General features: G+C 43.1%; 1 protein-coding gene across 6 annotated transcripts; it reads right to left on the reverse strand.

Annotated features, from left to right (window-relative positions):
* Window positions 1–22,183: 22,183 nt before the first annotated feature.
* Window positions 22,184–40,432, reverse strand: HNRNPC (heterogeneous nuclear ribonucleoprotein C; the record flags this gene model as incomplete). 6 transcript variants are annotated; one of them, XM_080707876.1, is made up of 7 exons in its annotated part: window positions 22,184–22,267; window positions 22,367–22,524; window positions 22,764–22,880; window positions 24,424–24,581; window positions 36,495–36,542; window positions 37,127–37,202; window positions 40,192–40,432. In XM_080707876.1, 7 exons carry the CDS (start codon window positions 40,430–40,432, stop codon window positions 22,184–22,186), a joined length of 882 nt encoding a protein of 293 aa, XP_080564002.1. The 6 variants fall into 6 exon arrangements, with proteins under 6 accessions (XP_080564002.1, XP_080564001.1, XP_080564000.1 ...); XM_080707875.1 differs by having other exon boundaries at window positions 22,367–22,527; XM_080707874.1 differs by having other exon boundaries at window positions 22,367–22,548.
* Between the last annotated feature and the right edge of the window lie 31,657 nt (window positions 40,433–72,089).

A 72,089-nucleotide genomic window follows, 5' to 3' on the forward strand; every position in this document is an offset into this window, starting at 1 on the left:
TCTATCTCTGAGCTATACTCCTAGTCCTATTTTATTTTTATTTTGAAACAGGGTCTCACTGAGTGACTCATACTTGCTGAGGCTGTCCTCAAACCTGCAATTCTCCTGTCTCAGCCTCCCAAATGCTAGGCTTACAGGCATGCACCACTGCACCTGACTCTTATCCTGGCCTCGGAGGCCCCAGTACCAGCCTTGCCTCAAGGCAGGCTCTGATGCCGGCCTCGCTGGCCCCAACACCGGCCTAACCCTTCGGCAGGCTCCGATCCCGGCCTTGGAGGCCCCAGCACTGGTCATTCCTCATGGCAGGCTCCGATGCCGGCCTCGCTGGCCCCAGCACTGGCCTAACCCCTCGGCGGGCTCTTATCCTGGCCTCGGAGGCCCCAGTACCGGCCTTGCCTCAAGGCAGGCTCCAATCCCGGCCTCGGAGGCCACAGCACCGGCCTTGCCTCACGGCAGGCTCCGATGCCGGCCTCGCTGGCCCCAGCACCGGCCTAACCCCTCGGCAGGCTCTTATCCCGGCCTCGGAGGCCCCAGCACCGGCCTTGCCTCACGGCAGGCTCCGATGCCGGCCTCGCTGGCCCCAGCACCGGCCTAACCCTTGGCAGGCTCTTATCCCGGCCTCGGAAGCCCCAGTACTGGCCTTGCCTCATGGCAGGCTCCGATGCCGGCCTTACTGGCCCCAGCACCGGCCTAACCCCTCGGCAGGCTCTTATCCTGACCTCGGAGGCCCCAGCACTAGCCTTGCCTCACAGCAGGCTCCGATGCTGGCCTCGCCGACCCCAGCACTGGCCTAACCCCTCGGCAGGCTATTATCCTGGCCTCAGAGGCCCCAGTACCGGCCTTGCCTCATGGCAGGCTCCGATGCCGGCCTCGCTGGCCCCAGCACTGGCCTAACCCCTCAGCAGGTTCCGGACCCGACCTCGGAGGCCCCAGCACAAGCCTTGCCTCATGGCAGGCTCCAATGCTGGCCTCGCTGGCCCCAGCATCGGTCTAACCCCTCGGCAGGTTTCAATCCCAGCCACGGAGGCCTCAGTAGTGGCCTTGCCTCACAGCAAGCTCCGATGTCGGCCACTGGCCCCGGCGCCCGCCTAACCCCTCAGCAGGTTCCGATCACTGTCTCTGTGGTTATTATTTCAAAGGTTCCAGGTGTAATGTATCAGATCTCTGCCTCCCCTGAGTATTGGCCACTGGCATTGCCACTGCCTCCACCGTTTCAAATCCTTCCCAGGCTCTTTTTCCACTCTGAATGTTGTCCAGTGTTCCTAAGCATGCGTGATGGTAGCATTCGACATTTGGTGTAATTTCTCCAAAAAAATAAAGTTGGTAGGATCCGGTTTCTGCTTCTCCTGAATACAAGTCTCCACCACCATCGCGGAGAACTCTTTCAACACCGCATTTCTCCTTGGTCTCCGCTAAACTCTCTCCTTACAGGTGATGTCTGAGATTCTTAACAATATAGAGAAATAGCAGTCCTCTTTCACGGCGAATTTTTCCATAAGTTCCAGTGCATTTAGATAAGTTTTGTCTGCATCTCCAGTGTCCTGGCATCCATAATGGCTTTCTTACCTCCTCTCCGATATTTTTCTTTATCTTTTTCTGTTCTGGGCCCGGTTTCTCCAGGGGTCTGACGTGCTACTCGCAGTTCGGCCTGGGGCCCAGAGTCCCGCAACCCGGGCCCCAGCTGGCATGCCCCGTGCACGACAGCCGCCCAGAACCCAGCGTCTTACTGGGCCCGGTTTCTCCAGGGGTCTGGCGTGCTACGCACATTTCGGCCCGGGGCCCAGGGTCCTGCGACCCGGGGCCCGGCTGGTGTCTTTTATATTTTATTTGGAAACAGGGTCTCACTAAGTAGCTGAGAGCCTCACTGAGTAGCTGAGGCTGGCTTTGACCCTGTGCGATCCTCCTGTCTCAGCCTCCCAAGCGCGGGGATTACAAGCTGCGCCACCACACCGGGCCTGGCTATTGTTCTCTACACAGAGCTAAGAACAGGAACCTGCGGCTACACCTCACTGTTACAGTTTCGAGGCCCAACAGGGGCAGGTTTACTCTAACATCACTGGGTTGCAAAGGGGCTCCTAAGTAGTGAGGCTCTCAGCAACTTAGACCCTGTTTCCAAATAAAATATAAAATAGATCTGGGAGTATAGCCTGGAGGTAGAAAGCCCCTGGGTTACACCTACAGTATCACAAAAAATAAAAATAAAAAAATAAATAATAAAAAAAAGTACTGGGGGTGTAGCTTAGAGGTAGAATGCCCCTGGGTTCTATTGCCAGTACTGCAAAAAAATAATAAAAATAATAAATAAAAATAAAAAAACAAATATTGAGAAGAGACCAAGATGGTGGCAGCAGCCAGTATTCAGGAGAGGCAGACATATCCAATCCAATCCACCCCACCATGAATTTTTGAAGAAATCAACCCAAAAGTAGCCTGCTCCTGCCGCACATGCTCAGGAATTCTGTACAACATACTATGTAAGAAAAATGTTCAGGGCATGTCAGAGGGAGCCCCACCCGCCTGGCGGGCCAGGCTGGCTGCACTGCTTGTCCCGGGGGCCTCAGCACTCATGGCCGCCTCACTGGGGGCCGTGGTGAGCTCGGAGCAGCAGATCCCGCTCTACGTGGTGAAGCTGTGGGCCTCTGCTTTTGGTGGGGAGATAAAATCCATTGCTGCTAGGGATTCAGGCTCCCAGCTTCTGCAAATGACACATACTGTTTTCTCCTACTTAGAAAAAATGGGAACTGAAACGTTGAAAATAGAGTTTGGGTAAATTGCGAAGGAGGCAAGCACTAACCAGGTTATTAACAATGGCTTTAATCAAGAACCCGGCACCTTCAGGGAGTCAGCCGGCCGTGGGGTAAGGGACCGACAGGCCACACGTCCGGAGAGTCCCACGTCGTCCCAGTCGGCGGGTAAGTCACGTATCAGAGCAGAAGTACCCCTTGTTTTAAGCGGGGGCTTTAGGGGGTGGGGCTAAGCGTGGGAAAGCTGATTCTCTCACGACATCTGGAAGCCTCCCGATATCTCCGCTTCTAGCTTCTGGGTTTCTGCTTCCTGTCCCTGATGCATGGCCACGTGGGGGTAAGAGAGGGGGACCCGACCTATCAGGAACCTCTGTAGACACCCTGCCCACAGTGACAGGGACTGGAGCCTGCCGCACAGCGAGGCCAGGATCGGGGCCAGGGAGGCCGAGAACGGAGCCTGCTGAGCGGAAAGGCCGGTGCCAGGGCCTGCTGCACAGCAAAGGGCAGGTGGGTCCCCACAATCATGTGGTCAGGAAGCACTTGAAGCTGCTACTGCCTCACCCCAACTCTCAGCAGATTCCAGATCCAAGTGACCTCTATTAAAAACTGGTTGTGAGTGGATCATCTCGTCAAAGTCACTCACCTTCTGGCAGTCAGGATTTCAGCAAATGGGAAATAGTGTGGAAAATAAAAGAAGGACTTCCACAGAAGAGAGAAACTAATTGATCGGATGTGGAGAAGTAGAAACTCTAACACATTTATTGGTGGGATTGCAAATTAATGCGACCACTTTGAAAATAGAATGGAAGATCCTCAGAAGAATGAAAACGAAATTACCATAAGATCCAGCAATACCACTTACGGGTATCTATCAAAAAGAATGAAAACCAAACTACCAAACCAATGCACGATTATCTGAAATTAAGGTGACCTATCTGAGGGGATGGGAGGCGGGAGACGGAAACTCTTTAAAGCCCATGGTGTACTTAAACATATCAAAGTCAATCACTAATGCAAGCATGCGAAGAAGGGAGGGGAAGGGAACAGGATGAGGATTAGATAAGGGCTAACTGGGTGATGTGTGCATGTAATCTCCACAAGTTTTTTTTTTTATTCCATTAAGATGTATGACTACAATGCACCAATAAAATATATATAAAAATTTAACTCTTTTTTTTTTGCGGTACTAGGAATGGAACCCAGGGGCATTCTACCTCTGAGCTACACCCCTAGCCCTATTGTTTATTCTTTATTTTGAAGCAGAGCTTCACTGAGTTGCAAAGAACCTCACTAAGTAGCCGAGGGTGTCTTCAAACCACGATCCTCCTGTCTCAGCTTGCAAAATGCTGGAATTAAAAGCGTGCACCACCATGCCCAGCTTTGACTATTATTTAAGACTTCCTTACCAAAAATCTATGCTAAATAGTTTTAGCATTAAAATTTCCCAAACAAAGCCCGGTGTGAATTTATTCAAAGAATAAATGATTATCAAGCCAGGTGTGGTGGCATATGCCTAAAATCCCAGTACTTGGGAGAGGAGGATTGTGGATTCAATGAGAGCCTCGGCAATTTACAAAGACTCTCAGCAATTTAGTGAGACCCTGTTTGTTTGTTTGTTTGTTTGTTTGTTTATTGGTGGTACTGGGGTTCCTGGAAGCCCTTCTACCTCCGGGCTCTACTCCCAGACCCCTATTTTGTATTTTTATTTGGAAACAGGGTCTCTTAAGCCAGCGCACGCGGCTGGCTTCGAACCTGCGCGATCCTCCTGTCTCCGCCTCCCAAGCGCGGGGATTACAAGCGTGCGCCACCACGCCCGGCAGTGAGACCCAGTTTAAAACAAAAACAGCAGGCTGGATGTGGTGGCGCAGGCTTGTAATCCCAGCGCTTGGGAGGCTGAAACAAGAGGATTCCACAGGTTCAAACCCAGCCTCAGCTACTTAGTGAGACTCTGTTTCCAAATAAAGTATAAAATAGGTCTGGAGTATAGCCCAGAGGTAGAAGCCCCTGGGTCCCACCCCCTGTACCACAAAAATAAATACATAAATAAACAAACAAAACAAAAACAGCAACAACGAAAAGGGCTGTGAGTATAGCTTGGTAATAATGCCCCTGGGGTTCCATCTCCAGTAACACACACACACACACACACACACACACACACACACACACACACAGTCACTCTACTCCAAGCTACACCCCAGACCAATTTTCTTATTTGGAAACAGGGTCTCACTAGATTGATGAGAGCCTCACTAAGTTGCTGAGGTTGTCCTCAAACCTGAGATCCTCCTGTCTCAGCCTCCCAAGTATTAGGATTATAAGCATGTGCCACCAAGCCCAGCTATAATTTAGTTACTCTAAGAGGCCAGTATAACCTTGCTACCAGAACTTGGAAATAACAGTAAAAGAAAAGAAACCTAAAGGTCAATTCTTTCATGAATGTAGATGGGCATAGGGGTGCATGCTTGTAATCCTAGTACTTGGGAGGCTGAGACAGAAGGATTGCAGGTTCTCGGCCAACCTCAGCTACTTAGTGAGGCCCTTGGCAACTTAGTGAGACCCTATTTCAAAATAAAGAATAAAAAGTAGGGCTGAGGGTGTAGCTCAGAGGTAGAATGCCCTTTGGTTCAATCCCCAGTAGCGCAAAGATAGATGATAGATAGAAGTTGCAATAATATCAATGCACCAAAACACTTGAAAAAAATCCAACAATTATCCATGGAGGAAAAAAAATATATTTTTTTGGTACGAGGGATCAAATCCTGTGCATTCTACCACCAAACTACACCACAAGTTCTATTTTAGTTATTATTTTTAATTTTTACTTATTTATTTTTTTATTTTTGCGGGTCTGGGGATGGAACCCAGGGGCATTTGACCTCTGAGCTACACCCCCTGCCCTATTTTTTATTCTTTATTTTGAAACTGGGTCTCCCTGAGTTACAGAGGGCCTCACTAAGTAGCTGAGGCTGTCTGCGAACCGTGATCCTCCGGTCTCAGCCTCCCGAATGCTGGGATTACAAGCGTGCGCCACCACGCCTGGCTGTTTTTTATTTTAAAAGTGTCTAAGTTGCTGAAGTGACTTCAAACCTGGGATCATGCCAGGCGTGGTGGCGCACGCTTGTAATTCCCGCGCTTGGGAGGCTGAGACAGGAGGTTCGCGCAGGTTCCAAGCCAGCCTCAGCTACTTAGCGAGACCCTGTTTCCAAATAAAATATAAAATAGATTTGGGAGTGTAGCCCAGAGGTAGAAGGCCCCTGGGTTCCATCCCCAGTACCACCGGAAAAAAAAAAAAAAAAAAAAATCCTGGGATCTTCCTGTCTCTGCTCCCACGTACTGAAATTACAGGCATGTGCCACTCGGCCTGGCTGACAAAAACTGAACAAGTGAGTAATCGAGGAAAATCACTTAATCCTAAAAAACAGCATCTGTGAAAAACAAAACAAATGTGACCACAAAAGCAAACCTACAGCCAGCTAGCTGCACTCTGTGGCTTACATACCTCTAATTCTAGCTACACAGGAGGCTGAGGCAGGAAGATCTCACGTTTCAGGAAGTCCTCAGCAACTTGGTGAGACTTTGTCTCAAAATAAAAAATAAGAGCCTGGCATGGCAGTACACACCTCTAATTCCAGGACTTGGGAGGCGGAGACAGGAGGACTGGTCACAGGTTCGCAGCCAGCCTCACCAACTTTTGTGAGGCTCTCAACAACTTGGTGAGACCTTGTTTCCAAATGAAACATAAAGCCGGGCGTGGTGGCGCACGCTTGTAATCCCCGCGCTTGGGAGGCGGAGACAGGAGGATCGCGCAGTTTCGAAGCCAGCCACGTGCGCTGGCTTAGGAGACCCTGTTTCCAAATAAAAATGTAAAAAAAAAAAAAAAAATAGGTCTGGGAGTGTAGCCCGGAGGTAGAAGGGCTTCCAGGAACCCCAGTACCACAAAAAAAAAAAAAAAAAAAAAAAAAAAAAAAAAAACCTGAGAACAAGGCAGCAGTGGCTCCTCTTAGTGTACCATGTAGCATAGAACCAGAGGTCCAAAATAGTGCACAGAAAAAACAAAAGTCACACTCACTGAAAGAAAGAAATTGAATGATCCCCACTTGCAAATAACATGATGCCTCGTCAGATGATTCTGCAAATTTCTCTGTGAGATGGGCGTGGTGGTGCACACCTGCAATTCCAGAATTTGGGAGGCTGAGACAGGAGTATCACAGGTTGAGGACAGCCTCAACAACACAGTGAAAGTCTCAGCAACCTCGCGAGACCCTGTTTCAAAAAAATATGCCGGGCGTGGTGGCGCACGCTTGTAATCCCTGCTTGGGAGGCAGAGACAGGAGGATCGCACAGGTTCGAAGCCAGCCGCGCTGGCTTAGGAGACCCTGTTTCCAAATAAAAAATATAAAATAGGTCTGGAAGTGTACCCCGGAGGTAGAAGGGTTTCCAGGAACCCCAGTACCACAAAAAACAAACAAATAAATAAATAAATAAAGCTGGGGGTGTGGCTCAGAAATAAAAGGCTCCTGGGTTCAATTTCCAGTGCAAAGAAAAAAAAAATCCCAATGGACTGAGAAAATTCACTTCTCAGTGAAACTACAAAACAAACAAAAAACCACATTTATAATGCCGATACTTGGGAGAGAGAGCAGAATTACAGGCTCCAGGCCAGCCTCGGCAACTTACTTAGAGAAGCCATTTCACCTGGTGTGGTAATGCACGCTTGGAATCCCAGTATTGGAGGCTGAGACAGGCGGATTGCAGCTTCTCAGCCAACCTCAGCTACTTAGTGAGACCCTTGGCAACTCAGTGAGACCCAGTTTCAAAATAAAAAATAAAAAATAGGGCCGGAGGTGTAGCTCAGAGGTAGAATGACCCTGGGTTCCACCCCCAGTACCACCAAAAAATTTTAAAATATATATATATATGTGTGTGTGTATGTGTGGTACTGGGGATGGAACCCAGGGGCTTTTCTACCTCCGGACTATACTCCCACACCTATTTTATACTTTATTTGGAAACAGGGTCTCACTAAGTTGCTGAGAGCCTCACTAAGTAGCTGAGGCTGGCTTTGAACCTGTGCGATCCTCCTGTCTCAGCCTCCCAGGAGCTGGGATTACAAGTGTGGCCACCACACCTGGCAAAAAAAAAAAAAAAAAAAAAAAAAATATATATAGGGCTGGGGTGTAGCTCAGAGATAAAATGCCCCTGGGTTCAATCCCCAGCACTGCAAAATAATAATCATAATAAATTTGGGGGGAGGGAAGTTTAAGGAATTACTCTGATTTTTCTTTCTTTCTTTCTTTCTTTCTTTCTTTCTTTCTTTCTTTTTTTGTGGTACTGGTGATGGAACCCAGGGGCCTTCTACCTCTGGGCTACACTCCCAGCCTTATATTTTATTTTGAAATAAATTCTCACTAAATTGCAGAAGGCCTCACTACGTAGCTCAGGTTGACTTCGAACCTGTGCTCCTGGGCGTTGCTCCTGTCTCAGCCTCCCAAGTACTGGATTACAAGTGTGCGCCACCATGGCTGGCTCCATCACTTTGCTTTTCTTTTTCTCTTTCTTTTCTCTCTCTCTCTCTCTCTCGCTCTCACTCTGGCTCTCGCTCTCTCTCTTTTTCTTTTCTTATGGTACTGGGGATGGAATCCAGGGGCATTCTACCCCCTGGGTGACACCCCCAGCCCTATATTTTATTCTTTATTTTGAAAAAAGGTCTCACTGAGTTGCAAAGGGCCTAAGTGCAGCCTCCCAAATGCTGGGATTACAAGCATGCGCCACCATGCCCGGCCACTCTGATTTTATTTTATTTCCTTTCCTTTTCTCTCTCTTTCTTTCTTTCTTTCTTTCTTTCTTTCTTTCTTTCTTTCTTTCTTTCTTTCTTCTTTCTTTTTTTGGTACTGGGGTTCCTGGAAGCCCTTCTACCTCCAGGCTACGCTCCCAGACCTATTTTTTATATTTTTCAAAATTTGGAAACAGGGTCTCCTAAACCAGCACGGCTGTCTGCGCGATCCACCTGTCTCCGCCTCCCAAGCGCAGGGATTACTAGCGTGCGCCACCACGCCCGGCTCTGATTTTCTAAATAGCTACAGTATTTTAAAACATGTAGCACAGGGTAGATTGATAAGTGCATAGACCAATGGAACAAAAAAGAGAAGCCAGAAATAGACCCACACATGAGGAAAATGGGACATTCATATGGAAAATAAGACACACACACAGCATAACCTGAACCGCACACCTTTTCTTTTTGTTGTGGTACTGGGGATTGAATCCAGGGGCATTCTACCTACAAACTACATCTACAGTCCTATTTTATTTTTTACTTTGATTCTGGGTCTCACTGAGTTGCTTAAGGCCTCTTTAGGTTGCGGAGGCTGGCCTTGAACTTTTGATCCTCCTGTCTCAGCCTCCTAAGTACTGGGACTACAGGAGCATGCCAGCAAACCTAGCTGGCACTTTCTTTCTTTCTCTCTTCTTTTTTTTTTTTTTTTTGCAGTCTGGGGGTGGGACCCGGGGGCATTAGACCTTCCAGCTACACCCCCTGCCCTATATTTTTTATTATTTATTTTGAAACAGGGTCTCACTAAGTTGCAGAGGACCTCCCTAAGTAGCTGAGGCTGTCCATGAACTGCAATCCTCCAGTCTCAGGCTCCCAAATGCTGGGATTACAAGTGTGTGCCACCACACCCGGCCAGCTGGCACATTCTTATACTAACCATGTACTTGCCATATTACTCAAAAATCATAGTTCTGAACATTTATCACAAATCCTTATACATAAGTGGTTTTTTTTGGGGGTGTGTGTGTGTGTGTGTGTGCGTGTGCATGTGTGTGTGTGTGTGTGTGTGTTACTGATAATGGAACCCGGGGACATTCTACCTCTGGGCTACACAGCTAGACTTTTAAAATATATTTATTTGGAAACAGGGTCTCTAAGTTGCTGAAAGCCTCACTAGCCTGCTGAGGTTTGAACCTGTGATCCTCCCATCTCAGCCTCCCAAGTACTGGTATTAAAAGCATGTACCACCAATGCCTGGCTACTCCCCAACCCAAATTACTTTAGCTATTTCATTTTCCTTTCCTTATAATTTGTTTCAGTACTAGGAATCAAACCCAGGGGCATTCTACCTCTGAGCTATACCCCCTGCCCTATTTTTTATTCCTTATTTTAAAACAGGGTCTCACTGAGTTGCACAGGGCCTCACTAAGTAGCTGAAGCTGTCCATGGACTGCGATTCTCCTGACTAAACCTTCCAAATGCTGGGATTACAAGTGTGCGCCACCATACCTGGGTACCAGACCTATTTTTTTACTTTTCCTTATTTCCTTCCTTATTTATTTATTTATTTATTTATTTATTTATTTATTTATTTATTGGTATTGAGGATGGAACCCAGGGGCATTCTACTTCTGAGCTACACCCCCAGTCCTATTTTTTATTCTTTATTTTGAAACAGGGTCTCCCTGAGTTGCACAGGGCCTCACTAAGTAGCTGAGGCTGGCTGTGAACTGGGATCCTTCTTGTCTCAGTTGCCCAAATGCTGGGATTAAAAAGAGTACCCCAAACCCGGCACAGTGGATGCTTGTAATCCCAGCATTTAGGAGGCTGAAACTGGAAGATCTCAGTTTGTGGACAGCCTCAGCTACTAAGTGAGGCACTTCGCAACTTAGTAAGACCCTGTTTCCAAATAAATAAAGAATAAAAAATAGGGAGTCAGACATGGTGGCGCTCCCAGCACTTGGGAGGCTGAGACAGGAGGATCTCACAGGTTCGAAGCCAGGGTCGGCTACTGAGTGAGGCTCTCAGCAACTTAGTGAGACCCTGTTTCCAAATAAAATATAAAATAGGTCTGAGAGTATAGCCCGGAAGTAGAAAAGCCCCTGGGTACCTATGTTCCACCCCTAGTACTGCAAAATAATAATATAATAATAATAATAATAATAGCTATAATTTCACTCTTTGTTTTATACCTAGCAGAAATATATACATATATTCAACAAGACACTTCTAGAATGTTCATAGCAGTTTTATTCATAATAGCCAAAGTTAGAAACAGCCCAAATGCCTATTTAAGCAGAATGAATTGTAGTATATTTATACAATGCAATACTATATACAACAAATTAAGAAAGTTCAACATGCAACAACACAGATGAATTGTATGATCCTATTGTCGAATCAAAGACAGCTGGTACAAAAGACTCCATAGTGTAATATCGGATTTATTTGAAGCTCATAAACAGGCGGAGCAAGTCTATGGAATCCTAAAACCGCTGGGATAGCGGCGCAGTCACTGGTAAGGCGCATGCGCGGATTCCCGGCGCCATCCCGAGCCTTGCTTCCTGGCTGTTTTGCACTGTATGTGTATGTGTCCAGTGTGCGAAAACTAACAGCCTACACATGATTTGCACACTTTCTGCAAAGTATACATCAGTAAAAGTTTACCAAGAAGCAAACACACACAAAATAAGGTAACATTACACACTCATTAAAAAAACCCTAATGCCGGGCGTGGTGGCGCACGCTTGTCATCCCAGTATTCGGGAGGCTGAGGCCGGAGGATTGCGGTTCGTGGACAGCCTCAGCTACTTAGCGAGGCCCTTTGCAGCCTAGTGAGACCCTGTTCCAAAAAATATAAAGACTAAAAAGTAGGACTGGGGCTGTATCTCAGAGGTAGAATGCCACTGGGTTCCATCCCCGGTACCCCAACAAAACAAAACAAAACAAAACAAAACACAGTCAATAAAAGGATTGACAATGTCAAGTGCTGGCAAGGAAGCTGAGCTACTGCAATGGTCATTTATAAGCTAATGAAAATATGTTAGTACAATGGCTCTAGAAAAGTGCCAGTTAAACCGGGCGTGGTGGTGCACGCTCCTAATCCCAGTACTTGGGAGGTTTAGACAGGAGGATCACAGGTTCAAAGCCAGCCTCGGAGCTTAGTGACACTCTCAGCAACTTAGTGAGACCCTGTTTCTAAATTAAAAAGATATATAAAATAGGTCTGGGGTGTAGCCCAGAGGTAGAAGGCCCCTGGGGTCCATCCCTAGGACCACAAAAATAAATAAAATAAAAAAGTGCCGATTATCTGTTAGAGCTGAATACATAGTCTATGACCCAGTAATTCTACCCTGATTACACACCCAACAGAAACGTGCATTTACAAGAGTGTTTATAGTAGAACCATGCCAAACTACAGACGACCCAAATGTCCTTAAATGCTGTGCGAGCCAGTGACAGGACCTGCAGGGAAGTTGACCGTGGGCACCCACTCTCCACCGGGAGCCGGAGCCCGCGGCCGAGCATTCAGACCCTGGCTCATGTCAGTTCTGGGAGCCATGTGCTCCTCCTCGTTACGCAGCCTGACATTAATATGTCTTCCTCCCTGTCTTCTGCCCGTTTTCCCCTCCTGCCTCCTGGAATCATCCCTCAAGTGAGTGACTGCAGGAGGACTCCGGCTGTACCACTTTGAACACGATGTATCGCTCACTATGACGTGCGGAGACACTGCGCCAGTGAAAGCGTGTATATGTAACCCACTCCGCCCGAGTTCTCCCCGCTCAGCTCTCAGGGACAATCCAAACCCCAACAATACAAGTATTTTAATTTTGTATATAGCATAAAAAGGTAAAAATACTTTTTGTTTTTTGCAGTAGTGGGGATTGAACCTAGGGGCATTCTACTTCCAAGCTACACCCCTGCCCTACTTTTTTTTATTTGAAACAGGGTCTCAGTACGTTGCAGAGGGCCTAAGTAGCCCCTTCCTGTCCAGCCTCCCAAGTGCTGGGATTACAAGTGTGCACCATCACACCTGCTGGAGCAGCGCTTCTCTGTGGTGATGTAACAGGTGGTAACCTAGCGAGGCTGGCACGGAACAAGTCTCCAGAGGAAAGTTCCAGGACCAGAAGGTTTGAAACTCGAATGCTTTGTAAATCTCCATTTGAGCTGTATGAGTAAGATGTGCCCACTTCACATACTTTAGTATTTTTGTTACCAAGGGGCATTCTACATCTATGCTACCCCCACCCCACTCCACGCCCTTTTTAGTTTTAAAAGGCTGAGGCCGGAGCGCAGTTTGAGAACAGCCTCAGCTACTTAGTGAGGCCCTCTGCAACTCAGAGAGTCCCTGTTTCAAAATAAAGAATAAAAAATGGGGCTGGGGGTGTCGCTCGAAGGTCAAATGCCCCTGGGTTCCATCCCCAGACCTGCAAAAAAAATAAATAAAAAAAAGGGCTTTGCTAAATTGCTGAAGCTGGCCTCAAACCTGCAATCCTCCTGTCTCAGCCTCCCAAGTACAGGGATTATTAGGCATGTGCCACCATACCTAATATTTTATTATTTTTTTCTGTGTGTTGCACTGGGAATTGAACCCAGGGGCATTCTACCTCTAAGCTATACATCCAGCCCTGATATATTTATTATTTTGAAACAGGGTCTCACTAATTGTGGAGGGCGGCTAACTAAATTGCTGATGTTGGCCTTGAACCTGTGACCCTCCTGTCTCAGCCTCCCAAGTACTGGTATTCCAGGTGTGGGCCACTATACCTGGCTATATATTAATTCTAAGAATGAAAACATACAGTTGTTGAGAGGTATTTAAAAAAAAAGGTGCCTACTAAGAGTGGACTTTGAGGGGAAGTAGATTTAGAGATCTTGACAAGTGCAGTCAGTGTGTGTGTGTGTGTGTATATATGTATATATGTGATGTATCTTTCTCTCACCCACAACTTCAGATGTAGATTAAGGGGTTTACTGGAGGCTAATATTAAGAGGAGATTGTGAACTCTTACAGTGCAAGCAAAGGCAATGGGATTTATCTGTATGCACCTTGGCCCAGGCACAAAGCATTACAATATAGTTCTAGGTGTGTTGCAAAGTCAGTTCCTTCTCTCTCTCTCTCTCTCTCTCTCTCTCTCTCTCTCTCTCTCTCTCTCTCTCTTTTGCAGGACTGAGGATTGAACATTGGCATTTTACCTGAGCTACATCCACCCCCTATTTTTTATTTATTTTTTTGAAACAGGATCTCATGAAGCTGTAGAGAGCCTCACTAAGTAGTTGAGGCTGGCCAGGAACCTGTGATCCTCCTGTCTCAGCCTCCCAAATAGTCAGATTACAAGAGTGTGCCACCACACCCAGCTTCCAGTTCTGTAATTCGTGATCTGTTTTCAAGATAGCTAGCCGCACCCAAGCCGGGCGTGGTGGCGGCTTGCAATTCCAGCATTTGGGAGGCTGAGACCTGAGGGTCATGGTTTGCGGACAGCCTCAGCTACTTAGACCCTCCACAACTTAGTGAGACTGTTTCAAAATAAAGAATGAAAAACAGGGCAGGAGGTATGGCTCAGAGGTCAAATGCCCCTGATTCCAATGGCCCCAGACCTGCAAAAAAAAAAAAAAAAAAAGAGCCTGACTCAGAGCTCACCTTTCCCCATTTTCCATTCACTCAGTCTACACTCACTCCAAGCATGGCTAAGCACTGTGATCACTCCAAGGAACTGCTATGATTAGAGCTCCCAAGAGATTTCTGATTCTAAAGTTTATTGGCGCCAGTTAAGATGGGGGAGGTTCCCTGGAGGAAGTGACAATTGGAAAATCTGAAAGATAAAATTAACTAGGGAAATAAATGCGAAAGGTGGGAGGAGCAGCTTGGGGAATGGGAACAGAAAGAAGTCCAATGTGATGGAACCATGCAAGGGGTTGATAGGCTGGCCAGGCAGGCAAGAGCTAGACCACCTTTGGCCTTGTAGAATATGTTTTCTATCAAAAAGCAAGTAAAACGGAATGGTTTTCACCCAAGAACTGCCATGAATATGTTTTAGAAGATCAACATGGCTACTGCATGGACAAATGGTTAGAAAATGACCCAAGCACATGTGGGTAGAGGAGGCTATGGCCACATGCCAGAGCAAGGTGATTACCACAACTAGGATTGTGATGGGAAAATCAAGAAGTGATTCAACAGATATTTAGGAAGCGCTGTAAGGATGTAAAATGGGATGAACCGTCCATATTTTAGATCAGACAATTGTGTGTGTGTGTGTGTGTGTGTGTGGTACTGAGGGTGGAACCCCGGGGCTTTTCTACCTCCGGGGTACACTCCCAGACCTATTTTATACTTCATTTTGAAACAGGGTCTAAGTTGCTGAAAGCCTCACTCAGTAGCTGAGGCTGGCTTCGAACCAGTGCGATCCTCCTGTCTCAGCCTCCCAAGTGCGGATCACAAGCGTGCGCCACCATGCCCGGCTAGATGAGGCAATTATAATCATGCATCCACATCAGCAAGATTCTGAAATATGCACTGTGTTGATGTCAGCTCTTAGTCTTGTGTAGCATATTAGGAGATAAGGTGTAGGCCCATTTTTGAGAACTGCCGTAAGTTGCAAAAAAGGGGGAGGCTATGGAACCACCCACCAATGAAAACATAACATCCAAAAGTTAAAAAAAGATAGCAAAAATTTAGAGATGCTATGTGGAAAAGCTTTAAGAAGTTGGGATGATGCTTCCTAACACCTTAAGATTTTTAGGGAAATGAGCCCTCCTCATTTGAATGAAGGTTGCAGACTCATCAGGAAAGTGAAGGATTGTGCTGAGGAGTCGTTCTGCAGGAAATACTCTTTACATTCATAAGGGTGCTTAGGAGGACAAGGCCCAGGAGGGCGGCCCTGCGCCTGACCCTCATGCTGAGGGCTAACAGGGCTCTTCCATTGTTGGGAAGACTATATTTGCAGTGAGGGAACAAAAAGGGTCAGGTTGACTAAAGACTCTCCAAGCTACAGCCCCTGCCCTATTTTTTATTCTTTATTTTGAAACCGGGTCTCACTGAGTTGCAGAGGCCTCACTAAGTAGCTGAGGCTGTCCGCGAGCCGCGATCCTCAGGTCTCAGCCTCCCGAATGCTGGGATTACAAGCGTGCGCCACCACGCCCGGCTTCTATTTCTTATTCTTTATTTTGAAACAGAGTCTCACTAAGTGGTGGAGAGCCTAAGTAGCTGAGGCTGTGGCCTACCTACCACCCTCTGGTCTCAGCCTCCCAAATGCTGGGAAATAGGCTCACTAAATTGCTGAAAGCTGGCTTCGAATCTGTGCAATCCTCCTGTATGAGCCTCCCAAACGCTGGGATTATAGGTGTGTACCACCACACCCGGAACCTATTATTTTGAAATGGGGTCTGACTTGTAAAGGGCCTAAATTAGTAGCTGAGGCTGTCCTCAAATCGCGATCCTGTCTCAGCTTCCCAAATGCTGGGATTACAAGCGACCACCCCCAGCTTGGCTTCAGACACTTTGGGATGATAGCAGCTATTACAGAAGCAGCTTTTGCAAAGCAGATGTAAATTTCCCTGAAAAGGGGAGATTTTGGTGGGTGAGGAAAACCAAGAAAAAGCCCCAAATAAAGGTTTACATGAGAATGGGTAGGGAGCTGGGTCTAGCTGAGTCCCCCCACCCCTGGGGATTGAGCTCAGAGGCATTCTACCTCTGAGCTATACTCTCAGCCCGACTTTTTTAGTTTGAAGCAGGGTCTAGGTTGCAGAGTGCCAAAGTAGCTGAGGCTGGCTGTAAACCTCGGATCCTCCTGTCTTGGCCTCGGAAGTACTAGGATTACAAGTGTTTGGGAGGCTTTCTAGCAAGGTTGGTTATCTAGTGCCTGGCCCCACATAAAAAAAGCGCTCTGGCTGGGATATTTCCTCTATCAAAGCTAAGGGGGACTTTGAAGTGTTTGTGCTTCTCCTGAGCAAGTATCCTTTAGAGGATGGACAGAATAGACTGGACACACCAAAACTCCATGGCCTACTAAAATATTCTAAACTTGGAAAAGAACTAGTAAAGGTGTTAAGAAATAAGCTAGAAATAAAAGTTTGTTTCGTTTTTGGTACTACGGACTCTTTGGTCTGCCAGTTTTTGGAGCAGAGGGCTTATGCTCCAAACACACAGAAGTTCATCATGTGGCTTGCATGGCTCTGCAGGAACTCCCTTCACTATATTACTAACTCCCTCTGGGGGGAAAAAAAAAAGTTTTACAATACTTTCAGTGATGCCGCAGGGCTTAAAAGGGCCAAACAGCTGGGTGTGGCAGTAAATGCTTTTAATTACAGAATTTGGAGTCTGAGACAGGAGGATCTGGGTTCAAGGACAGCCTCAGCTACTTAGTCCCTTTGCAACTCAGGAGACCGTTCGAAAATAATAAAAAATATGGTTGGGTATGTAGCTCAGAGGTAGAATGTCATCTCCAGTACCGCATAAAGTCAAACATGCACCCAAGAGCAAGGCAGAAACATGTCAACAGTTTAAGTCCACTGACTTGGGAGTTGTCTGAGCCAGAAGAAATGGTTTGAAGCAAGCATCCTGGCCAAGTGTGATCGTGTGCTTGTAACTCCTGTACTTGGGAGGCCGAAACCAGTGATTGCTGGTTCCCAACCATCAGCTACTTAGTAAGGTCTTCTGCAACTTAAGACCCTGTTTCACATTAAAGAATATAATATAGAGCTGGGGGTGTAGATTGGATTTGCAAGTCCCCTGGGTTCAATCTCTAGTAAAAGGCGGGGAACGGGGGGTGGGGGGGGGTGGGGGTGGGGACGACACATTCTGACAAGAGATACAGGAAGGGCAGATCATTCCTGCTATTCTACTAAAAACTAAGTTGAATGCAAAATGGAAGTCTCTGCTTGTAATTCCAATACTTGGGGAGGCTGAGCCAGGAGGATCACAGGTTCAAAGCCAGCTTGAGCTACATAGTGGGACCCTGTTTGAAAACAAAGGGTACAAAACTAGGCATTTTCTAGTAATATATTTTGAAACTTTTAGGTCAATGGACCACTCTAGTTCTTGATGGAAACAGGACATGAAAATGTTTCCTGTGAGGTGCTGAGATCTTGGGAGTAGGTTCACTGTGGTTTGGAAGTAGTTCTTTTTGGACTCAGGATGTGGCCTCAGACATTGATTATTCCTGTTGTAATGTTCAAAACCCACTGATACAGACCAGACTGAACTGTGGAGCTTTCAACAAAGTACCTCATCTCTGACATGCAATACCAAGGAAGAGAAGACATTTGTTCGAATCAGTTACCACTATCAGCATTTATCTAGGAACTATTCATACCCCCTAATGTGCTACCCAATGAAGCAAGTAGGCTTCATGTGACTGAATTAGAAAATGCAACTGAAGGCATAACATTTCCACCATCAGTTATACTTACAGCAAGGCCCTCACCTCATCAATGTAGTTGAGACCAAACTTCAAAACAAAGTAAAATTGAAGTTATAGCAACTGGGGGCCTGGATTCAATCTCCAATAACACACAAAGGCTGGGGGCCAACCAATTACACTTAACTGGTCTACAGTACATAAAAAGATTAAAAAAAAAAAAACCTTCCTGTCTCTGCCTAGGATCCAAAGTATCTACATCTGGTTCCCTTCAACCTTCCAATGCGACACTTGAGAAAAATATTTTGTGTAGGGTTAGTGCAGTGCTGGAGATAAGGCTTAATTTTGTATGTCAAACAATTTTACACTGAAAACCAAACTGACATGACCAAGAGTGTAAATGAAACAGGGTTCATCATCAAAAATTTTTCCTGTTAACTGGGTATTGAAAACAGGAACATTCTACCTATGAAACTGAGTTGGAGGGCCTCACTAAGTAGGTGAGGCTGGTGGGGAATGAGATCTTCTGTCTTATCCTCCCAATTGCTGGGATTACAAGCACATGCCAGCTAAAATGTATATTCCTGATTGAAGTTATATGAACTAGGTCCACTATAGTAGTGGAGTTCTGTGGCTAAGTCATTCTTTGTACTAAAACACTGACACCTGAAGACAAAAAATTGTGAGCGTCATTACTACTACGGCAGTCACATATTCCCAGGACAAAGTATTTTTTTCCTGGGTCTGGAACACAAGGGGGGTATTTGACCTCAGAACTACAACCCCTGCTCTATTTCTTATTTTGTAACAGGATCTAAGTAGCTGAGGCTGGCCACGCACCATGACCGTCTTAGCCTCCTGAATGCATGTGCCACCATGCGAGGCTCCAAAGTACACTTTTAAGCTGTCAGAGCCAGGCATGGTGGCACACACTTGTAATCCCAGCATTCAGGAGACTGAGACCGGAGGATCACGGTTTCCTCAGCAACTTAGGCCACCCTCAAGTTAGTGAGATCGTTTCAGAATAAATGAATAAAAAACAGGGCTGGGGGTATAGCTCCGGGGTCAAACCCATAAAAAAGTGCATCCATTTCTCTGCAACTCTAAAAAGCACATTTATTTGTAGTCTTCCCTGCCATTTCCTTTTCACACTAGTTTTTACCTTTGAACTCTAAAAAACAATGCTAAGTCGAACTGGTCTCTTATTTTACTTGACGGCTCAAATTGTTCAGTTTCTCTAAATTCCTTCCTATCCAATCTTCATCTGATTGTAGTTAATTCCCTTCCAAAGCACCAATATTGTTTCTACTTGCATTGTTTTGCTTTTCTACCATAACCTAGTTCTTTGAGACACTACAATCAAACTGGCACTAAACTTTTTTCACTACTGGGGATGAAACCCAGGGACATTTAACTCCGAGCTACATCCTAGCCTTATTTTTTATCTTTATTTTGAAACAGGGTCTCACAGAGATGCAAAGAGCCTAAGTAGCTGAGGACGTCCACAAACTGCAATCCTCCCGTTTCAGGCTCCCAAAGGCTGGGGTTATAATAAGCATGCGTCATTATGCCGGGCTCTGAGTGGCACCAATCCTATTCTTGGCAGATCATGGATGGGTGAGATAATATCTGAGTTGAAATTCAGTGGATGTCATCTATTTAAGTTTTCCATCTCCAAGTTAGCAGCTTCCTGTTAGCTAAGAAAGGTACCCTACTTGAGTACCAAAGAACTTTCCTCTTAGTATCTGACACGCAATATCAAAAAATGATTTCAAATGATTTTTAAATCACTGCTTTCCAAATATTAAGCTTCCAAGCTTTTTTGGTGGTGTTGGGGACTGAACCCAAGGCCAATGCCGTGGCATATCGACAACGTTCGCTCTGAATTATACAGAGAAGTTTTTAAAATGCATCATGTTGAACCACAAGTTCACAGACAACCTCTCAAGTAGACGCATCAACTTAGGGAGATCCAATTTCAAAAATAAACACAGAGCTCCAGGGCAGCACAGATGAAGACATGTGCCTGGGTTTAATCCTCAGCAAAAAAGGGAAGTGCTTAAGACTGAAGAAATGTCATAGCAATTATACCCATCTAATCGATGCCCTCATTGTAACACTGCTAGCACTGTTTTCAGAGTCTATTTGGCTAGTCAAGAACCTGTGAAACTCAGCTGACCAAGTACTAGGATGAATGGTGTGTTACACTGTGCAAAGAAATGCTATTTCAACCAAGTTTACTTTTGTTTTAGTTTTGACCTAGGAATCTGAATTGTCCCATTATTTGAATATTGTAGACTGTGAACTCTTCCCTAAGGGGAAAAAATACTCTAGGCGTGTATGTATACAGGGTATAGACATTGAACGTAACCCAGAGTTTTCTACCTATTAAAAGTACTTTCCAAGCTAGGCATGGTGGTGCACGCTTATAATCCCAGCATTCAGGAGGCTGAGACAAGAGGATTAAGATCCACAGACAGCCTAAGTTATTTAGTGAGGTCCTCAGAAATTCAAGAGACCCTGTTTCAAAACATAGAACAAAAAATAGGGCTGAGGGTGAGTGTAGCCCAGAGGTAGAATGCTCCTGGGTGCCATCCCTAGTATTGCAAAAAGAGAAAAAGTACATTTCAGTTTTTCTCAGGCAGAGACTCCCCCAACCTTCAACCTCCCACACTGGGATTACAGGCATGCACCATCACACCAGGCTAAGAAAAGCTACTTTTATAGCTTGCATTTGTACTCCAAAGGTAGTCCCACAGCTCGGCCCCTTCTGTTTGGTCACCTGTTACTAAGAATCTATGAGTTCCTTATATAATCCAGGACTTTTGTTCACAGTCAGCAGGATGCAAATACCAACTGTGTTGCATATTATAAAATAATAACTTTTGGAGGACTCCAAGGTACATGTATTTTGGAACCTTTAGGAATAGGCAAGCACGACAAATCAAGACAGCTGAATACTATCAACATCCATATTTAGAAGTCTTTGTGCTAACTGTTATAGTAACCCACATGCAACTAATCAAATGAGGGGGGTGAAGATAGTTGTTCACTTGGACAGAAAGTCATTTAAAGATTTTTTTTTTTTTATGGCACTGGGGTTCCAGGAAACAGGAAACGCTTCTACCTCCAGGCTACACACCCACACCTATTTTTTTTTAAAATATATTTTTATTTGGAAACAGTATCTCCTCCCAAGCCAGCAGGCTGGCTTCAAACCTTCGCAATCCTCCTGTCTCCGCCTCCCAAGGGAATTACAAGCATAAGCAACCATGCCCGGCTAAAGTTTTTTTCTTTTTAAAGTATAGCCTTCACTATGTTCTCAATTACAGGAGAAGGCAAACTACATAAGACCTGAAAATAAAGAGCTCTCCTATTCTCAGTAACACTGAGGCAGTCACAAAATCTAATAAAGGGAACTGGGACTACAAATATTGAATCTCTACTCCATGTCAGCTATTTAACACATTTAACAAAAAACCCCGTTTTCAGTGAAATATAATTTCAGTAGTGTGTGGTGGTATGCATTAGTAATTATGACCCCAAGAAAACTGTATTTAGAACAACCTAAAGAAATTATGGAGGTCGCTGTAAAACAAAGATTTTTAAAGTAAATAATTATGAAATACAAAAAATAATAAAAACCAGGTGTTTTTCCTCCAAATTCCTGGTTTAATAAGGACTTGTTTATTTTGAGAAAAAAGGCCCCAAACATCAGGCTGTTCACAAAAATAACCCACAGTATCAACTTTAGAAAACAAATATTAAGACTATTACACTATTTTTCTAGAGGATGCATATGGCATGCCAACTCTCATTCACAAAAATACATTGTTACATTTGTGTTGGACTGCCCCACACAATACTCTTGTTTGGGGCTTAACACACATACCTCTAACTCAAAGCTGTTCTCAGGTGCTACAACTAAATGAGATTGCCTTTGCAGTTAGGGAAGCAACTACTGAAATCATGTATGAATGAAACTGTACTCCCTGTATAACAAGAGATTATGTTGGAGACAGTTGATAAAAACCATACATCCTTTTTATTGTTAAGTCATAAAGAGGTATCAAAATTAAAAGCAAAAATTACAGGGTAAGACTTAACAAAACTACTAGGAGCATCAAAGGAAAATGGGACTAGGCGCAGGGAGTATGAATTAATGAACATGGAAAGGACAAGGATAAGGAGAACAGTGAGCATGTGCTGAAGATACTAGGGGAGAGGATCTGTGAAACTTTTATCTCAGACAAGCGCCTAGATAAAGAAATAATGGGATACAATTTCTAAACCCCACTATGTGCTTAAGAGTCATCCTCGCCATTAGCGCTGTCTCTGTCATCCTCTCCTTCCTCAGCCTCTTTTTCATCATCCTTGATCAACTCCAGCTGTGAGAAACAGACACAAATAGGATGGAGTTAGCGGCACTCCATGTGTCCCTGGTCCCCCCTCCACCACCTCTTTCTCTCCTTTCCCGTGGTTTTCACCTGGTCTTCCCCCCGATCTTCATTCTCATCATCATCCAGTAGGTCCCCCTCTTCAGCAGAGTCTTCTGCACCCCCCTCAGACTCCATCTTCACATTAGTCTCATCTTTCTTCACAGAGCTGCTGCTCTGCTCCTCTTCCGACTTTTCGTTCTTTGTCTCTACTGGGGACGAGAAGGACAACTCTGTTTGGGGCAAGTAATGTCCAAAGGACACAGTCCAATTAGTATTGTGGAACAGCAGTGCATATCCCAAACCCTCCCACAAACCAATACCTCCCCAAATCAAACACCCCAAGTTTCAAAATAAATTGTATCATATTCCATTATTACAGTATATACTTCTAAAAATCTATTCTAGGTAACAAACCCAATTATACATAGAATGAGAACACCATTACCTGCTGCTTGTTTGCTTTGTTCCTTTTCAATTTTTTCCAGGTTTTCCAGAAGAGAATCCACCTTTTGCTTTATCTGAGTCAGTTCCTTTTTAATAGCCTGAAGGTCATCTCCTTTCACTTTAATTACAAAGAAAATCTTTTATTACAATCAAATATACCAGAATCAACCAGTTAGCACTAGGCTACAGCAGAAGGCAAGAGACAACATGTGAACCTCACATGCCAAATTCTCTTTTTTTGGTGGTGTGGGGTTCCTGGAAACCCTTTCTACTTCCGGTTACATTCCCAGACCTATTTTTTTTTTTTGGCGGGTTTGTAGATGGAACCCAGAGGCATTTGGCCTCCGAGCTACACCCCCTGCCCAATTTTTAGTCTTTATTTTTAAACAGGGTCCCACTGAGTTGCGGACGGCATCACTAAGTAACTGAGGCTGTCCGCAAACCACAATTCTCCGGTCACAGCCTCCCAAATGCTTGGATTACAACCATGTGCCACCACGCCCGACTTCCCAGACCTATTTTTATGTATATTTTTAAAATTTGGGAACAGGGTCTCTTACGCCAGAGATCCTCCTGTCTCCTCCTCCCAAGCGCAGCGATTACAAGCGTGCGCCACCACACCCAGTGCGCACATGCCAAATCCTCATAAATGGAAAGATTATATCATGTATACTTAAGACTTTAACTAACTTTCAAAAAGTTTTACTAACTTACACATTTCCATTTTATTTATTACTTTGAGAGCCTCACTCAGTAGCTGAGGGAGGGGCTTTGAACCTGTGCAATCCTGTCTCAGTCTCCCAAGTGCTGGGATTACAAGTGTGCACCACCACGCCCAGCTCACACTTCCATTTTTAAAAATATAAAATCCGGGCATAGTGGCCCATACTTATAATCCCAGCATTGTGGAGGTTTGTGGACAGCCTCAGCCTCTGGGATTCATCCCCAGATCCACAAAAAAAATAAATAAATAAAGTGTAGCATGAATGAAAAAAAGCCTCTGGGTTCCATTCCCAGCACCAAAAAAAGAGCAGGGAGTGATGGTACACGCTTGTAATCCCAGCATTCTGGAGGCTATGACCGGAGAATTGTGGTTCGAAGACAGCCTCAGCTACTTAGTAAGCACTTTGCAACTCAGTGAGATCTGGTCTCAAAATAAAGAATAAAAAATAGGGCAGGGGGTATTGCTTGAAGGCCAAATGCCCTTGGGTTGTACCCCCAGACCTGCAAAAAAAAAAAAAAAAAAAAAAAAAGTGATACTGTATAAACTTTTCTTTTTTTAATAGTATTCAGGATAGAATCCAGGGGACCTTTTACCTCTGAACTATACCCTTTGAATCAGGGTGTCATTGAGTTGCAAGGGCTGGCCATGAACCTGGAGCCTCCTGTCTCAACATCCCAAATGCTGGGAATTACAAGTCTGCGGCACCACAACTGGCTTAAAGTTAGTTATTATGATAGACATACTTAAAAATCACAAAAATAAATGGCTAAACTTACACAGTATAAAGGGTTGTTTTTAAACTTTTTTAAAACTACCAAGATATTAGGGATAGAATACACTCTAAATAGAAGCTACACAGTAACTTTTGCTGTACTGACTATACAAAGAAATGTGCAAACAATTTAAATCTAAGAAACATCAGTATGACAATACATACACTTTCCAGACTTGGAAGATCCCCGTTGTCCACTCTTAGAATTGAAACCACTTTTTCCCCTTCGGGAGGTATTTCCAGATACACGCTGGCGTTTAGAGGGCACGACTGCCCTCGCAATAGGAGGAGGAGGAGGAACCCGTGCTGGGTAACTGTACATCCTATTAGGCAAAAAAAAGACAAAATTCCTTCACACATAAATTAACTCGGCAACAGTGAACAATTTTTTTTAAGGTCAACAATGACCTATTACAATAAAATATTATCTTTCACTCATTATCTTTATGTTATGTAAATTTCATTTTCAAGTCCACCAAAAACTATTGATAGTTTTAAGATCTGCAGCAAATTTCCTTCAAAAATATACTACATGATTGACTACCTTTAAGCAATAGTATTTTAGAAAGCTGGGTGTGGTAGCACACACTTGTAATCCCAGTACTGGGAGGCCGAGACTTGAGGATTGCAGGTTCTCAGCCAGCCTCAGCTACTTCAGTGACGTCCTGTTACTTAGTGGGACCCCGTCTCAAAATAAAGAATAAAAAATATAAGAGGGTAAGGGGTATAACACAGATATAAAAAGTCCCTGGGTTAAACCCCAGTAACAGAGTTTTTTCTTTTTTAAATAAAAATAGCATTGATTCATCTAAAATTTAAAAACCCAGTGACCAACAAGCATCAAGATATTCTTGATATTGGGGCTCATCTCGCCCCCTATACCAGACATTATCACTCACTCCCCTCTCTCTGGCAGGAGAGGAGAGGTTCAGTCAAACTGGAACCCTGCTGAGTAATGGGTGCCTTGAAAGCTGTCATGATGGCCCGCTCACGGGTCCCAATACAATGCCGCAGAGGCAAGATTGGGAAACACTCGCAGAGCAAGCTAATAGTCTCTGGTACGCATTGCAACAAGAAACTTAAACCAGCTTCCAGTCTCCTTCTTGAGGGCTTTCTCTGTTATCAGAAATGCTGGAATTTCTGAAGCAACTGCAGGGATACTGCCTGATCATTAGTCATTTGGGCATAAGACAATACCACCCAGATTTGCTGTCGGTTCTTTGTTCGGAGAAAATTTCATGGCAAGGAATACTCATTCTTTCAGCCCAAGGTTGAGAGTTGATCCATGGCAGCAGAGGGTTGGTGTACATTAATGTGTGTAGCCGACTCAACATGTCCACCCTCGCTTAGAGTGACCATCAGTGTCTTGAATCTCTCCTTGATCTGTTCTGAACCACTGTGTTTTTCAGATCCCAATTGCTACACCAATTAGTAAGGTACAGCAGTGACCAAGTATGGAAGACATCTCTCTAGGGCTGTCGGTTGATGTTCGTATAAGCCATCCATCCTTAATGTTGCAGTATCATACACTAGACCCGAGCTTGGCTGGACGGGTGCTGATAGAAAGGTGTGTTCTCAGACCCCAACAGCTATCATGGCTTGGCAGAGCCCAGGGAATAGGTGGCATAGGAAGATGAGACCTCCAGTTGCTGGATGGAACTTCGCTCTGTGTTCATGATTGAGCATAGAGTGGGCATTTCTCCCAATGTGAAATGCACTCTAGGCATTTCAGGTGAAATCCCCTGACAGCAAGAACTCTGATTATATCTTGGGACCAGATGCCTCGACTTCTTGCTCATCTACCTCCATGGAGCTGGGTGGTGGTTTCCTGTGTTTGTGCTCACTGGTGAGTGCTTTGGTTCCCAAAGAAGGCTTTTATCTTAATTTTATCCTTTTTTTTTTTCGGGGTTGGGGGATGGAACCCAGGGGCATTTGACCTCTGAGCTACACCTCCTGCCCCATTTTTTATTCTTTTATTTTGAAAGAGGGCCTCACTAAGTTACAGAGGGCCTTACTAAATAGCTGAAGCTGTCTGCTATCCTCTGGTCTTAGCCTCCCAAATGCTGGGATTACAAGCGTGTATCACCACGCCCAGCTTAATTTTATACTTTTCATAAGTATGCTACACTAAAATAACAAAGTTAAGCTGCTACTTAAACTACAGCACAAAACAAGTGAAAATGAAGACACACAAATGTATATATCGTATATGATATATCTAGTAGAAACCATACAAAATATGAAAATTGCAAAAATTACAGTGATTTAAAACCAAAGTGCAGGGTTTTCATTCCTAGTGCCAGTAATTAATAGGTTACCTACCTCATACTATGTAGCTATAATTCACTATAGATAGAAACCAACACAGAACTCAAAATTCAGTTAATTATCTCACGTCTAAAATATGGAAGAGTACTTTTAATGTTAACACTGGCTTCCCAACCTAGGAATTCTTTAATATTCAAAGACATCGTTATCCTTGCCCAATTATTTCTTTCCCCTCTTCTAGCAGTATTAAAAAAAAAAAAAAAACATGATTTTTTGGGAGTCTGGGGATGGAACCCAGGTACATTAGTCTGCTTCATTTTTTATTCTTTATTTTGAGACAGGGTTTTATTAAGTTGCAGATGACCTAAGTAGCTGAGGCTGTCCGCGAACCAGGATCCTCCAGGCTCAACCTCCCAAATGCTGGGATGACAAGCATGCGCCATCATGCTTACAGCCATATTTAAATATAGAAAATGACCTTTTTTTGATGGTACTAGCAATTAAACCTGGGGCAGTCTACTTCCAATTATAACCCAAGCCCTTTACTCTTTGTGTTACTGGGGACTGAATCCAGGGGCATCCTACCTCTGAAAAAACACCCCCAGGCCTAATTTTTATTCTTTATTTTGAAACAGGGTCTCACTAAATAGCTGAGACTGGCCATGAACCTACGATCCTCCATCTCTGCTACCAAACTACAGGGACTACAGGCATGTGCATCACACTGGGCCAAGAAATTTCTAAAAAAAAAAAAAAAGAACTTCTCCAACTGACCTTTTTAGATCATACAATTCTTAAAAGTCACTTTTAAAATATCATAACCCTCCTTTAATGAGGTAAAGTAATACAATTAAACTACCTTACAATCAGGTCTTCACATCTGCGGATTCTATATCTGCAAATACAACAAACTGAGGATTGAAAATGCTCGGGAAACTGAATGTAGATTTATTTTTGCCCCTCATGATTCCCTGAACAGCAAACAAATATTTTTTATAACATTTACACTATTTTAACTAGTGTAAGTAACAAGATTACTGAACAAAGTTTTAGGAGTATAGTTCAGTGGTAAAGCACATGCCTAGCATGCTCAAGGATCATATGTAGGTTATATACACTACACAAGTACTAAAATTACAGGTGTGTGATATGAAAAACGCCTGCAAAAATACTTTTCAGAAACCAGGAATTTGAAGTTCACGTTAATGTGATATACTTCATTATTTCACAAAAGCTTATTTTATCAGTAAAGCTTCTGACCTTGCCTTAAAAAAAAAAAAAGATGTGGTAAAACGTGCTACATTAAAGTTGATATAAGCTGGGCTGGTATACTTTTGTAATCCAAGCTCCCAAGCCAAGTGAGAAGGATCGTACAGGTTCAAAGCCACCCTCTACTACTGAGCAACCTAAAGACTGGGAATACAGGAGTGCATGACCACACCAGATTCTTAGCCCGTTTGTACTTCTGGGCTATACTCACAGACCCATTTTTTTTTTTTTTTGGTGGTACTGGGGGTGGAACCCAGAGGCTTTCTACTTCCAGGCTATACTCCCAGACCCATTTTATACTTTAGTTGGAAGCAGGGTCTCACTAAGTAGCTGAGGCTGGCTTTGAACCTGCGCGATCCTCCTGTCTCAGCCTCCCAAGCGCAGGGATTTCAATTCAAGCATGCGCCATCACGCCCGGCCCACAGACCTATTTTTTATACTTTATGTTGCTGAGGGGCTCAATAGGTTGCTGAGGCTAGCTTTGAACTGTCAATCTTCCTGTCTCAGTCTCCCAAGTGCTGGAATTACAAGCATGCGCCACTACGCCTGGCTTTATTTTTTATTTTGAAACAGGGTCTCACTGTGCTTCAACAGGCCTAAGTAGCTGAGAATGGCCACGAACCTCCTATCTCAGGCTCCCAAAATGCTGGGATTACAAGTCTGTGCCACCACCCCGGTCTCTACATAAATTTTCTGAATGTTGCTGTCCTGTCCTACTCTTGCAGGCAATTAACTTCAGAGTAATAGCCCAAGTATTACAGTAAAGCAAAACCAAAATTTTGAAAAAGACCTTTTCATATGAAAAGCTCAAATTTTTTTGTTGGCTACCAATATGTAATCTTAAACCATTTACCAAAAGGGCACTACTTATATATTTCATGCCCTGAAAAAAACACTGATTTTCTTAATGCTTTAATAATCTATCCTTAGTTTTCTTATACAGCAGTCTGGAACATAAAAATATAACTTAAAAGCCGGGCGTGGTGGTGCACGCTTGTAATCCCCACGCTTTGGAGGCAGAGACAGGATCGCGCAGGTTCGAAGCCAGCTGCGCATGCTGGCTTAGGAGACCCTGTTTCCAAATAAAAATGTAAAAATAGGTCTGGGAGTGTAGCCCGGAGGTAGAAGGGCTTCCAGGTACCCCAGTACCACCAAAAAACTATACAGCTTAAATGCTAGGAAGCTTGTCTACTATGCAAAAAAAGTCCTAGGTTTGCTCACATAAGTCTAGATACTTTAATTTACTGCTGGAAGAGTAGGCTATATTGATCCTACTTCTCATTGAGTAAAAGTAAATTTATAGTAATCTAGAAATATACTATGTAATATAGCACTTGCTTTTCTGTGTCCACTTTAAACAGTGTAGCTATAGGGTATTTAAACCTTGGCGGGCATAGTAGTGCACGCTTGTAATCCCAGCATTTGGAAGGCTGAAACAGGAGGATTGCTGAACAATTTATGTTAGGCCCTTTCCAATTCATTAAGAAGCTGTTTTAAAATAAAGATGGGGATATAGCTCAGAGGTAGAATGCCCCTGGGGATCCATCCCCAATACCACAAACACTAAAATAATAAAAAAAATAAAAAATCTTAACAGAAATATATTTTTCGGCAGTACGCAGAATGTAACCTAGCAGCATTCTACCTGAGTTAAACCCCAATCATATTCTTTTTACTTTATTATTATTATTATTATTTTTTTTGCAGGTCTGGGGAGGGAACCTAGGGGCATTTGACCTCTGAGTGAGGTATATTCCCTGCCCTATTTTTTATTCTTTATTTTGAAACAGAGTCTCCCTGTGTTGCAAAGAGCCTTGCTAAGCAGCTGAGGCTGTCCATGAACCACCATCCTATGGTCTCAGCCTCCCAAATGCTGCGATTACAAGTGTGCACCACCAAGCCTGGTCCCCAGCGATATTCTGAATTTTGAAACAGGGTTTCACTGAGTTGCAAAGGGTCTCACTATGTGGCTAAGGCTGTCTGTGAAGCAGGATCCTTCTGTCTCAAGCCTCACAAATACTGGGATTACAAGTCAGTGCTATCATGCCTGACTGAACAGAAACATAGTACTTTGCATACTGTTATCCATCTACTGCTTCTAGGCAACTTCCATAAAATCATGGAACTTTATAACTTATTTACTTATATATTGTTTAGTGTAATTAATATAAAATTAGTATAAATATAAACTGATTTAATATAATAAAATACCACTGCATACTAATTAAATCAGAATAGCCAAAATAAAAAATGGGAAAAAAAGGCTGGGCACATGGTTGTAATCCCAGCATTCAAAAGGCAGAGACTGGAGGATCGCAAACCTGAACATCCCTCAGCTACTTAGCATGGCTGTTTGCAATAACGTTGAGACCCTGTTTCGAAAAATATACTTAAAAAAAAAAAAAAAAAAAAACACAGGACTGGTGGGTATAGCTCAAAAATACAATGCCCCTGGGTTCCATCCCAGGTACCACCAAAAAAAGGACAAAAAAGATGTTGTAAACAATCCAGGTGGGGTGGTAAACATCTGTAATCCCAGTATTTAAGAAGCATTGTCTCATTAACTTAGATATTTAAAATAATAAATTAAGCTTGGGAGGCTGAGACAGGAGGATTGCACAGGTTTGAAAGCACCCTCAGGTACTTAGTGAGGCTCTTGGCAATTTAGTGAGACTCTGTTTCTAAATAAAATATAAAATAGGTCTGGGAGTATAGCCCAGAGGGGGAGAGAAAAAAAAAAGCCCCTGGATTCCACCCCACGACTCTCCCCCCAAAAAATTTTAAGTTAAAAGCTTTGGGATATAACAAAGACAGAATATCTTCAGGTTTGATGCTCAGTAACAAAAAGATAAGGACAAAAACTGAAATCTTCATACATCGTAAATGGGAATGTAAAATGACACAATACCTTGGAAAAGATAGATTTACTATATAACTAAGCAGTACTTCCAATCATATACCCAAGTCAAGTGAAAACACAAACTTACAAAAACTTGTAAGTGTTCAGAGCAACATCACAAATCTGGGAAAACCTACTTGTCCATAAATTGATGTGTATGGTAGGAAACATGCTATCATTCATATAATTCAGCAATAACCAGATACAACATAGATGAACAACTAGCATATTACTATAGGACTCATTTAGTTATTTTGTCCTTCAATATTCAATTTTACACCAGGCTTGGTGGCACACCTTTGTAATCCTGGTGCTTGGGAGGTGGAGACAGGAGGATTGCAGTGGTTCCAAGCCAGCTTTGTTGGCTTAAGAGACACTGTTTCCAAATAAAAAATATAAATTGGGTCTAGGAGTGTATGTAGCCTGGAGGTAGAAGGGTTTCCAGGAACCCCAGTGCCACACACAAAAAATTCAATTTTATGGAAAATAATGCAGCATGGTTGATGAGTTGCTAAAGTTGTCCTTGAACCTGTGATTTGCAGATATGTACCCACACACCAGTTAGACTGAACCTGGGGATATTGTACCTGAGTTATATTCCCATTCTCTACATTATTTTCCTTTATTTTGTGGTACTGAGAATGGAACCCAGGGGCATTCTACCTATGAACTATACCTCCGGGCCTATGTTTTCTTTATTTTGAAACTGGGTCTCAGTTGCAAACGCCTCACTATGTAGCTGAGGTTGTATGTGAATCCAGTTCTTCGTCTCAGCCTCACAAATGCTGGGATTACAATGGTACAGCATCATGCCCAGCCTGAAATAAAGGTCTCATGAAGTTGCAGAGGGCCTATATTAATGAGGCTGGTCTTAAACTTGTGATCCTCTTGACTGCACCTCCCAAGCCAACATATCAGGCTTATTTTATTTTGAAACAGACCAAGGGAGGAGGTGCATGCCTAGTTGCTGAGGCAAATGTCAAACCTGTGATCCTCCAATTTGCACCAAAACAACTAATTTTTTTCTGAAATGGAAAAAGTTCACACTAAGTTACTAACCCTTCTGTTTCCTATGCTTTCAAAATTTGGGTTTATAGATGTGATACCAAGCCTAGATTATTGGATCTTATTTTTAATTAAGAACCATTGAATCAATCTGAGTACCTGGATTTTGCTTTAAAGTTTTACTTTGCCAGGGGTGGTAGCGCACGAGGCTGAGACCAGATGGTGGTTCTCAGACAGCCTTAGCTACTTAGTAAATGCCCTTACCAACTCAGTGAGACCTGGTTTCAAAATAAAGAATAAAAAATAGAGCAGGAAGCGTAGCTCACAGGTCGAATGCCCTGGAATCCATCCCCGAACCCCCTCCCCCTCAAAAAATGTTGCGACAAGAGGATCATAGTTCATGGACAGCCTCAGCTCCTTAGTGAGGCCCTCTGTAACACAGTGAAACCCTGCTTTAAAGTAAAGGACAAAAAATAGGATAAGGGCAGAGCTCAGAGGGTAGACTGCCCTTGGGTTTCATCCCCAGTAATGCAAAAATAAAAATTAATAATCTGAAAAGTAGTGTTGTAATCTTCCTTGAAACTAAGAGTCAGGCATAGTTGCTCATCCTAATCCCAGGATTTGTGAATCTGAGACAGGATTGCATTTATAGAACAGCCTCAGCTACTTAGGGAAGCCTTTTGCAAATCAATAAGACCCTGTTTCAAAAATAATAAAATTTTTTTAAAAAGGATAAAAAAAAGAATAAAAAGTACAGTTTGGGGGGGGGGGGGTGAGATGAGGTAGAACACCGCTAGATTTCATTCCCAGTACTGGGGGAAAAAAGGAGCCTGGGGTTGAAGCATGGAGGTAGAATGACCCTGTGTAAGGTTATCTAGCAGGGCATGGTAGCCCATGCTTATAATCCCAGTATTTGGGAGACAGGAGGATCATAGTTCCGCGGCCAGCCTCAGTTACTTAGTGAGGCCCTCCCAAACTGTAAGACCCAAGACCCTTCTACAAAATATAGCTCAGAGGTAGAATGCACCTGGGTTCAAACCCCAGTATGACAAAATTGAACACTTTAATGGGAAAAACCAATATTGTAAGGAATCAGCCAGGCATGGTGGCCCACGCTTGTAATCCCCGTGCTTGGGAGGCTTTGGGCGACCGGATAATCGCGCAGGTTCGAAGCCAGCCATGCCGACTTAAGAGACCCTGTTTACAAATTTAAAAATAACAATAATAAAAAAAAAGTCTGGGAGTGTAGCCCGGAGGTAGAAGGGTTTCCTGGAACCCCAGCACCACCAAAAAAATGAATCTTGCCAGGCATGGTGATATACACCTATAATCCCAGTACTTTGAGGAGCTGAGACTGGAAGAGTGCAGGTTTCAGGGCATCCTCAGCAATTTAGCAAAACCGTTTTTCAAATTAAAGAATAAAATAGAACTACGTAGCTCAGAGGCAGAATGCCCCTGGGTTCAATGCACAGTACCACAAAATGATAAACGAAGGAAGGAATCTGGTTGCTCCTCTAAATATGATGTTCACCTGTCATCACAGCTGGCTTGTCATCCATACAATGTCAAGCTATCGAGCTTTTCATTTCATTTTAGCAGCAATTTTCTTGGAGTAGAAGCTTATACTTTCATTTCCTGTGATACTGGGAATGGAACCCAGCAGCCTTCTACTTTGACTCATCCCTACTTTGTAGTTATTTAGGAAAAAGGTCTCACTAAGTTGCTGAGGACAGCCTTGAACCTGCAACTGTCCTGTCTCGACCTTCCAAATACTGGGATTAGAAGCCTGGGCCACGATACCCACTTGCTTTTATCTTTTAATTAAGTAAAATACATTTAAACTAAAAAATGTAATTAAAATAATAACTTATAAGAATCATTTTGATGTTGTCACTAAAATATAAAATGACCACTAAAACAAATCATGTTACTATACACTTATAATCCCAATACTTCAAAGACTACAACAGGATTCCAGTCTCAGATACTTAGTGTGGCCTTCTACACTTTACTGAGATCCTGTTTCAAAAATAAATACACCTGGCACATTTGGCTTGTGAACTGCCTCAGCTACTAAGTGAAGCCCTTTGCAACTCAGTGAGATCCCATTTCAAAATAAAGGACGGCCGGGTGTGGTGACACACACTTGTAATCCCTGCGCTTGGGAGGCTGAGACAGGAGGCTCACACAGGTTCGAAGCCAGCCTCAGCTACTTAGGCTCTCAGCAACTTAGTGAGACCCTGTTTCCAAATAAAAATAAAGTATAAAATAGGTCTGGTAGTATAGCCCGGAGGTAGAAAGCCTCTGGGTTCCACCTCCAGTACCACCAAAAATAAATAAATAAATAAATGATAAAAAATATATGGCAGGGGGTGAAGCTTGGAGATAGAATGTCCCTGGGTTCTACCACTAGTACTACAAAAAGAAAGTAAAGAATAAAAGATGGGAGTCGGGCGAGGTGGTGAAAGCTTATAATCCTAGCATTCGGGAGTATGAGACTGGAGGATCTGGAGGATCATGGTTCCCAGACAGTCTCAGCTACTTAGTGAGTCCCTCTAATGAGAACGTGCCTCAATATAAAGAAAAAAACAATAGGGCAGGGGTTGTAGCTGGAGGTTAAATTCTCCTAAGTTTCATTTCTAGACCCGCAGAAAATAAAGCCGGGTGTGGTGCCACACACGTGTAATCCCGTTGCCTGGGAGATTGAGACAGAACAGCACGGGTTCGAAGCCAGCCTCAGCTACTTAGTGAGTAGAGCTCAGCAACTTCCGACACGGTTTTCAAGTAAAAGTATAAAATAGGTCTGAGAGTATGTATAGCTTAGAGTTAGAAAGACCCTGGGTTACATCCCCAAGTACCACAAAAATAAATAAAAATAAAAAATGAGTAGAATTCCCCTGGGGTTCCTTCGCTAGTAGTACACAGAATAAAGTCCACTGAGATAGAAAAAAGTCGGTAACTTCAATTTAGTTCAACATTAAGGTTACAGAATTCATCCCTGTTACCTCTTCATAAAAAAGCAAAGTCACAAAAAAAACTGAACAAGCAACAGTATTTGACTGCTAAAATAGAAAATTTCCCTAACAAAACACCTAATGCTTACACAACAGTGGGGTTGTACCACAGTGCAGTAATATTATTTTAAACAGAGTCTCATTAAGTTGCTACAGAAGGCCACCAACTTGCAAACTTCCTGTCTTAGGCTGCCCTGTGTGTTCAACACTAATGCTTACATTATAAAGGGATGCAAATCGGGCTGGGATGTACTTCAGTGGCAAAGCGCTTGCCTGGCAAGTGCAACCTGGTTCCATCCCCAGTCCAAAAACAAAGACAAAAAAAAAAAAAAAGGAATGCAAATCACAACTGGAAAAAAATAACACCATGAAATTTTCTGGTTGCTCCATACACACATACCAAAGGAGAGGAATACACCTGTATCTATTTTGCAGCGCTAAGTAAGGATAGAGGCCCTCTAACACAGTACCCAAGTGCTCTACCATTAAATACTGGAATCCCTGAAACCTGAATCTGATAAAGCCTTCAGTTCTTTCTACAAATTCATAGGAAATACACAACCTAGAAAAACATGTTGAACAATTACAAAATTCAAACTGCAAGAAACTGATCATATACTGGATGAGAATAAGTTACGTCATTTATGGTTTACAAAAATCAATACTTATCTTTACAAAAATTACCAAATATTTGTAGACAAATTTTTGTTGTGTTAGGGATTGAACCCTGGAGCCTTCTGTCTTTGAGCCACACCTCCTGCCCATTTATTGTCTTTAATTTGAAACAGGGTCACACTAAGTTGCAAAGGGCCTGACCAAGTAGCTGAGGCGAGCTGCAAACCCTGACCCTCCTGTCTCAGCCTCCCAAATCCTGGGATTACAAGCATGCGCCATCATAACAGGCTCTAAGTCTACTTTTGCAGATTTACATTTTAAATAAAAAATACTTCCAAGATAATTTCTAAAGAGAATGATAAAGCAAGATTGTTAGTCAAGTTAAGACCAGGATGATTTATATTATTTTACTTCAAAAACTTGAATTTGCTGGGCATGGTGGCACACGCTTGTAATCAAGTTAAGACCAGGATGATTTATATTATTTTACTTCAAAAACTTGAATTTGCTGGGCATGGTGGCACACGCTTGTAATCAAGTTAAGACCAGGATGATTTATATTATTTTACTTCAAAAACTTGAATTTGCTGGGCATGGTGGCACACGCTTGTAATCCCTGCGCTTGGGAGGCAGGGACAGGAGGCCCATGCAGGTTCCAAGCCAGCTTCTTTTTTTGATACTCAACACTGAATCAAGAAGCATTATATCTTTGAATTGTAACACGAGCTTGATCTTATTTCTGAAATGGGATCTGGTTAGGTTAATGAGTCTCACTACTTGCTGAGACTGTCCTCTACTCAAGATTATCTGTCTCAATCTCCCAAATACTGGGATTACAGGTACAGGACAGCTGAATAAAACCTCGTTTTAAAACAACAACAAAAAACTGAGTACAATGTCCCTGGATTCAATCTCAACTAGTAAAAAAAAAAAATCTTGCTGTGATTCCCTACAACACAAAATTAACTTGAAAGTTACCCTCCCCAGTCTACGTGGTAATCTGGGGTGGTTGAACTTTTTCTTTAAATGGAAATGGAGTATTTGTTTTAAAACATGCCTATTGTTTGTTACTTCACAAGAGATTTCACTGCTAGAAAACATTATGAAATGGTTTTTACTAGATAGCTATTTTGGCAGAAGAAATTTTAAAAATGACTTGAACATACCTGTCATAATAATCCCGTTGAAAGTCATAGTCCAAGTCAAAAGAAGAGCTGAAAAACAAATACCAAAAAGGATTAATTTGGAGCTGCAGATGTCAATTCAAAACAGGAAATCGGGGAAACATGCCAAACAAAACACAACAACTACATCATAAACATTAGCATGAAATTACCCCCAATCATTCAAACATTACAATCAATAAATTCCAATCACTTCAGTACATTGCATATACTGTAGTCAAATTAATAATTAATAACTTCATCCCACAGTTATTATCAGGCTAAAATAAGAACACTTAAAATGCACCAGTAAAATTAAACTTTTATAACACACCATTACTTTGACCCTATCTAGTTTCTTGTAAGTTAAAGATTGTTTATGCTATGTTTATGCTATAAGTATTAAAATACTCTACAATTAACAAAAACTTCAACATTTCTTATACAGGGTTAATAAGGAGGTACATTAATATAAAATAAAGCATTTCTGAACAGATTAAACACATTACAATAAGCCCTCCCCACATCCAGAAAACAGAAAAGAGAAGATGCCCACTGATGGACACAATGCAGTTATAAATAATAAAGTTCCGGACCTGAGTAGAGGGGACGGAGTAGGGTGTTCTGGTACTGACCCGTACATCTCCGCTGCAGATCGTTTCACACCTGCCTTTCCTCGGTTCACTTTTGGCTCTGCAGCCAGATTAATATCTGAAAAATCAAACCAGAAACACAAAATTGAGTTCCAAACTCAGGGCCTTAAAGGAAAAAGTTACAACTTTGATCATTCTCAACTTCTACTTCAAGCTCAATTCTAATTATTCAGACCACTAAGACCACTCAATTTTCACTATTACATCACAGAAGTACTTCTGCATATTTTATTTTTTGCGGACCTGGTGATGGAACCCAGGGGCATTCGACCCCCAAGCTACACCCAGCCCTATTTTATATTCTTTACTTGGAAATAGGGTTTCACTAAGTTGTGGACAGCCTCACTAAGTAGCTGAAGCTGTCCCAAACTGCAATCCTCTGGTCTCAGCCTCCCGAATGCAGGGATTACAAGTGTGCACAATTATGCAGGCTTTTTCTGCGTATTTAAAAAATTGTATGAATTTATTGGAATATCTGAAAAATTGCCAATTTACAAACTAATGTGAAGCATGAAACTTAGAATCATTCCCAAAGGCAAAATTTGATTTTCCTTACAGGTAAAATATGCTATATAGGCCAGGCATGATGATGCTTACCTGTAATCCCAGTTCTTGGAAGACTGAGGTTAAGAGGATTTGAGGACAGCCTCAGCAGTGAGACTCATTAAAAAAAAAAAAAAAAAAAAAAAGAGTGCCGGGCGTGGTGGCGCACACAAAAAAGAGTGCCGGGCGTGGTGGCGCACACAAAAAAGAGTGCCGGGCGTGGTGGCGCACACACGCTTGTAATCCCCGGGCTTGGGAGGCAGAGACAGGAGGATCGCGCAGGTTCCAAGCCAGCCGCGCGCTGGCTCAGGAGACCCTGTTTCCAAATAAAAATGTAAAAATAGGTCTGGGAGTGTAGCCTGGAGGCAGAAGGGCTTCCAGGAACCCCAGTACAACCAAAAAAAAAAAAAAAAAAAAAAAAGAAAAAAGGACTGGGTGATGTACTCTGAAGGTAGAAAGCCTCTGGGTTCAATCCACAGTACCATATACATAACATATACAAAAATATCGGACTGGTGGTGTGGCTTAGAGGTAAAATGTCCCTCAGTTCAGGATTGCCGTTTGTGGCTCAGCCTCTGCAACTCACTGAGGTCATTTCAAAAAGATAAAAAATAGGGCTGGGATTTACCTAAGAGGTAGAATGCAATTGGATTCAATCGTTTGTGCCAAATAAATAAATAAATAAAATCAGGTTGAAATGTAACTTGGAGATAGAATGCTTCTAGGTTCAATCCCTAGCAACCCCCAAAAAGACAATTAAGAGGAATATGAATGTAGATTATGTTACTAAATTGTATGTAATGTTAGCTATGAAAATGACAGCATACGTCTACATCGTGGTGAAATGCAAAATGCATTGGTCAAATGATACACCAGAACTAGACACACCCATCATAGATATACCCCAGTACTACTGATGGTCCTATCTATCAGTCCCCCTTTAAATAGTTATATGTGTAATCATAAATAGAACACAGAAAATCCAAACTAAACACTAGTCATGATTTTTTTTGCCCGCACGTTTGGGGATGAAACCCAGGGGGCATTCGACGTCCGAGCTCCCCCTGCTGCCCTATTTTTTTATCTTTATTTTGGAATCAGGTCTCATTGAGTTGCCGAGGGTCTCACTAAGTAGCTGAGGCGGTCCCAGAACTGGGATCCTGTCTCAGCCTCTTAAATGCTGGGATTATAACCTGTGTGCCACCACGCCCATTTACAAGGAACTGAACCCAAGTGTGTTTTACCTCCAAGATACAACCCACAGCCTTTTTATTTACTTATTTTGGTGGCACTGGGTATTGAACCCAGAAGAATTTTATCTCCAAGCTAAACCCTCAGCCCAATTTTATTTATTTGGAAACAGGGTCTCACTAGGTTGCTTAGAACCTTGCTAAGTTACCAAGACTTTGAACCTGCAATACTCCTGTCTCAGCTTCCCAAGTACTTGGGTAACAAATGTTTGCTACCACGACAGCTTCCTTTATTAAATTTTAAAACAGGGTTTCAATTAAGTTGCTGAGTCTGGCTTCAAACCTCTTACTGTGTTTAAGCATCCCAAGAACTAGGGTAAGTCTCCTAAGTACTAGGATGATAGGTATGCACTATCATTCCCAGCTGTGTACATTTTTTAGGAATAACAGGTTTATACAAGAAGATTCTCCATCACTGTTTGTGGTACTAGGGATGGAACCCAGGGGCATTCATCTCCCAGCCCTTTTTTCTAATTCTTTACTTTGAAACAGGGTTGTAAAGGACCTCACTTAGTAGCTGATCTGTCCACAAACCTTGATCCTCCTGTCTCAGCCTCCTGAATACTGGGCATAGAAGTGTGTTACCACGCACAGCTTTCTTACACTTCCCTAAGGTTTCTAAAACCTAAGGCAAGAATAATCAACATTCTAGCCGGGTGTGGTGGCACATGCTTTTAATCCTGGTGTTTGGGAGGCTGAGGAAGGAGATTGCACAGGTTTGAAGCCAGCCTCAGCTACTGAGTGAAGCTCTCAGCAACTTAGTGAGACCCTGTTTCCAAATAAAGTACATAATAGGTCTGGGAGTATAGCCCGGAGGCAGAAAAGCCTCTGGGTTCTACCCCTAGTACCACAAAAAATAATAATCCTCTAAATCCAGATAAGAACATGAGAAACTTAAGTGTATGCTTCTTAACAGGCATATACATAAAATTCCAATACAGAAACAAATGCAAATTACTCCAGTGGCCACAAATGTCTAAGTTATACTGTCTCTCCAAATACATGGATGACAAGAAATTAGGCAACATTTCTACATTATTAATCATTTATCACCTGCCCTGTCTTACATAAGACTGCCACTTCACAAATAAGTAACCTTAATTTAGCCCATCACACCTGTAAACAAACAACTTTAAGATAAACTTAGTTACAGCATCCCAGGAAACTTCTGACTACTTCTTGGAGAGACAGGGTGAGAAAAAGAAACAAGAGCAGAAAGCTGTATTAATGTAAAAAAGTCAACTCAGACCTTACCTAAAACCTGGCCAGCAATCATTCTGCCATCTTCGCCTGCTACGGCAGCACGGGCATTTCTCTCATTAACATACTGGACGAAGGCAAAGCCCTTATGAACAGAGCAGCCCACAATTTTCCCATACTTTGAAAAGATCGCCTCTACATCAGACTTCTTGACCACAAGAGTGTTGAGATTCCCAATGAATACACGGGAGTTCATGGAGCGTGGGTCTGTCTTGTTTGTAACATTGCTAGCCATTGCGCTTGTTGCTTGACAAGGTTCCTCACAAAACTGGAAAAACTGTTAGGAAAGAAAAGAGAATTCAAATAAACAGAGGCTAAAGTAGTATTCCTTAATAAATCTTTCTGTACTGTCATTTTGAACCATTACTATCAGTCAGTTGATGAGCTCTCACAGCACCAAGTTCCATTTTATCCTGATAGAACTAGATTATAATCTTATAACAAAAGACTTCCTCACAGAATAATGGCAATCCAATCTTCTTGGACATTAAAAACAACTAATTCTATAATTTAAAATCTTTAAGCCAATTAAAATCTCTAAACTCTTACTACCATTGAGATTCTACTTCTCAGTTAAGACTTTCTCAATAATTCAACCTTTTACAAAATACTTTCATTAAGTCTCATTCATAAAGCCCAGACAAACCCCAAATTCTACTCCAAAGAGTTCTTAAAACTAAATGAATGTGGTGACTTATCACAAATAAACATTACTTCTTATATAGACAAGTAAAGATATACAGTCAAGATATTCACTAATATCTATTTCTAGGAATATTAACTTGTAACATACTACACATAACTATCAATACCACCTTTTTATAGGTTGTAACAACTCCAAACCTACTTTGCATATGATTACCCTATAACACAGACAAGACATTTAATAATACTGGATGGTGATGATGATAAAACTAGCCAATGGAATATGGCATAGATAAAACACCAGTAAAATTGTAGAAAAGACAATTTTTCAAACTATTTAAAATGTTATTTTTTAGCCGGGCGTGGTGGCGCACGCTTGTAATCCCAGCATTCGGGAGGCTGAGACCGGAGGATCACGGTTCGCGGACAGCCTCAGCTACTTAGTGAGGCCCTCTGCAACTCAGTGAGACCCGGTTTCAAAATAAAGAATAAAAAATAGGGCAGGGGGCGTAGCTCGGAGGTAAAATGCCCCTGGGTTCCATCTCCAGACCCACAAAAAAAATAAATAAATAAATAAAATAAAATGTTATTTTTTTTTAATTTGATGAAAGCCACACATGGTGGCACAAACTTGTAATCCCAGCATTTGGGAGGCTAGAACACAAGGATCCAGGTTCAAAGCCAGCCTCAACTACTTCTGAGGCTGTTTGCAACTCAGTGTGCTCCTGTTTCAAAATTAAGAATAAAAAGGAGAGTTGAGAGTGTGGCTCAGTGGTAGAATGTCCCTAGATTCCATCCCCAGTAAGGGGGGGGGGAGGAGAGAGAATATATCTCAAGAGTTGACTCCTGGCCTGAGGCAAATGACTTGCCCTCTGAGATTTAAGATTTTAATCTGTAAATAGGGCTGTAACAGCTGGAGAAGGAATCCATGATTAAGAAGCTACTTAAAGATTGACCAGGGCATGGTGGAGGTAGCTTGTAATTTCAACATTTAGGAGGCTAAGACAAGAGGATTGGGGCTCAAGGACAGGTATAGCTACTTAGTGAGGCCCTTTTCAACTCAGTAAGACCTTGTTTCAAAATAAATTAAAAAATAGGGCTGGGGGTGCACCTTAGAGGTAGAATGCCCCTGGGTTCGATCCCCAATACTGCCAAAAAGAAAGTAGCTCAAACCTATCCATTGGCATGCAAATGCCTAATATTACAGGTCTTTTTAAAGTAAAATGCTTTACACTCTAAGCTTTTATCCAAGCCTGCTGAACCTTTCCAAGAACATTCATGCAAAATTTGGTAGTATACTGCTATAATCCCACTACATGGGAGGCTGAGGACCACAGGTTCACAGCCAGACTCAAAAACTTAAGAGTGGTTTTAGGTGGCATATCACCCGATTAAGATTCTGAGTGGATGAAATCTTATAATTAAGGTGAGAAGACCTTCAGTAAACTAGATGCACAGACTTTTGGAAAGAAACTAGGATACCAGGGAAGAAATGAAGCGTCCGTGGTCTGTGTGGTATGAGGAACTAAACACAGGGCTGCTCACCCCCAAGCTATGCACTGAGCCTTTTTTAGTGAAGACAGGGTCTGCCTAAATTCCAGAAGGGGTGCAAAACTGCAATCCTGGTGTCTTAGCCTCCAAAGTACTGTGATGATACAAAGGCGGGACCACACCCAAAGCTCAGCAACAAATAGCAATAAAACTAGCTGTTATGGCATCACCCAAATTCCAAAATAAGCCAGTAAGAGCAAGGTAGCAGGAAACATGCATGGTTATCAGAGAGGTCAAGAGAAATATGTTAATTCTAAAATAATCACTAAGTATTTACTGGAAAGGAAAGGCAAACATCTTTGGAATCTGGACCTCCCTAAAATGCTAAGACTATAGCTGGGCGTGGTGGCACATGCTTGTTAATCCCAGTGCTTAGGAGGCGGAGACAGGATGGCACAGGTTGGAAGCCAGCCTCCCTGGTTTAAGAGACCCTGTTTCCAAATTAAAAAGTGTAAAAGTAGGTCTGGGTGTGTAGCCCGGAGGTAGAAGGGTTTCCAGGAACCCTAGTACCAAAAAATAATAAAATATAAATAAAATGCTGACACTAGCCTCAAACCCGCAACTCTCCTGTCTCTGCCTCAGAAGTACTGGGATTACAGCTGTATGTCACCGGGCCCAAACAACTTTGTTTCAGTACAGGGGGTGGCACCCAGGGGCATTCTATCTGAGCCATACAGCCAGCCCTATTTTTTATTCTTTATTTTAAAACAGGGTCTCACTCAGATTCAGAGGGACTCACTAAGTAGCTGAGGCTAGCCTTAAACCTGTGATCCACCTGTCTCAGCCTCCCAAGTACTGGGATTATAATTGTGTGCCATCACGCCCAGCTTGCCACAAACTTTTCTGTGTGTGTGTGGTCCTGGGGGTAGAACCCAGAGGCTTTCTACCTACGGGCTATACTCCCAGGCCTTTTTTATATTTTATTTGGAAATAGGGTCTAAGTTGGTGAGAGCCTCACTAAGTAGCTGAGGCTGGCTTTGAACCTGTGAGATCCTCCCATCTCAGCCTCCCAAGCGAGGGGATTACAAGCGTGCGCCACCACGCCCGGCTGCCACAAACTTTAAAATAGGGCAACGCTGGGATGATTTCTTAAGCACAAGATACTTCATCTTAGCCCCCAATAAAATCCCAGAACTAAACTGGGCAAGGTTGTAATCCTAGCATTTGGGAGGCTGAGACAGGAGGGTCGCAGTTCAGAGAGCCTCAGCTTCTTAGTTAGGCCCTTGCAACTCAGTGAGACCCTGTTTCAAAATAAATAAAATAGTGCTGGGGTGTAGCTCAGAAGTAGAATGTCCCTGGGTTCAATCCCCAGTACTGCAAAAATAATAATCTCAAAACGAATCCAGACACCAGATACATTCAGTCCCATTCATAATCCATTCCCAAATAAGGTAATCACTCACTTTCTTCATTATTTTTTGTGGCACAGGGGATTGAACCGATGGGCATGATATCTGAGCTACATGCACAGCATGCCCAGGATGATCTTAATTTGTGAATTTCCCTGCTTTGACATCCTATACTGATTTTAATGGTAAATACTTCCTTTGAAAATAACTGATGCCAGACCCTGTGGTATGTGCCTATAATCCAAGGACCAAGGTAGCCATAAAGATCAGATTCATTGCCAGCTTAGGCAATGTGGTGAGACAGTGTTTCAAACTAAACAGGACAGAATACCTTGAAGTTGGAATGGCCTCAGGTTCAATTCCCAGCAGCCCTTTAAAAAAAAAAAAAAAAACCCTAGCCGGGCATGGTGGCCCAGGCTTGTAACCCAGTGCTTGGGAGGCGGAAAGAGGAAGATCCCATCAACATACCAGCATCTCCTTTAAGGCACAGAGTGTGGTCTTAAACTACAATCTGTCTCACCCTCCCAAATTATGGGATTTTAGGTACAAAGGCCCTAAGTTCAACCCACTACTTTATTTTTTTATTTTTTGCGGGTCTGGGGGTGGAACCCAGGGGCATTTGACCTCCGAGCTACAACTCCTGCCCTATTTTTTATTCTTTATTTTGAAACTGGGTCTCACTGAGTTGCAGAGGGCCTAAGTAGCTGAGGCTGTATGTGAACCGTGAATGCTGGGATTACAAACTTGCGCCACCACGCCCGGCTGAGTCAATCCACTAGTTTAAAAGTAAAAAGATCCACTGGACATAGTGGCACAAGCTTGTAATCCCTATACCGCGGAGGCTGATACAGGAAGATTACACAGGTTCGAAGCCAGCCTCAGCTACTTAGTGAGGCTCTCAGAAACTTAGCGAGTCCCTGTTTCCATATAAAGTATAAAATAGTTGATCCAAGTATTAAATAGCCCAGAGGTAGAAAAGCCCCTGGGTTCCACCCCCAGTACTACAAAAATAAAAATAAAAGACCCTATTATAGAAAACAGAAAAATCAGACAGACCAGAAGCCAGGAGTGGTGGCCCATATTTGTAATCCCAGTACTTGGGAGGCTGAGAAAGGATTACAGGTTCAAGGCCAGCCTCAACTGCTTAGGAGGCTCTCAGCAACTTAGCAAAATCCCGTTTCCATAAAAATATATAAAAATAAGTCTGCAGATATAGCTCAGGGGGAAAGCCCGAATTCCATCCATAGTACCAAATTAAAAAAAAAAACTGAGCTTGGTGGTGCATGCTTGTAATCCTAGAGGTTGGGAGGCTGATCTAACAGGTTGGAGGCCAGCCTCAGCTACTTAGTGAGGCTCTCAGCAACTCAGACCCTGTTTCCAAACAAAGTATATATATATATATATATATAGCCTGGATGTAGAAAAGCCCATCCCTGGGTTCCACCTCCAGTAACACACACCCAAAAAAGTCAGGTCACATACTTGGTCAAGACTCCAGAAAATACCAAAATTACTTTTTTTTCTCCCTGTCAAACTTGCTAAGCTAATGTAAGAACAGGATAGCCGGGCATGGTGGCGCATGCTTCTAAACCCAGCATTAGGGATGGTGAGACCAGAGCATTAGGGTTCGCAGACAGACTCAGCTACTTCGGCATCTCGGTGAGATCTGGTTGAAAAATAAATAAAAAATAGAGCAGGGGTTTTAGCTCGAAGGCCGAATGCCTCTGGGTTCCATCCCCAGAACCGGACGGGGCGCGGGGCGGGGGGGGGGGGGCGGGGGGGACTGAACGGGATGGAGAAAACCCTCAATTCAATTTTTTTTTTTTTTGCGGGTCTGGGGATGGAACCCAGGGGCATTCGACCTCCGAGCTACAGCCCCTGCCCTAGTTTTTCTTTATTTTGAAACTGGGTCTCACTGAGTTGCAGAGGGCCTGAGTACCTGAGGCTGTCCGCGAACCGCGATCCTCCAGGTTTCAGCCTCCCAAATGCTGGGATTATAAGCGCGCACCACCACGCCCGGCTCAATTCAATTTCTAAGTATAACTTCAAGCCAGATATGGTGGAGCATATCTGTAATCTCTGAGCTGAGACAAAAATTCCAGATTTGAGGACAACCACACAACTTAAGAGGATTTCAACTATTAAGGAGTAAATCCATGTTTTCAAACTAAAATGTAAGCTAGATCTACTAACAATTCCTAAAGCCAAAAAAGTGCTTGTTAACAGGTTCAAAAGCAGCCTCAGTGTGGTAAGGTTTTGAGCAACTTAAAACAATGTTTCCAAATAAAAAACAGGGCAGGTAATCCCAGCATCTAAGGTGCTAACACAGGAGTTCATGGTTCTTAACCAGCCTCAGCCACTAGGGAGGTCCTTTTGCAACTCATTGAGACCCCATTTCAAAATAAAAATAGGGCTGGGAATATAGCTCAGAAGTAGAATTCCCCAGGGTTCAATCTTCAATAAAAAAAAGTCCAAATTTTCTTGGGAGTGCAGGATGCTACATATAACATAGCTTTTAACTTTGGCATTGACCCACACATAATTAGCAAGTATATAAAACCACTGCCCTTATTTATAAAAATGTTTACCCTTTTGAAAAGGGACACTTTTCAGGGCTTTCAAATTGTAGATTTGAAACCCTATTTCAAAACAAAAACATAGCCCAGCATGATCGTGCAAACTTGTAACCCCAGCATTTGGGAGGCTGAGGCAGAAGGATCATGGTTCGAGTACAGACTCAGCTATTTATAGGTCGGGCATGGTGGCGCAGCTCTGAGGTATATAATGTCCCTGGCATCCCCAGTACCGGCGGAAAAAAATTTCAAGATATGAGATTTTGAGAGTTTTAATATTTAAGCGGCTGGGCATGGTGGTGGATGCTTGTATCCCAGCATTCGGGAGGCTGAGAAAGGATGATTGTGGTTCACAGACAGCTACTTCCTGAGGTCCTTTGCAACTGAGACCGTTTCAATAAAAAGAATAAAAAATGGAGCCGGATGTGTAGCTCAGAGGTAGAATGCTCCTGAGTTCCATCCCCAGTACCACACAGAAAAGAACTTTACCTGAGTGTGGTGGCTTATACCTGCAATTCCAATACTCAGGAATCACAAACAGGATTGCAGGTTTGAGGACATTCTCAGCAAGTAATGAGGCTAATCTAGCAAGACTGTTTCCAAATAAAAAATGAACATTTCTAACTGAATAGCATGGCCATGAAGTCTAAATCCTTGGGCTTTTTGGCATGTGTGCAACTTGGGATTGAACCAAGGTGCTTTCTACTGAGCTATGCTCCCATTTTGAAACAAAGTTGTGAAAGTTGAAGACTGCTGTGTCTCAAAAGATTTGATAATGTTGGGTACAGTGGCACACTTGTAAGCCAGTACACTTAGGCAGAAACACAAAGTTTGCAGGTTAATGCCAACCTCAGCTACTTAGGATCTGATCAACCTAATGAAATCCTGTTTCAAAATAAAAAACAAAGCCAGGTGTGGTAGCACATTCTGTAATCATTTGCAATCAGCTTCTGAGAGGCTGAGACAGGACAGAGGTTCATGAATAGCCTCAGCTACTTTGGCCTTGGGGGTATAGCTCAGAGGCATAATGACGCTGGGTTATACTCCCAGTACAAAAAAAGAAAGCAGAACTGTGGGTGTAGCTCGGTGTTATAATATCCCTAGGTTCAATGCCCAGCACTGAAAAAAAATTGATATATAAAATTAAGGAAATGCGCCAGGTGTGGTGGCGCACGCTTGTAAGCCCCGCGCTTGGGAGGCGGAGTCAGGAGGATCATGCTGATTTGAAGCCAGCCTTGCTGGCTTAAGAGACCCTGTTTCCCAATAAAAATATAAAAATAGGTCTGAGAGTGTAGCCCGGAGATAGAATGGCTTCCAGGAACCCCAGTACCACCACAAAAATTAACAAAATAAGTAAATACACATCCCTAGAGCACTAGAGTATTCACTGGATGTGATACTCCATGATTTGGGGTTCTCTTCTTTACTGGAAACCTTGACATTTTCTACATTCTCAACCTTCATTTAACTCTGCCATCAAATATCCTTTGTGGTGCCAGGCATGGTGGCACATGCCTGTGATCTAGTACTTGAGAGGCTGAAACAGGAGGATTCCAAGGTTTGATGACAGTTTTAGCAAGTAGTGAGACCTTGTTTCTAAATAATAAAATAGGGCTGCAGGTGTAGCTCCGAGTTAAGATTTCCCCTCATTTCAACCCCCCCCACACCTAAGTGCCAAGGTGCTAACATATGCCTGTAATCCCAGTACTTGGGAGGCTGAATAGTATTCACAAATTTACAGCTTGCCTCAGAAACCTAGTGAGACCCATTTTTAATATAAAAGTAATATCCCCTCAAGTTCAATCCTATATACACCCAAAAGCAGGAAAGTTCAGCTGGGTCTGGTGGAACACACTTGTATTTGAGAGGAGACAGGAAGACTGCAGATTGAAAGCCAGCCTCAGCAACTTCATGCGCCGTTTCAAAATAAACTTGGAAAATCGAAGTTGAGGTACTTCTATTAGCTCAGTGGTAGAATACTCCCTGGATTCAATCCCCAGCACCACAAAAATAAGATTTAGAGCTGGGTGTGGTGGCACACATTTGTAATTCCAGCATTTGGGAGGCCGAGACTGGAGGATCATGGTTCGCGGACAGCCTCAGATACTTAGTGAGCCCCTCTGTAACTCGATGAAACCCTGATTCAAAATAAAGAATAAAGCCGGGCATGGTGGCGCACGCTTGTAAATCCCCGCTCTTGGGAGGCTGAGACAGGAGGATCACACGGGTTCGAAGGCAGCCTCAGCTACTTAGTGAGACTTTCAGCAACTGAGACCCTGTTTCAAAAAAAAAAAAAAAAGGCCTGGGAGTATAGCCAGGAGGTAGAAAGCCTCTGGGTTCCACCCCCAGTACCACCAAAAAATAAAAAATAAAGAATAAAAAATTAGGCAGCGGGGTGTAGCTCAGATGTCAAATGCCCCTGGGCTCCATCCCGAGACCCGCAAAAAAATAAAAATAAAAAAAAATTAAGATTTATAACCTTACAATGTGCAAAAGAGTATCTTTTAAAGAAGCAAAGCTAGGCCGGGCATGGTGACGCACTCTTGTAATCCCTGTGCTTGGGAGGCAGAGACAGGAGGATCGAGCTGGCTTAGGAGACCCTGTTCCCAAATAAAAAATGTAAAAAAAAAAAAAAAAAAAAAAATAGGTCTGGAGTGTAGCCCAAAGGTAGAAGGGCTTCCAGGAACCCAAGCTGGGTGTGCTGGTTGTAATCCCAGCATTTGTGAGGGTGTTAACAGGAGGATCCTGGTTCATGGCCAGCCTTAGCTACTTAGTGAGGCCCTTTGCAATTCAGTGAGACCCTGTTTCAAAATAAAGATTAAAAAATCAGGCTGGGCTGGGCGTGGTGGCGCACGCTTGTAATCCCAGCATTTATTTGGGAGACTGAGACCAGAGGATCGCGGTTCGTGGACAGCCTCAGCTACTTAGGCCCTCTGCAACTCAGTGAGACCCGGTTTCAAAATAAAGAATAAAAACTAGGGCAGGGCTGTAGCTCGGAGGTCGAATGCCCCTGGGTTCCATCCCCACACCCGCAAAAAAAAATAATAATAATAATAATCAGGCTGGGGTGTAGGCTCGAAGGTAGCATGTCTCTGGGTTCCATCCCCAGTACTGCAAAATATAAACTTCCTAGAATTTTACTAGGAATTGAACTCAAGAGGGTTTTCTACCACTATGTTACATCCTCACCTCACCTTTAAATTCAAACTCCTTTGGCTGAGAAAGACTGAATATCCAAAGCCAGCCTCAACAACTTAATGAGGCTATCTCCAACTTAGTGAGACCTTATTTCAAAAGAAATAAAGCTGGGAGTGTAGCTTGGAGAATGCCCGGGGGTTCTATCAGTAAAACAAACACACAGTATAGTTCAGTGGAACATGCCTGTAATCCTACTACTTGGGACGAATAGCAGGTTCAATGCCAGTCTCAGCATGTATCAGGACCTGGTTTTAAAACAAAAAATAGAAAGGGCCGGGAAAGACTGGAGCTAGAATGCTTCTAGCACTCAATCCATACTAAAAAAAAAAATAATAATAATATATATAGTCAGGTATGTTCACACATACCTGTAAATCCCTGTAATTGGGAGAATGACAAGATTGTAGGTTTCAGCATTCGGGAGGCTGAGACCGGAGGATTGCGGTTCACGGATAGCTCAGTCGAATAGCCTTGGGTTCCATCCCAAGACCAGCAAAAAAAAATATATATATATATATATATATAAAAAATAAAAATAAAATAAAAAATAGGGCTAAGAGGTATAATGCTCCTGGGTTCAATCCCTAGTACCACAAAAACAAAAATGCTTTAACATAGAATTTCTAAATACTTTCATACATTGTCAGGTCAGCATCCCCCAGAAAACCCCAACATTTTTAGTATTAGGTTTGTGCTCAAAGTTTCAAGATTTGGAATACTTCAGATTTTGAGGAATGCTCAACCTGTATTTCCTTAAAGCAGCAAGCAATCCTACTTTTTTCCTTCTAAAGAAAAAATTTCGTGGGTGTTATGCAAATAACTAGTACTTTCCTACTGCCTGAATTCATATTCAACCAAGGGTCTTCAGAGTCTATTTACTCATTATAATAGAAAACTCATTTAAGAAACCAGATGGTTGCCTACTTTAACTTACTGTCCTACTTCACTTAGTCTTTATGACTAACATTTCCCAGAGAACAGCCAGAAATGACTTTCCCTAAAATCTTTCATGTTTCTCTTGCGCCTAAGACAATCTATATCTCAAGTGACCACATAAGGTCAAGTATGAAAATTTGATCCCTGATGCTTATTCTATACATTTTTGTCAGCTATTTTTCAGGAGCATTTGTTCTATGGCAAGATCATTTTCTCTCAATACCTGTCCCATGCTTTGACATACTCCAGTTCTTCAACTTAATCTTCTTTATCATCCTGAACTTCAATGGCAGCACACATACACACAACTCTAGATTTACTTCTCCATTATAGTTGTTCTTTGGCCTTCATGTACCCAAGCTGAAATGTGCTATTTGCATTTCAAGCAGGCAAGGGGACAATATCATTGATGTATACGAAAGCCTATGATCTTCAAAATAAGCACTTCATGAATAAGTATTTCTTCCTCAATATCCCAGCACCTCAAGTATCAGCGACTTTAATATTTTCCTACTTCTGCGACTGTGGCACTTGTAATTGAATCCAGGGGTATTTACCTCCAATTCTCACCCCCCGCCAACAGGTCTCACCAGGCAGATGGCTCAGTGCTTGAGAAGGCTGTCCTTGATCCCACTACCTTAACCTCCAAGTACTGAGATTTCAGGCATAAGCCACTACTACCAGTTAAAAACCTGTCCCTGGAATCAAAACCAAGGGCAGTCAACCACTGAGCCACACATCCAGTCTTGTTTATTCGGTACTGGGGACTGTCTGTACCCAGAGACATTTGACCTAAAAGACCTACACTCCCACCCCTATTTTATGTTCATTTTCAAAGTCTCCCTAAAATTGCTGAAGCTGATACCTCAAAACACACCTGGGTTTTCCCACTTTTTTTGTGGTGCTGGTAATTTAATCCAGAGGCATTCATTCTACCTCCAAGCTACACCCCTAGCCCAATTTTATTTTGAAGCAAAGACTTGCTATTTTACTAAGTCTAACTTGCTGAGGCTGGTTTTGAGCCTATGATCCTCCTGTCTCAGCCTCCCAAGTACAGAATTTAAAAGCATGCAACAGTAGGCCTCCCTCTTCCCATCCTTTGAATCTTACATTTCTCTTGTGTTTTCATTTTCGAATGCAGTCCCAGTTTAGCAGATAGAAACTGGACCATATTAAACCTTAATCTTCATTAGATCTACAAACAAATCCTCTATTTCAGCTAATAAGGTAATCTCTTTTCTTATTCTTACTTATTTTTTTGCGGTTGTTGGGATGGAACCCAGGGGCATTCTACCTCTGAGTTACACGCCCTGCACTATTTTTTATTTTGAAAGGGTCTCACTAAGTTGCAGAGTGCCTCACTATGTAGCTGAGGCTGTCCTTGAATTGCATTCCTCCAGTCTCAGCCTCCGGAGTGTTGGGATTAAAAAGCATGCGCCACCACACCGGCTTTATACTTTATTTTGAAGCAGGGCCTAAGTTGCTGAAGCTGGCCTCCAATCTGTGTGATCCTCCTGTCTCTGCTTCTGAAGTACTGGAATTACAAGCGTGCGCTACCATGCAAAACTTTTTAAAAACTTTCTTCTGGAGCCAGGCGTGGTGGCGCACGCTTGTAATCCTTGCGCTTGGGAGGCTGAGACAGGAGGATCACACAGGTTCGAAGCCAGCCTCAGCTAAAGCCTCTGGGTTCCACCCCTAGTACCACCAAAAACAAACAAAAAACTAGGCAGGGGGTGTAGCTCGGAGGGCAAATGCCCTTGGGTTCCATCCCCAGACCCTCAAAAAAAACTTTCTTCTGGTAATGAAAATGAATTCCAGGGTATTTAAACTCTGTGCCATAATTCAGCCCTTTTATTTTGAACCAGGAAGGACCTGATCCTCTGAGCCTTGTAATACTAGGATTACAGACCTGGGCATACCTAGCTAATGTTTTCATCTTCTACCTCCAGTCTCAGTTTCTATGAAGTTATTTGATATAAGCGTTAAAAAAAAAACAACAGGTGTCACTTCCTAGTTTAAGACTCCTTTAGTAGTTCACTACTGAATATTTAAACTCCACTGTGGGCATGGTGGCACTCACTTATAATCCTAGTACTTGGGAGAGTTAGAGAGAAGATATCATGGTCACAGCCAACATCTGCAACGTAGTGTCACCCTGCTTCAAAATGAAATAGGGCAGCCGGGCGTGGTGGTGCACGCTTGTAATCCCCGCGCTTGGGAGGCTGAGACAGTAGGATCGCATTGGTTCGAAGCCCGCCTCAGCTACTTAGTGAGGCTTTAAGCAACTAGTGAGACCCTGTTTCCAAATAAAATATAAAAAAGGTCTGGGAGTATAGCCCGGAGGTAGAAAGCCTCTGGGTACCACCCCCAGTACCACCAAAAAAGGGAAAAAATAAAATAGGGCTGGAGGTATAGCTCAGATGTAGAATCCCCATGGGTTTATTTATCCCCAGGACTACAAATAGAAACTCCTGGAATAGTACTGAAATTTTTCTGTGTCTGTATGTGTCCGTAACCTAAGATTCATTTCATTTCACTACTTTTAAGTGGTATTGGGATTGAATCCAGGAGCAATGAGCAATCCATGTCTAAACTACACAGCAAGCTGTATTTTTCTTTTTGTGGGTCTGGGAATGGAAGAACCCAGAGGCATTCAACCTCCAAGCTACACCCTCTGCCTCTTTTATAGCTCAGAGGTCGAATGCCTATGGGTTCCATCCCCAGACCCGCAAAAAAAAAAAAAAAAAATTAAGTTAAAAAAATTAAAAATAGAAGAATTTAAAAATCATTCTTAAGGCAGGGATGGTGGCGCATGCCTGTAATCCCAACATTTGGGAGTCTCAAGAGAATCATGGTTCACAGACAGCCTCAGCTACTTAGTGAGGCCCTTTGCAACTCAGAGACCCTGTTTCAAAATAAAGAATTAAAATATAAGCCTGGGTGCCGGGTGTAGTGTTGCACGCTTGTTATCCCTGCACTTTGGGAGGATCACACAGGTTTTGAACTACTTAGTGAGGCTCTCCGCAACTTAGTGAGACCCCGTTTCCAAATAAAATATAAAATAGGGCTGGGAGTATATCCCAGAGATAGAAAAGCCCCTGGGTCCAACCCCAGTACCACAAAAAAATTAAATAAAAGGTCTGGGGTAAAATGCCTCTGGGTTCCACCCCCAATACTGAAAGAAATATAAAGTAAACTAGGGCTTATGCTGTGCAACTTTCAGGGAGGGGGAATGAACATAAATCAAGATTTAAAAAGGTAGAGCCAAACTACCAGGCCAAGGCCAATAATCTCAGCACTTGTGAGGCTGAGACCAAAGAATCAAATTCCAGCTAACCTAGAAAGATATTTTTTAGCCAAACGTGATGGCTCCTTTTTGTAATCCTGGCATTTGGGAGGCTGAGACAGGATAGTTGATTGCTGACAGCCTCAACTACTTAATGAGGCCCTTTACAACCCAGTGAAACCTGTATCAAAAATATACGGCTGGTGGTATAGCTAAGTAGAATGCCCCTGGGTTCAATTCCCAGTCCCAAAAAATAAATAAAAAAGCTAAGCCAGAGTGGTGGCATGCTTGTAATCTCAGTATTTGGGATACTGACACAGGACTACTGGTTCATGAACAGCCTCGGCTACTAATACCCTCTTTCAAAATAAAAAATAAAAATGGGGCTGGGAGTTACTAAGACCCTCTTTCAAACTAAAGAATAAAAATGGGACTGGGGGTGTGGCTCAGAGGGAGAATGCCCCTGGGGTCCATCCTAGTAACATACACAGTAATGCTAGCTCAGCCATAGAATGCCACTGGCTCGGATCTCTAGTACTCCATACCCATCCTCCAGATGGTAATCTGTTATAACAACTAAATTAAATTATTCCATTGTAGTTAGTAAAATACTACAAAGTTGCTATAATTCTTACAGGAGATGGTTTACTGGAGATTGAACAGAATGGCATTCTACCAAGCTATACTCCCAGCTCTTTTTTTTGTTTTCAAACACTCATCTCAGCCTCCCAAGTACTGGGATATTGACATGTATGCCTCCAACACAGCCCTTTTTATTTTGAGACGTCTCAATCTGTCCACAAGCCTCAAACTCAGGGTTCCTCCTGCCTACTTTTCCAATACCTGTGATTTACAGGCACACACCACTGTATTACAGGGTACTAAGATTCTGTTTATTCACACCCTCACTAACCTCCACATTATTCTTGTAAATACTCAGGATTCATCCCTTCATATACTTCTATCAGAAACACTCGATTCTCCAACAGCTAGTTGAACTTCAACAGGACAAAGGATCAACCTAGATTCTTTGATCTAGATGTAGAAATTTAAAATATCTTCCAAAATTCTAGGTTAAAGTATCCTTACCCTTCTTCTCTCAAATTCTTAAATGCCTGTGACCGAGATAGCATTTTAGTATTACAACATATCTCTTATGGTTTTATTCATAGTAAAATTTTTTGTGTGCAGTAATGGGGATGGAACCCGGGGGCTTTCTACCTCAGAGCTATACTCCCAGACCTACTTTTTATATTTTACTTGCAAACAGGGTCTCACTAAGTTGCTGAGAGTTCACTAAGTAGCTGAGGCCGGCTTTGAACCTGTGCAATCCTTCTGTCTCAGCCTCCCAAGTACTGGGATTACAAGCATGAGCCACCATGCCCGGCTCTATTCATGGTAAATTTAAATTAAACAGTCCAAAAATACTGTCACAAAGCAAAAGATTAAATGCCAGAACATTATCATTAGTTTGCAATAATTTAAAAGGACCACCTGATATAATTGTCTTGTGTCACAATCACTAAAGCAAGGCTTCATTCTAAAATATAGGAAAAATGTTAGCTGGTCTTTCTACTTATCTGTTAATTGGCCTGTTAATTAGCAGCTAATTATTATTTCATTGGTTTACCAGTAACTAATGCTTGCCTCTCAGAAAATATCTTGAGATGAATTAAAAAGACTTAAATGCAAACACATTCTTGAAAACTATGACCTAACCCACATCGACTAGTCTATTTCCTAGTCTTTGCAATGAAACCAAGTGGACCTCACACCTCTTACCATCACCCAGGAAGGGTGTGCATCTGTTCCGAAGGCCCCCCTGGCTCCAGGTCATCCTGGCTGATGCTGCTCCAGGCTGGGCATCCATGTTGCTGCAGCTTGTGGTTTGTGAGGGGTAGTGGACAGGAAAAGCAGGATGGGATTTCAAGGGTAACAGGAAGAAGATGGCTATCTGGGAAAATGCCATCACCATTATAGGTGTTAAGTAGTACCACACACATTTTATTGCAGCACAGTTTAAAAATTTAACAAATTAAAGATTAAAAATAAAAAACAAAAATAAAAAAAATTAAAAATACAGACGTCCAGAGATGCTCTAAAACAGTTAAGTTAAAGATCAGGAAAAATAAGGTCACAGACTTAATAGCCAGTAAAATTATTTCCAGTGTAGGGAAGGGGTGGGGGCAAGGATAGGGTTGGGAGAGAAAAGGTTCATGTGCTCAATCCACTTAAAAATGCTAATGCCTTTACTTTCTCTCCCAAGATGCAAAACTTCAAAGTCAATCAGGAGGCCAAAGAAATTCTTACAAACATTCAGAAAAACTCGACTTAAATCCGGTTAAAAATAATCAGTGTCATTATCATCATCATCATCATCACCATCATAAATATAATTAATAGTAACTAGTAACAACAATAAAAAGGAAATCAGCGGAAAGTCAGGAAAAATGTAAAAAAAAAATTGGAATAACTTACTGTAGCTGAAGATCAAAAAAATCTCACTGTAAAAAAACAAAAATAAAAATAGCCCAGATTAGAAAAACGGGAGGTGCAAAAATGTCAATTCAGTAAAGTTCATTTCTTTTCTCTTTCCAAAAGCAGTTTCCACAAAAACCGCCAAGGGTAATGTTCTCAGTAGCAGACAAGCAAAGCCCTTTCCACATTATCAGTCAATCTTAAAAATACACGAGGAAATAGAGAGGTCAGTTTATGAGAGGCTAAAAGGCTCCTCCTCCTCTAACCCAACTGCTGCAGAAAAAATAGAAATAGAAATTTAAAAATTACATCTTAAATCCAGGTACCGTTTTTGGAAACAATTAAAAAAAAACACCTGTAAATTTGCTGTAGTGCACACCAAGTTGCATCCTTATGTATAAAATATCTTTATAAAATCAGTTTTGGAATGGGAATGTGTGTGTTCTGGAAGGGTGGGGGAGGGAAGTTAAAAAAAATCAAAGCTGAGCTCCAGTGAGTAGGAATGGGGTTCGCCTTGCTGCCCTGTGAAAAGGAGAAGGGACAGATTGAGTCAGAGTTCCTCAGAAATGTTGTGCCCTAAACCCCCAAGACAGAAATATCTGTCTACATCTAACACATTTCGGTAAAGCATAACATTTCACTGGGATGAGGAAAGTATAAGAATCATCACTTTCCAGTGACTGTCTTTCAAAATCTTCAATATCAATAGGTGGCTGAAGTTAACTATATATTTGGATTCCCCTTAGAGGGCTTCGAAATGTATACATTTGAACATTCATCTTTGAAACTCTGCGTTTTGGGCAAGAAAATACAGAACTAGGCCAACAAATAGAGATGAAGAAGTGAGCAAATGTCAAATACTGAGGTTATAAACATAAGGAGATTCAAGGGTTTTAAAGTCCATGTGCTTCTATGAGGAATAGGGACTGAAGGTGAATGATCTACCATGAGATGAGTCATCTATTCTCAAAACCAATGAGTGATCACAAGACCTGGTACTACAGTTGGGGGAAGATGTTTTAAATAAGGAGCCCTTTTTGTCCACTCACTGACAGAACAAAAAATGAAACAGATGGAGCAAAAATAAATAAAAACATTATGGCTACTGAATATTTAACATCACAAAACATGTAAAACATAATTATGGCCCTTATACAATGTTTCTGTGGTTAACTTATCCATTCATATACTAAGGTTAAGTGAAAGGTATGTATTAGAATGTGACATAAAATACATAACACAAACTGGTAGTTTCATCAGATAAAACAAGAACTGTAACTCATATATGAATAAGCATATATTGGTTGCATTCACATTTTAATATTCAGCCATAAAATTTCTTTTCCTTATATTTCAGTACATACACTAAAGCTTTAAACTAGTCTTTCACAAAGGAAATACAAGACTAGATCATCAAAACAGGCAATAAGGTTTTTAACTGTAATTTGTGGTTTTTTTGTGTGTTACTGGGGATGGAACCCAGAGGCCTTTTACCTCCGGGCTACAATCCCAGACCAATTTTTTTTTTATTTGGAAACAGTCTCAAGCCTGCTGAGTCTGGCTTTGAACCTACTGGATCCTCCTGTCTCAGCCTCCCAAGCGCCAGTATTACAAGCTTGCACCACCACGGCCGGCTTGGGAGGCTGAAACATAAGGATTGAAGGTTCTTGGCAGCCTCAGCTACTTAGGGAAACCCTGTTTCAAAATAAAATTATACTGAGATTATAGCCCCTGGGTACCATCCCCAGAAGCACAAAAAAAAGGGAAAATGGCCCTCTCAAATTGAAATATACCAACGGCATGAGCACCACCTGCTGCTAATTAAGAAATGCAAATTATAAAGCCCATATGACTCTAGTGAGGAGGCCAACAATTTAGTCCTCTAACCAACTGTCAACTCAAGTTTGAGAATCTGACCCCTAAAAATAAGAATTCCTTAAAGTGCTTCATCTTTCCAGTGTTATTAAAATAAAAACCAGTTTGAACACTAAGGCTTCTGTTTTCCTGATATAATACAAATATATCCAAAAACAACATAACCTCTAACAATTAATAGAGCAAGAGAAGTAAAAAACCCTGACAAGGAGGCCAGGTGTGGTGCTTCTAATCCCAGCATAGTCAAGTCAGGTTTGGTGTCCCAGTAAACCCAGTATTTGGTAGGCTATCAGGTTCATGGGACAGGAGGATCTCAGGTTTATGGCCAACCTCAACTATTTCATGAGGCCCTCTGCAACTAAGACCCTGCTTCAAAATAAAGAATGAAAAAATAGGGCTGGGAGTGTAGCTCAGAGGTAGAATGCACCTGGGTTCAGCCCCCAGCACAGAAAAAACAAACAAAAAACAAACAAAAAAAAAACACAGTAGACTGATGTGGGGTGCCCACTTGTATTCCAACATTCAGGAGGCTGAGACAGAAGGATCAGCAGCCAGCCTCAGCTACTCAGTGAGGTCCTATGCAACTCAGTGCGACTGTTTCAATTTTTTTAAAAAATATGGTTGGGGATGTAACAGGTACAATGCCCCTGGGCTCCAACCTCAGCACTCAAAAAAAAATAGTCAGGTGGGGTGCGGCCTATAATCCTAGTACTCAGGAAGCTGAGACAGGAAGATTGCAGGTTGGCCCTCTAAAACTTAGTGATACCATTTTGAAATAACAAACAGGGTTTGTGTGTTGTAGCAGAGGGATGACTCTTGGGTTCAATCCCCAGTACCTCAAAAAAAAATTTAAAATAGGTACTCTAAGCCCCTTTAGAACCATAAAAATTACAAAAGTCCAACAGATCAAGTGATTTGTCTGCCAGGATATAAACAAATCAACAATGAGATTAAAAATCTTTTTTGCCGGGCGTGGTGGCACACGCTTGTAATCCCCGCACTTGGGAGGCTGAAACAGGAGGATCGCACAGGTTCAAAGCCAGCCTCAGCTACTTAGAGAGGCTTTCAGCAACGTAGTGAGACCCTGTTTCCAAATAAAATATAAAACAAGTCTAGGAGTATATCCCGGAGGTAGAAAGCCTCTGGGTTCCACCCCCCAAAAAATTAAAAAATATATATTTTTGGGGGGGTACTGGGGATGGAACCCAGGGACATTCTACCTCTAAGCTATACATACCCCCAGCCATATCTTTCATTCTTTATTTTGAAACAGGGTTTCACTAAGTTGCAGAGGACCTCCTTAAGTAGCTGAGGCTGTCAGAGAACCATGATCCTCCTGTGTCAGCCTCCCAAATGCTGGGATTACAAACCTTCACCACCATACCTGGTGTGGGATTAAATTCTTGATCTCCTAAATCCTAAACGGAGATTCTGTTACATTCCCCCTCATAAACACCATTTGATGTAATTAAAGGTAAGCAACTAGCTATGTTGGAATTTCTTGCCTATCTCTGTGACTCCATCTCAAACAAGGTCCCATGTTACTTCAAACCCTCTGGCGAGTTACATAAGGTATGTTTAAATTATCTACAGAAAGAATAGCAAATACTACCATATATTTCCAACAATAAAAAGCATGACAAAAAGGCCCAGTTCCAATGATGTGCAACTTAGTCATCCTTCCTAAACCCTTTCCTCTACTGCCAAAATAAAAATATTTCCTTGTTAAGAACCTCTGGGTTCCATCCCCAGACCCATACAAAAAAAATTTTAAATAGGGCTGGAGGTATAGTTCAGAGGTAGACTGCCCCTGGGTTCCATCCCTAGCATGGAAAGTTATAATTTGATATTTAAGACTCAAAAACTGAAGAGCAGTGTTTCTGACCTCTACTAGCAAAAAGTTTTTTCCTCAAGCCAGGCATGGTAGCGCAAGTTTGTAATCCTAGTACTTGGGAGAGTGAAACAAGAGAAACTCAGGTTCATGGCCAGCCTCAGCTACTTAGTGAGGCCCTCTGCAATTTAATAAGACTGTTTCAAAATAAAGAATAAAAAACAAGGCTTGGGGCATAACTAAGAGGCAGAGTGCCCTGGTTTAATACCAAGTGCAAAAAAAAAATTGTTTTCTTTCGTACTGTGGAATGAAGCCAAGGTTATACTACCTCTGAAGTATACTCCCAAGACTTTTTAAATTTTAAGGCTGGGTGTGATAGCACAAGCTTGTAATCCCAGCATTCAGGAGGCTGAGAAAGGAGGATCTTCAAGGACAGCTTCGGATACTTATGCCCGGTGTAACTAAGTCTCATTAAGACCTTATTTCAAAATAAAGAATAAAAATAGGGCTGGGCGTGGTGGCGCATGCTTTTAATCCCAGCTTCCGGGAGGCTAAACCAGAAGACTTGTGGACAGCCTCAGCTACTTAATGAGCCCCCCCTGTAACTTGGTGAGACGGTTTCAAGATAAAGAATAAAAAATAGGGGAGCGGGTGTGGTGGCGCATGTTCGAAGCCAGCTTTGCTGGCTTAAGAGACCCTGTTTCCAAATAAAAATATAAAAAAAATAGGTCTGGGAGTGTAGCCCAGAGGTAGAAGGGTTTCCAGGAACCCCAGTACCACAAAAGAAAAAACAGGGAAGGGAATGTAGCTCAGAGGTTGAATGCCTCCGGGTTCCATCCCCAGTATGGCAAAAAATATATTTTGAAACAAGATCTCACTAAGTTTCTGAGGAATAGCTAAGGCTGAACTCCACAACCCGCAATCCTCCAGTCTCAGCCTCCCAAGTAATGAAATTCCCTGAGTGCACTACCTGGATGTTCTTGAAAAGCCTTTTTGTATGTGGTAGTGGGGATTGAGCTCATGAGCATTCTACCGTGGCGCTACACCCCCAACCCTATTTTTTATGCTTTATTTGGAAATAGGGTCCCACAAAGTGGCAGAGGACCCCACATGTTGCTGAGGCTGGCCTTGAACCTGCTATCCTCCTGTTTCATCCTCTCCAAGTGCACCTCCACGCTAAGATATAAATTTGTATAGTACTTATTACTTAATATTTTTCTGTACTTGGGATTTATTTCAGGAGCATTCTACCTCTAAGCTACACTCCCATTTCCCCCCCTGAATTCTCAAACATGGGCCTAAATATATTGCTGGCCTTGAACCTCAAACCTCTTAGCCTCCCAGGGCATGTGCCACCATGCCCTGGTTTCAATTTAAATTGTGCTTACTAGCATTATTAAAAATCAATGCCAGACCAGGCATGATGGCACAGGCTTGTGATTCCAGCATTTGGATGGCTGAAACAGGAGGATCCCAGTTCATGATCAGCCTCAGCCACAACTTAGTGAGGCCCTTTTTCAAAATAAAAAACAGGGCTGAGGGTGTAGCTCAGCAGTAGAATGCCCCTGGGTTACATCCCCAGCACCGAAAAATATAAACAAAAAATAAAATCAATGCCAGGATGATAAGAATGCAACTTACCAGTGAAGTAAATATTAACACTACAAGAGACCTACATAAGCCGGGCATAGTGGCACATGCTTACAATCATAGCATTTGGGAGGCTGAGATAGGATTATGGTGAATGGACAGCCTCAGCTACTTAGTGAGGCCCTTTGCAACTGAGACCCTGTTTCAAAATAAAAACTTTATCTGGGGATGTCACTCGGAGGTAGAATGTCCCTGAGTTCCATCCCTAGTACCACAAAAAATAAAAAATAAAAAAATGAGATGGGGGATATGAGACCAGGGCCAAATCGGTGCCAAGCCTGACTGGTTTTATCACCCAGTTACATTCCCCATCCGTATTACTTTAGCAAAAATTTTTAAGCAAAAATTTTAATGAGCTTTCAACTGAGAAATAGCTGGCACTATATACCTGCTTAATAAAATGTAGCTGGACCTTCCCTTTGTGCTATGATTTAACACAATGGACTTCTACCTCTGAACTACACCTCCAGGATTGTTCACTTTATTTTCCCAGTACCTGGAATGGAACCCAGAAGCATTCTACCTTAGAGCTATACTTCCAGCTCTATTTTTTATTTTATTATTTTGAAACAGGGTCAAGGTTGCAAAGGTTAGGCCTAAGTAACTGAGGCAGGCCACAAACCCGGATCCTCCTGTCTCAGTCTCCTAAGTACTGGGATTACAAGCCTTGTGTCAACATGCCTGACGAGAACTGTTCATTTTAAAATGAGAAGTCCCAGTAAGTTGCTATGGGTAGCCTGGAACCTATGGTTCTCCTGAGTCCCAACTACTGAGATAACACGTATTCCCCACCTTAACTCTACATTTTTGCCCAGGTTTAGGTGGGTAGAATTAATGTCAGAAATCAAATTATGAAGCTGGGCATGGCGGCCCACGCTTGTAATCCCCACGCTTGGGAGGCGGAGGCAGAGACAGGAGAATCGCGCTGTCAACAAAAAAAAGTATAAAAATAGGTCTGGGAGTGTAGCCCATGGGAGTGTCGCTGGAGGTAGAAGGGCTTCCAGGAACCCCAGTACCACCAAAATATATATATATATACATCAAATTATGAGACTTTGGGAGGGTGGGGAATTACCTCAGGGACATTTTGCCTCCAACCTACACCCCCAAGTTTCTGAGAGCCTCCTTAAATAGCTGAGACTAGCTTCAAACCTGTAATACCGTCTCAATCTCTCAAGTAATCCCGTCTCAATCTCTCAAGTACTGGGACTACAGGTTTGCCCAACCACAACAGGCTTAAATTTGTCTCAGGAAGCTACATTAACAAATGCAAACCTGGTAATTAAAAATTTTCTTAAGTCCAGTTTGGGAATTTCCAATTAACGTCAGGGTTTCTATACATAGATTCTACTAAAGATTCTTTCTTTGCAGTCCTAGGGATGGAACCCAGGAGGCTTTTACCTCCAGCTACACCCCAGCCCTACTTTCTAATTATTTTGAAACAAGGCCTCACAAAGTTGCAGAGGGCCTAAGTAGCTGAGGCTGTCCTTGAACGGGAGATAGTGTCTCAGACTCAAATACTGGGATTACAAGCATGAGCCACCAGGCTTCAGATAGCTTTTTTTTTTTTTTTTTTTGCGTTATCCGGGGTGGAACCCAGGGACATTCTACATCCGAACTATATCTTCAGGGCTATTTTTTATTCTTTACATTTTTAAATTATTTTTCCAGTACTGGGAATGGAAGCCAGGGGCATTTTACCTCTGAGCGACACCCCCAGAACAATTTTATTCCATTTTCTTTTGTGTGTGTGTCTGTGTGGGGATGGAACCCAGGGGCATTAGACCTCCGAGCTACACCTCCTGCCCTATTTTCATTTTATTTTGAAACAGGGTCTCACTAAGTTGTAGAGGCCCTTACTAAGTAGCTGAGGCTATCCGGGAACCACAATCCTCCGGTCTCAGCCTCCCCAATGCTGGGATTAGTAGCATACGCCACCACGCCCAGCTTACAGTTGCAAAGGGCCTCGCTTAGTAGGTGAGGTTATCCGAGAACCAGAACCCTGCTGTCTCAGCCTACCAAATGCTCATAATTACAAGCGTACACCACCACTCCCGGCTTCTAATAATCTTTAGTATCTACTATTCCAATACCTAGGTAAAACTACTTGACCTAGCTAAGGGTCAAATTCCTTAGTTGTGCTACTTAAAATGATCCCAGCAATGTAGTCTTATGCCTGAGTTTCTACCTAAAATATTAATACCTACCTCAAGCAAAGTTCCACTAACTTATAAATTTCAAGTGACCTGTAACCTGCAGATAAAAAAGTTAGCTGTAATCATTACTGTTAATTAGTCTACAATAGTTCCCATTACGGAATTGAAAATAATTACTTCGAATCCATCGTTTGCTCATAAAGGACAAAATAAAAAGTAACCAATAAAATATTAACCCTATTGTTAAAACACTACTCTCATGCCATGCGGCCGGCACGGTTGAGAATTTATAAGCTCACGCGGTGCATCTACTTTAGAACCCTCCCCCCCCATCCCGCCCAATTTTTTAAATTTAAGCTTAAAAGAGAACGTAAATAATAAATTAGTTTCAATTATATTATGAGCCTCTCGATCTTCCTTTTAGTGATCTCAGAATCCTGGCGGTCGTAGAAAACGAAAGAAAAGCAACCGTTAATCAAAGAGCGAAAAGGGGCCATTTTCCCTGCGGCCCGTGGCCTAGAGGACACTAGTTTAAATCTACGCAGAGACTGAGGCCTGTAAATCCTCCCGGCTTCATACCTAACCCCCCAACGAAAAGACAAGAAACGAAGGCCTAGTTTAGCGAGGGAAGGTTCCCTCGTCTTCCCTCCCGCACCCTCTCGCTCTCCACAAGGAAACCAGAACCTCCCCTCGGCCCGTCCCCTCCACTTACCAGGAGGGGGTTAGGGAGAAGAGATTCAGTTCTGAATCCCCAACTCCCAAGTTCTAAGTGAAGAAGGCGAGAGCTGCTCGAGGTCAGGAAGGAGGCCGCGACCGCTCAGTCTCCGTCTCTTCACAAAATGGCCCCCGAGTCTCCTCTGCCGCCGAGGCGAAGGCCTAACCCCCGCCCTAATCCAGAGAGCCTTCTTATTGGCCGAGCTGTGGCTCACTCCGGTTGCTAATTAGACAGTTCTACTGCTCTTCAAAATTTTATCCAATCATAATCGGGAGTGGGTTAGACTAATTCAGAGAATTTCCACATGCGTGACAGAAACTAGTTTGTAACTGGTTACGTTTCCTGTCATTTAGTGCGTGAGGAATGGTTATTGGCCACTGTACCAGATGAAGCACTGGGTGGAAACTTGCCTTTGTATCGCGCACCGCTTCACATCCGGGTATTCGCGAGGTCTGACTGACGGCTGCAATGTCCTATCGCTGTGCTTGAGAGTGCCTAGCAGAAGGTCCTCCCAGATCTCGGAATTCCCGCGGCGCGGGGGCAGGGTGGGGGAAGGGCGTAGTCTAGTAGAAAGCGTGGAGGACCTGCCCTGGCCCCGGGCGTAGGAAAAAGAAAAAGCGCCAAAAGAAGCCTCCACCTTAAGCCGTGGAGCCAGGAAGGACTTTCTTAGAGTGTGGATGGGGCAGTGACGAATAGGCCTTATTAAAACTGAGAAAATTAATGAGGCTTGCAGTTTTTTCCAACGCATGCTACCTTTGCAGCTTCTAATGTCAGCTGCCTCCTGAGCGAGCACCTATCACCACTTCTCAAAGTAAAAGAAGTTTAAAATACTGGCTTTGAATATTGCAGTGCCCACCCACTGGCCCCAACTTGTCTCACTAATAATAATACAAGCCAACCATGTTGGCCTACCTCTCAAATCAGATCCTGTATTTCCCGTCTCATTTTGAAATGGCCTCCCACTTGACCCTGGCTTCCTGTCATTGCCTACCAGTGCCTCTGCTCATAGGAAGCCTGCGCCAGTGAAATCACTCTTGCTCTACTCAGAAAAGGGAGATTTCTATATGCTAGTGTTAGGAACGAGTTCATGCATTATTTAGTGATTAAAGCATGATTCAGAGCACTTTCTAGATAATTTTTTTTTCCAGTACTGGGGCTTGAACCAGGGGCATTCTACCTCTGAACAACACCGCCTGCCCTATTTTCATTCTTTATTTTGAAACAAGGTCTCTCTAAGTAGCTAAGGCTGGCTATGAAAAGGCCAATCCCCTGTCTCCCAAGTACTGGGATCACAGTCAGGAGCCACCACGGGCATAGCCGCCCCTGGTTATAATCCCAGTATTGGAGAGACAGTATTGCAGGTTCGCCTCCAGCCTCAGCAACTTAGTGATGCTCTCAGCAATTTAGTGAGACCCTGTTTCGAACTAAACTGTAGAATAGGAAGCTGGGCCTGGTAGCTCATGCTTTTAATCCCAGTACTTGGGAGGCTGAGACTGGAAGATCACAGGTCACAGTCAGATTCAGCTCTTTCTTTCCTTTTCTTTTTTCTTTTTCTTTTTTTTTTTTTTTTTTGGTACTGGGAATGGAACCAAGGGGCATTCTTGGAGCTACACTCCCAGCCCTATTTTTTATTCTTTATTTTGAAATAGGGTCTCACTAAGTTGTAAAGAGCCTCACTAAGTAGCTGAGGCTGCCCACAAACCTGTGATCCTCCTGTCTCAGCCTCCCAAATGCTGGGATTAGAAGCGTGAGTCACCACGCCAGGGGCGCCTCAGCTATTTATATTTTTTATCAAAAATAGAAAAAATCAGGCTAGGGATATAGCTCAGAGGTAGAATGCCCCTGGATTCAATCCCCAGTCACACACACACACACACACACACACACACACACACACACACACACCAAACAAAATAAAGCCCAGCGTGGTGGCGCACATTTGTAATCCTAGTATTTGGGAGACTGAGACAGAAGGATTGCAGGTTCGAGGACAGTCTCAGCAAGTAGTGAGACTCTCATCAACCTAGAGAGACCCTGTTTCAAAGTAAAAATCAAGCCTAGTGTGGTGGTGCACAACTGTATTCCCAGTACTTTGGAGACTGAGACAGGAAGATCATGGGTCCATAGTCAGCCTTAGCTATTTAGGCTTTCCACAATTTATTTGTTTTTCTTTTGTGGTATTAGGGATTGAATCCAGGGGCATCCTAGCTCTGAGATACACTCCAAGCCCTGGATTTTTATTTGGTTTTGGGTTTTTTTTTTTGTTTGTTTGTTTGTTTTTTGGTTTTGGGGGGTTTTTTTCTGCGGTACTGGGGATGGAACCCAGGGGAGTTCTACCTCCAAGCTACACCCCCAGCCCTATTTTTTTATTCTTTATTTTGATACAGGGTCTCACTGAGTTGCAAAGGGCCTAAGTAGCTGAGGCTGTCTGCAAACCACCATCCTCCTGTCTCAGCCTCCCAAATGCTAGGATTACAAATGTGTGCCACCACCACGCCAGGCTTTATTTTGATTGTTGTTGTTGTGTGTTGCTGGGGATTTTTTTTTTTTTTTTTTTTTTTGGTGGTACTGGGAGTGGAACCCAGAGGCTTTCTACCTCCGTACTATACTCCCAGACCTTTTTTACATTTTATTTGGAAACAGGGTCTCACTAAATTGCTGAAAGCCTCACTGAGTAGCTGAGGCTGGCTTTGAACCCATGCGAACCTCCTGTCTCAGCCTCCCAAGCGCGGGGATTACAAGCGTGGGCCACCACGCCTGGCGTGTTGCTGGGGATTGAACCCAGGGGCATTCTACCTCTGAGCTACATCCCCAACCTAATTTTTTTTTTTTAAACAGGGTCTTATTGGTTACAGAGGGCCTCACAAGTTGCTGAGGCTGACTATGAACCTTCAACCTTCAATCTTCCAGTCGCAGCCTCCCAATTACTAGGATTACAAGCATGTACTACCATGCCAAGCTTTCTTTGTTTTTTTTGTTTGTTTGTTTTTCAGTACTGCCGGATTAAACCCAGGGGCAATTCTACCAAGGAACTATACCCCCAGCCCTATTTTTTATTTTATTTTGTGTGTGTGTGTGTGTGGTACTGGGGGTGGAACCCAGAGGCTTTCTACCTCCGGGCTATACTCCCAGACCTATTTTATACTTTATTTGCAAACAGGGTCTCACTGAGTTGCTGAGAGCCTCACTCAGTAGCTGAGGCTGGCTTCGAACGTGTGCGATCCTCCTGTCTCAGCTTCCCAAACGCGGGGATTACAAGCGTGCGCCACCTCGCCCGGCTATTTTTTATTTTGAAACAGGGTCTCAATAGATTGTAGAGGGCTGCCAGGCATGGTGGCACACGCTTGTTATCCCAGTACTTGGGTGGCTGAGACAGGATACTAGCCTCGGCTACTTAGTAAGGCCTTCCACAACTTACAGAGAGCCTTTCTCAAAATAAAGAATAAAAAGTAGGGCTGGCAGTGTAGCTCAGAGGTAGAATGCCCCTGGGTTCAATCTCCAATACCACAAAAGAAAAATAAATAAATAGATAGATAGATGTTAAGTTGGGTCCTGCACTCATGTGACTTTGTGTCACATGACCTCTGCAGGGCAAGGGAGGGGCTGACCCAACTTAACAATAGATAGGTAGATAGATAGATAAATTGTGGAGAGCCTAAGTAGCTGAGGCTGACTATGGACCCATGATCCTCCTGTCTCAGCCTTTCAAGTGCTAGGATTACAAATGTGCACCACCACGCCAGGCTTTATTTTTACTTTGAAATGGTCTCTTTAGGTTGATGAGTCTCGCTACTTTTTTTTTTCTTTTGCGGGTCTGGAGATGGAACCCAGGGGCATTCGACCTCCGAGCTATACCCCCGCCCTATTTTTTATTCTTTATTTTGAAACAGGGTCTCACTAAATTGCAGAGGGCCTCACTAAGTATCTGAGGCTGTCTGCGAATCTCGATCCTCCAGTCTCAGACTCCCGAATGCAGGGATTACAGGCGTGCGCCACCACGCCCGGCTTGAGTCTCACTACTTGCTGAGACTGTCCTGGAACCTGCAATCCTTCTGTCTCAGTCTCCTAAATACTAGGATTACAAACTTGCACCACTATACCTGGTTCTTTAAAAGTGTGTGTGTGTGTGTGTGTGTGTGTGTGTGTGTGTGTGTGTGTTATTGGGGATTGAACTCAGGGGCATTCTACCTACAGCTATGCTCCCAGCCCTGTTTTATTTATTAATTTGGAAATAGAAGCCGGGCGTGGTGGCGCACGCTTGTAATCCCAGCATTCCGGAGGCTGAGACCAGAGGCTCGCGGTTCGGGGACAGCCTCAGCTACTTAGTGAGGCCCTCCGCAACTCAGTGAGACCCGGTTTCAAAATAAAGAATAAAAAAATAGGGCAGGGGGTGTAGCTCGGAGGTCAAATGCCCCTGGGTTCCACCCCCAGACCCACAAAAAAAAAAAAAAAAAAAAAATTGGAAATAGCGTCTCTCTAAATTGCTGAAAGCTTCACTAATTTTTTTTTTTCGGTGTTGGTGATGGAACTCATCGGCATTTGACCTCCAAGCTACACCCCCTGCCCTATTTTTTATTCTGCGATCCTCCAATCTCAGCCTCCCGAATGCTGGGATTACAAGCGCGTGCTACCACGCCCAGCTCCAACTTCACTAAATTGCTAAAGCTAGCTTCAAACCTTAGATCCTCCTGACTCATTCTTCCAAACCCTGGGATTATGCCATCACGCCTGGCTCTCTTTATACTTCTTTACATTTATATGGAGACCTTTCTATTTGCCTGCTATATGCTGTAAGCAACCACATGTGCCTGATCAATAGCATGGTGAAGGTATTGCACACCACTTTCCAGACCCTTTCTATGGTACTGCACCCTATTTCTCCCACACTGAGTCTGCATCCCATGCTGATCCTGCAATCTGCTGTCATGGTAATCATCTGAAAACATTCACTCTTCCTGTTACTCCCACACCAACATCCTGTAATAGCTCTCTATTCCAGACCTCAGCCGTTTAAGTGTGTATGGGGAAGGGTACAGGGAAATGAACCCAGGGTATTGTACTTTACAGCCACACACATCGCCCTTTTTATTTTTATATTTGTTTGTTTCTTTGAGGTACTGGGGAGGAAACCCACAGCATTCTACCTCTGAGCTACACCCACCCCTATTTTGTATTCTTTATTTTGAAGTGGGTCTCATTGAGTTGCAAAGGGCCTCACTAAGTAGCTGTAGCTGGCCTGGAATTGTGATCCTCCTGTGTCAGCCTCCAGAATGCTGGGATTACAAGGGTGTGCCACCACGCGCGGTTTAACTGCAGCCCTTATGAGACATAATCTTGCTACACTTTCCCCAGGCCGGGTTTAAACTCAGATCCTGCTGCCCCTACCTACTGTGTCACTGGGATTACAGGCATATGCCTCCAAACTGGGCTCCTTGTAAATTTTTTTTTTTTTTTTTTTTGGCGTGGTACTGCTAATGGAATCCAGAGCATTCTACCTCTGAGCTACACCCCAGCTCTACTTTCTATTCTTCCCAGCTCTATTTTCTATTCTTTGTTTTGGTTTTGGTGGTACTGGGGTTCCTGGAAACCCTTCTACCTCCAGGCTACACTCTCAGACACCTATTTTTTATATTTCTATTTGGAAACAGGATCTCCTAAGCCAGCGCAACTGGCTTTGAACCTGCGCAATCCTCCTGTCTCAGCCTCCCAAGTGCGGGGATTACAAGCGTGCGCCACCAAGCCCAGCTTTATTTATTTTGAACCAAGGTCTCACCAAATTGCTGAGAGCCTCACTAAAGAGCTGAGGCTGTTCTTGAGCCTGCAATCCTCCTGTGTCAGCCTCCCAAGTACTGGGATTGCAAGTGTTCGCTACCACACCTGGTTTGTTTGTCTGTTCTGTGCTACTGTGGATTAAAGCATTCTACATCCACATTACACCCCAAGCCTATTTTTTGTTTTTTATTTTCAAACAGGGCCTCACTAAATTGCAGAGGTCCTCACTAAGTAGCCAAAGCTGTCCACGAGCCTCTGATCCTCCCGTAATCTAATATCTGGATTTCACACCTGTGCCACCACACCCGGCTTTTTTCTTTTTCTCTTTTTCTTTTTGCTATACTGGAGACGGAACCAAGGGGCATTCCACCTCTGAGCTACACCCCCAGCCCTATTATTTATTTATTCATTTATTTATTATTTTTGGTGGTGCTGGGGGTGGAACCCAAGGGCTTTCTACCTCTGGGCTATACTCCCAGACCTATTTTATATTTATTTGGAAACAGGGTTTCACTAAGTTCCTCAGAGCCTCACAAAGTAGCTGAGGCTGGCTTCGAACTTGCACAATCCTCTTGTCTCAGCCTCCCAAGCACAGAGATTACAAACTTGAGCCACCACGCCCAGTTTATTTTTTATTCTTTATTTTGAAACAGAGTCTCACTGAGTTGCAAAGGACCTCACTAAGAAGCTGCTGAGGACCTCACTAAGTAGCTGAGGCTGTCTGTGAACTCTGATCCTCCTGTCTCAGCCTCCCAAATACTGGGATTACAAAAGTGTGTCACCACAACTGGTCCGGTTTATTCATTTATTTTTATTTTGAAACAGAGTCTCATCAAGTATCTTAGTCTCATCAAGTATATAAATTGCTAAGACTGTCCATGAACCTGTAATCGTCCTATCACAACCTCCCAAGTACTGGGAGTGCCACCACACCAAACTTGAATCACATTTTGTGTGTGTGTGTGTGTGTGTGTGTGTGTGTGTGGTACTAGGGATGAAACCCAGAGGCTTTCTACCTCCGGGCTATACTCCCAGACCTATTTTATATTTTATTTGGAAACAGGGTCTCACTAAGTTGCTGAGAGCCTCACTAAGTAGCTGAGGCTGGTTTCAAATTTACGCAATCCTCCTGTCTCAGCCTCCCAAGCACAGGGATTACAAACTTGTGCCACCACGTTCGGCTTTATTCTTTTTTTCTTTTCTTTTTTTTTTTTTTTTTTGCGGGTCTGGGGATGGAACCCAGAGGCATTTGACCTCCGAGCTACACCCCCTGCCCAATTTTTTATTCTTTATTTGGAAACCGGGTCTCACTGAGTTGCAGAGGGCCTCACTAAGTAGCTGAGGCTGTCTGCGAACCGCGATCCTCCGGTCTCAGCCTCCCGAATGCTGGGATTACAAGCGTGCGCCACCACGCCCGGCTTATTCTTTATTTAGAAACAGGGTCTCACTGAGTTGCAGAGGGCCTCACTAAGTAGCTGAGGCTGTCTGCGAAGCATGATCCTCCTGTCTCAGCCTCCTGAATGCTGGGATTACAATGGCCACGAACCTGCGATCCTCCTGTCTCAATTTCCAAAGTACTGGGATTACAAGCATGCTCCACTTCGCCGTGCTCAGCCCTATTTTATTTATATGTGTGTGTATGTGTTGGTTTCTTTGTTTGCTTGCAGTACTGGGGGGTGGAACCCAGTGGCATTCTACCTTTGAGGTAAACCCCCAACCCTATTTTTTATTCTTTTTTTTTAAATTTTGAAACAGAGTCTTACTAAATTGCAAAGGGCCTTACTAAGTAGCTGAAGCTGGCTGTGAACCTGAGATCCTCCTATCTCAGCCTCAAGTACAAGTACTGGGATTATAAGCATGAACCCACCACAACTGGC

The sequence above is a fragment of the Muscardinus avellanarius genome (genome assembly GCF_963383645.1).
Source record: "Muscardinus avellanarius genome assembly, chromosome: 12".
Lineage (NCBI taxonomy): Eukaryota > Metazoa > Chordata > Mammalia > Rodentia > Gliridae > Muscardinus > Muscardinus avellanarius.